The following is a 72,089-nucleotide window of genomic DNA, read 5'->3' as shown; positions in this document are numbered from 1 at the left end:
CGTATACTGAGAAACCACAAGCCATGACTGATCTGTTCACCTCAATAGTACAGACGCATAATCCGACATGGGCTGATTGCCAGCAGTTACTAATGACTTTATTTAACAATGAGGAAAGGACAAGAATAAATCAAGCAGCCATAAAAGCACTAGAGGATAGAGCCCGTGCTTTGAACCAAGCTAATCCAGCAGCATGGGCCGCAACACATTATCCCAACACTGATCCCGATTGGAACGTAAATGGTGCTGATATGGTTCAACTCAGAGCCTATAGAGACGCTATAATTGCTGGCATGAAAGCAGGAGGAAAGAAAGCCATTAACATGTCGAAGACAGTTGAGGTGATCCAGAAAAGCGAGGAAGCGCCCAGTGTCTTTTATGACCGATTATTGGAGGCATACCGCTTGTATACCCCCTTTAATCCGGAAGACGCAGATAATTCCCGAATGGTGAACTCCGCCTTTGTCAGCCAAGCATACGGAGATATTAAGCGCAAGCTACAAAAGTTAGAAGGGTTTGCAGGTATGTCCATCAACCAACTAATGGAGGTAGCGAATAAGGTTTATATGAACAGGGATACAGAAAGCAAGAAAGAGGAAGAGCGCAAGATGCGTAAAAAGGCTGATATGCTAGCGGTAGCGATCGCAGGCGTAGATAGACGGGGCCCGGATAGAGGCGATAGTAGATGGAATAGGGAGCCTTTGAGTAGGAATCAATGCGCGTATTGCAAGGAAGAAGGGCATTGGAGGAACGAATGTCCGCAAAGAGAGCAGTACGAGAGAGACCAACCCAGGGCAGGCTACGGAAACTTTAGAGGCAGAGCGAGAGGTAGAGGAGGCCCCGGAGGGAGTAATGGTTATAGAGGGAGTAATGGGAACAGAGGAAGTGTTAGGGAGGACAGGTATATTCCAGCAGCGCAAAGGTCCCGCGATAGAGAAGGTAGGGACTTTGTAGGATTGGCTGACACGGTCATGGAGGACTATTGATACCGACCGGGCTCCATCCCCCTTGGTCGAGCGGAGCCTATGGTCGATGTATCAATAGGGTGAAAAAGGAGTGCGTTCATGATCGACACTGGTGCTGAACATTCAGTGGTGACTAATCTAGTTGCTCCTCCATCTGGAAGGACTATTACTGTGATAGGAGCGACTGGAAGAAGTGCTGAAAAACCGGTTCTTAAAAGTCGACTCTGTACATTGGGAGGCCACGTAGTAAAACACCAATTCCTTTATATGCCTGAATGTCCAGTCCAATTGCTGGGACGTGATATGCTATCAAAATTACAAGCGCAGATTACGTTCCTACCAAATGGAACAACATCCTTAAAGTTTAATGGACCTTCAGGTATTATGACTTTATCCGTACCAAAGGAAGAAGAGTGGCGACTTTATACAGTGTTGACTAGCCAAAACCCTAGGAGTGATGAGACATTATTCAACATACCAGGAGTTTGGGCAGAGAACAACCCACCAGGACTGGCCCGCAATATTCCACCTATAAAAATTGAACTAAAACTTGGGGTTTATCCAGTAAGCCTAAGACAATACCATATCCCGCAGAAGGCTAAGAAGAACATTCAATCCTATCTGGATAAGTTCATACGGTATGGTATCCTAAAATTCTGTACTTCCCCCTGGAACACCCCATTGCTGCCTGTTCAAAAGCCCGGTACAGATGAGTATCGACCTGTGCAGGACTTGAGAGCAGTCAATGATGCGGTTGTTAGTATACATCCAGTTGTACCCAATCCATATAACCTGCTTGCTTTAATTCCGGGCGGGGCTACTTACTTCACAGTCTTAGATCTCAAAGATGCCTTCTTTTGCCTCCGAATTGCCGCAGAAAGTCAATGTATCTTCGCTTTCCAATGGGAGAACGCTGTAACGGGCTCAAAACGCCAAATGACCTGGACAAGACTGCCCCAAGGGTTTAAAAATTCACCTACCCTATTTGGTTCAGCTCTAAGTCAAGATCTACTGGATTTCGAGTCTATCCCAGGAGAGTGTGTATTGTTACAGTATGTAGATGACTTGTTGATAGCAGCAGTTACAAAAGAAAAATGTCAGCAAGCAACGCACGATCTACTACACATTCTCTGGAAGGCAGGATACAAGGTGTCCAGAAAGAAGGCTCAGTTGTGTTTGCCAACTGTCAAGTATCTGGGATTCCATATCTCTGAAGGTCAAAGAATTATGGGGCCAGAGAGAAAAGAAGCTGTCTGCCAAATACCAATACCCAAGAATAGAAGACAAGTGCGAGAATTCTTGGGGGCAGCAGGCTTCTGTAGGATATGGATTCCCAGCTATGCGATACTGGCAAAACCTCTGTACGCAGCCATCAAAGGTACAGAGCACGACCCCTTCTTATGGACTCAAGAACAGCAAACGGCTTTTGAAGATGTGAAGAAGGCTTTGATGAGTGCCCCAGCATTAGGTCTACCTGATCACACACGACCATTCTACCTGTATGTACATGAGCAAAGAAGAATGGCTGTGGGAGTATTGACACAGTACTTGGGATCATGGCAAAGACCTGTTGCCTACATGTCTAAGCAACTGGATGCAGTGGCCAGCGGACTTCCACCTTGTCTAAGAGCCGTAGCTGCAGCCGCCCTGCTAGTAGCTGAAGCCGATAAACTCACTCTGGGTCAAGAACTTTATGTACGAGTCCCACATGCAGTACAGACGTTGTTGGATTACAAAGGAAATCATTGGTTTAGTAACAGCCGTATGACCAAGTATCAAGCAATGTTGTGTGAAAACCCAAGAGTGCATTTAGAGACTGTAAACACCTTAAATCCAGCTACCCTTTTGCCACAACCTACTGAAAGTCAACATGATTGTTTGGAAGTAATGGATGAAGTATTTTCAAGTAGACCAGATCTTCGTGATTTTCCCATCCAGAACCCCGATGTTCAATATTACACCGACGGCAGTAGTTATGTGAAAGAAGGGATCCGCTATGCAGGATATGCAGTAACAACAATAGACAAGGTGATAGAAGCTCGGCCACTGGCGAAAGGAACATCAGCACAAAAGGCAGAATTGATAGCACTGACACGAGCGTTACAATTGGCTGAAGGTTTAAGAGTAAATATCTATACGGACTCTAAGTATGCGTTTTTAACCACTCATGCCCACGGAGCTTTGTATAAAGAAAGAGGACTACTGAATTCAGAAGGCAAAGAAATCAAGTACGCAGCTGAAATCCTACAACTATTGGAAGCAGTGTGGGAGCCGAAAGAAGTCGGTATTATACATTGTCGAGCGCATCTGAGAGGAGATGGTGATGTAACCAAAGGAAATCGGATGGCAGATAGTGCAGCTAAGCGTGCTGCTGAATCAGGAAGACAGGAGTATGTGGGGCATATAGCTGCTCTAATACCAACCCCACTGTCTCAATGGACTCCAGTTTATACAACTCAAGAAGAGGAGTGGTTAAAGACTGAACCGGGAAAGTATCTGGAGAACAAGTGGTATCAGCTAGAAGATGGAAGAATAGTTATACCAGCATCACTAGCAGTAGAAATTGTCCAAAATTATCACAACGGGACACATTCTGGGAGAGACAGTACTGAAGAATCTCTTAGAAAACATTTCTACATACCAAGATTGTCCAACTTGACTCAGGCCATTGTACGCAGATGTGTAACGTGTGCTAAAAATAATGCAAGACAAGGACCAGTAAAGCCACCAGGAGTCCAGTTTATGGGGGGACTCCCCATGTCCGATCTACAAATAGACTTTACAGTGATGCCTAAATCGGGTGGACATCGTTACCTGCTGGTAATTGTGTGCACCTATTCAGGCTGGGTAGAAGCATGTCCTACTCGTACAGAGAAAGCAGGAGAAGTTGTGAGATTCCTGCTACGAGAAATAATACCCCGATATGGACTACCCTGTTCTATAGGATCGGACAATGGTCCAGCTTTTGTTCATCAGTGCCTACAACAACTGACTCATATGCTTGGTATAAAGTGGAGGCTTCATACTGCATATAGACCCCAGAGTTCTGGTAAGGTAGAGAGAATGAATAGAACTATTAAGAACCAGTTGGCTAAAATGTGTCAGGAAACCCAACTTAAGTGGAACGTTCTCTTACCCATAGCTCTATTGCGAATCCGCAGTACCCCTACCAGAAGGATGGGCCTCTCTCCTTTTGAAATTATGTATGGGCGACCACCTCCCGTACTTGGTAACTTAAGGGGGGATTTGAGTCAGTTGGGAGAAGGAATTACCCGGCAGCAGGTTGTAGAGTTGGGTAAGACTATGGAGGAGGTACAGAAATGGGTACAAGATAGATTACCTGTGAATATTTATCCCCCTGTGCATAGTTATCATCCAGGAGATCAAGTGTGGATTAAAGAGTGGAATAATGTACCGTTAGGGCCCAAGTGGAGAGGTCCTTATGTTGTTCTTTTGTCTACCCCTACAGCGATAAAAGTAGCCGAAGTGACTCCGTGGATACATCACTCCAGGGTTAAACCAGCAGCAGTTGATTCTTGGCAAGTTACAGCAGATCCAGAGAATCCCTGCAAGATCCGGTTAAAACGCACTACTCAGTCGGAGTAACGAGGAATTATTGTGGATTATAAATTTTATTGTTACAGGTCTGAGTGAGAAGGCCATAATAAAGCCTGTCCGCTTACCAACACATAGTGTATAAGCCAGGAAAGTCCCGAAGGGACACCTGTGAAGACGAGCAGAACTCCATTCCCTGCAGCCCTCATATCCTGGAAGCTGAGGCGCCTTCGCACGGACGAAGACTGAGGATGACGGCGAAAGATGTGCTTTTGATTGTGTTTATTTATATGTGTTTTTATATTCAGGAAGATAGAGGTACCGACACTCCTAGCTGTGAGGTATGCATTAAGACTACGAGAACAGGTAACCATATTTCCCAAACCCTAATTTGGCATTCACAATACGAATGTAAAGGAGAGGTATCGAGATGTAGATACCTAAATATAGAATATAGTGTGTGCCATTTAGGAGTAGGAGAACCTAAGTGCTTCAGTCCAGAGTATCAACCTCGTACAATTTGGTTGACTCTCAGGAATGGAGATCCTCAGGGGACCCTAATTAATAAGACGGTGTTAGAATCCGTATATTCTTCGGGTGTTCTGCTATTTGATGCATGTAAGGCGATATCAAGTGGTAGAAAGCCGTGGAATGTATGTGGGGATCTTAGATGGGAGAGGACGTATGGATCTAACGATAAATATATTTGTCCCAGTAGTAAAAATAAATATGTGAGTCCAAGATGCCCAAATAAAGACTATAACTTTTGCCCATATTGGTCTTGTGTGGGGTGGGCGACTTGGGGACAGACAGTAGATAAAGACATGATAGTGACTAAGTTGCCGACTAGCCCTTATTGTAAGTCTATGGAATGCAACCCAGTCCATATACTTATTAATAACCCCGACAAGTTCTTAGATAAGTATGGCAATTTATTTGGGTTTCAGATATACGGGACGGGTTTAGATCCTGGGACATTATTGTTTATAGGGATAGAGACTGATACGGTATCCTCCCAGACTCATCAAGTATACCATTCCTTTTATGAAGAGATGAGTATAGATAATAAGATCCCCCATAACGCTAAAAACCTGTTCATTGACCTAGCTGAAAGTATTGCCGGTAGTCTTAATGTTACCAACTGCTATGTGTGTGGAGGTACTAACATGGGAGACCAATGGCCTTGGGAAGCAAAGGAGGTAATGTCCGGTTCTGAGGCAGTTGACCAACTAATATCTACACAAGCCGATTATCACTTGAGTGTTAGAGGTAAATCTGAGTGGAGATTAAAGACCTCCATCATAGGTTATGTTTGCATAGCAAGGAAAGGAATAATGTATAATACTTCTGTAGGAGAATTAACTTGTCTAGGGCAAAAAGCTTATGATGATGATACTAAAAATACAACTTGGTGGTCGGCCTCAAATGTCTCAGAACCATCTAACCCGTTTGCTAGATATGCCAGTTTAAAGGATGTGTGGTTTGATCTATCTATCACATCTACCTGGAGAGCCCCAGCAAATTTGTACTGGATCTGTGGTAAGAAAGCCTATTCGGAGCTGCCACAGGACTGGGAAGGGGCATGTGTGTTGGGTATGCTCAAACCATCCTTCTTCTTGTTGCCGATTGAAACAGGTGAGACTTTAGGTGTTAAAGTGTATGATGTGAATCATAGGAAGAAAAGGGGACCCTTAGAGATAGGCACCTGGGAAGATAATGAATGGCCTCCCCAGCGTATCATAGATTATTATGGGCCAGCCACGTGGGCAGAAGATGGTACCTTTGGTTATAGAACCCCTATTTATATGCTCAACCGCATTATAAGATTACAGGCGGTGGTTGAGATTATCACTAACGAAACATCACAAGCGCTCAATCTCCTAGTGAAACATAATACCAGGATGAGGACAGCAGTATACCAGAATAGATTAGCCTTGGATTACCTTTTGGCAGTAGAGGGAGGTGTATGTGGGAAGTTTAACCTAAGCAATTGCTGTCTTCAAATAGATGACGAAGGGCAAGCAATAGCTGAGCTTACTAGCCATATGGTTAAACTAGCGCATGTGCCTACTCAGGTATGGAAAGGGTACAATCCAAGTAGTTGGTTTGGTAGCTGGTATGAGTGGTTTGGAGGGCTTAAAGCAGTGGTAGGTGGAGTCCTACTGATTTTACTGTTGTGTCTACTCCTACCGTGTCTTATACCCTTAGTAGTTAGGTCTGTGCAAAGCCTGATAGAAAATATAGCAGAGAGGAAGGCTGCTGCACAGATAATGGCGATATATAAGTATAAGGCTCTAGATCAGGGAGAACCAATGCAGGAAGATGAATGTTGAAGATTCACATCATAAGATAAGTCTGGTCTGGTTCAAGGTAACTTGCGGTGTAAGCAAAACTAAGGTTAAGTGATGCCTCAAGTAATTGTAAAATATCAAGAGGCATCAAAGGGGGGAATGTGGTGGAATCTCGGTAAAAATAAATTTAGTAGGCCGAGATTACCACGTGGCATGTGTACGTGCATATGCTGACGTATCGATCAGTTGGTTGCACGTGGCAAGATACGATCAGTAGTGTACGGAGCATGTGCAAGAATACAGGATATAGTATTCCCCTCCTCCATTGTGCTGGACAAGCCATGCGGTCAAACAGGAAGTTAATTCTTATTTGTGTTGATTGGTCAAGAGAATGTGCGGGTGGAGCTTAATATGGGAGGAGTTATATGCCTATATAAGGAGCCTGCACTATTGTCCGGGGCTCAGAACTTGCTGTATTTTGGTGACGCTAGTCCCTCTGAGTCCCGATCGGTGATCCAATAAAGAATCTCTTCCTTCCTGAAGAAACCTGTGTCCATCTCTCTGTGCTTGGCTTCCGTCAGTTTCTCCGGTATCAGAATAAAAGGGAATCATAACATGTCACCAACTACTTTCACCGTCTGTCACCGTCTTGCGAATTATGCAAAAAAAAAACAATGGTGACTGCTTCGCTGGAGGTCTTATGGCTCACGGGTGCAGGGGAATGTGAGTTATATTTACCTGAACCTGTTCCTCGCGACGGGGGAAATGACAAAACTTGACAAAGGTAGCTATGAGTTTAGTGTAGTTTTGTCAAGCCTAAGAAAAAAATACTAATACAGAGTAGTCCCTATATCGTCAGTGGCATTCCAATACAGTCAATGTGACAGTGCTGCTTTAAATGAGATAGAGAGTAAAGTTGTTCATCTAAACACAGAAGAAATGCCTTGTGTTTATATGTATGAATTGGGTATTCTCATCATGTAGTTATAATATATTTTTGACATTGCACCCTTATACATGTGCAAAAATCTGGGTTACATACCCTTCCATTGATAATGAATCTGTGAAAGAAAAGTCATCGCGTTTAACATCACTACGCACAACCCATGAGTGTTCAACAGTAATTCAGTGGAACATCTGTAACACCCACCTTTTAAATTTGTTTTAAATGTACACATTGTGCTCTTTTGTGGTATAATCAAATAGACAAGACATCTCCTTAACTCCCTGTAGTGCAATATTTCTCAACCTTTTACGGAGAAGTACCCCTGCAGGTCTGAAACAAATCCTAAGTACACCTGCCTCGAGAAATATATATCTTTGGGTTTTAATTCTAAATGAAATGTGTAGACACGGATATTTAAGTTAAAGAATATTTTCAAAATAAATATAACTTGAATTTTGTGTATGTAAAGAGGAGTGTATGAACTATTAACCTGAAGTGTGGTGGAATCTCTGTAAAAATAAATTTAGTAGGCCGAGATTACCACGTGGCATGTGTACGTGCATATGCTGACGTATCGATCAGTTGGTTGCACGAGGCAAGATACGATCAGTAGTGTACGGAGCATGTGCAAGAATACAGGATGTAGTATTCCCCTCCTCCATTGTGCTGGACAGGCCATGCGGTCAAGCAGGAAGTTAATTCTTATTTGTATTGATTGGTCAAGAGAATGTGCGGGTGGAGCTTAATATGGGAGGAGTTATGTGCCTATATAAGGAGCCTGCACTATTGTCCGGGGCTCAGAACTTGTTGTATTTTGGTGACATTAGTCCCTCTGAGTCCCGATCGGTGAACCGAATAAAGAATCTCTTCCTTCCTGAAGAAACCTGTGTCCATCTCTCTGTGCTTGGCTTCCGTCAGTTTCTCCGGTATCATTTGGTGCATTGGCCGGGAAGCTCATCGTTCAACGGTAGCTGAGAGGCAGAGGCGTGAGACGGTCTATCTTTGCCCACGTTCTCTACGGCTGCACCCCTGAACTTCTGCGTGGACCTCCCTTCGTCTCGGCGCCACTGGTCTGTTGTCCAGGAGATCATCGGCCTCTACGTAAGAAGTACTGGGGTGTCCCCGTCGATGAGTGTGAACTCAGGTTCAGGAACGAGGAGGTAAGACGACTGTTGTTTTAGACGGCGGACCCACTAGGGGTATACCGATTGTGCGGTAGGCCCATAAGGGGTTTAAATCTGTGTATGGAATCTGCCCCCTCTGTCGGAGGGAAGGAGCGAAGGCGCACCGCTCAAATGAACGCTCTTTAGTAAGACCGTTTGATTTGGTTTGGAGTCAGGCAGGTTTCTGTGTAAATAGCCCTAGCCGGACACCGGTGTCTTGTCTAGACTAGCGTTCTAGGGTGTATATTTTGTTCGCTAGGTCGGAGGGACCGGGAGACTAAGCGGCGTCTGTGTAAATTCGGTCCGCTAGATCTCAACCTATCTTGGCTAAGTGGGAAGGCGTGTAAATTTGGAACCCACTAGACTTTTGATAGAGTAGATAGACTAAGAGGGTTCTGTTGTAAATTCCGCCCTCTAGTTCGCTATATGTGGTGCTTGGGCAGTGTGGCTAACCAAAACGGATGTAGATAGTTTTAGGTAGTCCATTCAAGGTACTGGCCAATAGTTTAGTTGGGATTGTATATGTGATAAAGATTGTTTAGTAACGTGTATATCTTGTTAGATAGCGCGAGCTCAGCCGTCTAGCGAGAGTGTTAATAGTGTGTTGCTGTATCATAGTGCACGGTACCATAACCCTGTATATTTACTGACACTGTATATAAGTACTAATCATTGTCGTCTATTGCATGTTTAACACCATAACCACTAATAATTGTATTGTGACCTTAAATTGTGCTTTGACCTATGCTAACCGTACTGTAACCGCTAATTGTAAAAGACGATGTTACTGGGGTGTGTTATAGACGGGTAATTCATATATAGAGAATTATAGCGTGGGTGACTGTATAGTTTCGCCAAAGGGCATAATATTGATTATTCTAGTGACTGGTGTAACAGCTGTGTGTGTACGGGAATTCCCTGAGTGTTTATTGTGTTATTGTGTACGTTTCACTTGGTAACCGTACCACGTGGTGCTGTTGCCAAAGGAAACGGGTGTGACTGTTGAATAGAACGTGTGCATAGTATTCATTGTCAACGACGCTCCATTGATAAGTATGGGCGCGTCGGAGTCGACGATTTTGGATCCCTTAGGTTGTATGGTAAAGAATTTTAAGAAGGGATTTAAAACATGTGATTTTGGGGTTAAAATGTCTCCTGTACGTTTGGTCACTTTGTGCACTAGGGAGTGGCCTACTTTGGTTGCGGCATGGCCGCCACGTGGCAGTTTGGATCCAACTCTGGTACAGCGTGTACACGTGGCTGTATCAGGTAGGCCTGAACTTTACGGACAGTTTCCATATATTGATTGTTGGAGACAGGCCGTAAACGACTCGCCAAGATGGATTCGGATATGCCACGAGGAGATCCCTTTGCCGCCCCCTTACTTCCCTTTAGGAGGAAGTGGTACGAGTACAGGAAGCTCTACATCCCTTCCCCCATTGCCCCCATCCACTTCCTCCTCCAGTGCAGAATCCACCCCCCCTCGTATTAAACCTTCCCTTCCGGAACCAACCCCCATTAGATCTGAATATCCTGATTTGGCGCCACTTCAAACTTCCGGTCAAGCTTCTTCTAGCTCGGCTCGGAATATTCTATTCACCGACCTTTCCCAAAATCAAGCTCCCACATCCTCATGCCTTACCACCCCCCGACTGGAACCTCTAACCGACGCCCCTTCACGTAGCCCTATACTAACCCGACAACTGACCGGTACCCAACGACCCAAACATTACCAGATGCCTCTTCGTCTGAATCCTGGGTCAGCCTATCTCGATGCCGCAGGTCAAATGGTATATGCTGACCCAGTCTTCGTATATGTCCCGTTCACGACTACCGATCTCTTGAATTGGAAGACCCACAATTCCTCGTACACTGAGAAACCACAAGCTATGACCGATCTGTTCACCTCGATAGTTCAGACACATAATCCGACATGGGCTGATTGCCAGCAGTTATTAATGACATTGTTCAATAATGAGGAAAGGACTAGGATTAACCAAGCGGCCATTAAAGCGCTAGAGGATGAAGCCCGTGCTTTAAATCAAGCCCATCCAGCAGCATGGGCCGCAACGCATTATCCTAATACCGATCCCGACTGGAATGTTAATGGCGCAGATATGGTTCAACTAAAAGCCTATAGAGACGCTATAATTGCTGGCATGAAAGCCGGAGGGAAGAAAGCTATTAATATGTCGAAGACAGTTGAGGTGATTCAGAAAAGTGATGAAGCGCCCAGTGTCTTTTATGACCGATTATTGGAGGCATACCGCTTGTATACCCCCTTTAATCCGGAAGACGCTGATAATTCCCGAATGGTAAACTCCGCCTTTGTCAGCCAAGCTTACGGAGATATTAAGCGCAAGCTACAGAAGTTAGAAGGGTTCGCAGGTATGTCTATCACCCAACTAATGGAGGTAGCGAATAAAGTGTACATGAACAGGGAAACAGAGACAAAGAAAGAGGAAGAGCGCAAGATGCGTAGAAAGGCAGATATGCTAGCGGTAGCGATCGCAGGCGTAGATAGACGGGGCCCAGATAGAGGCGATAGTAAGTGGAATGAGGAACCCCTGAGTAGAAATCAGTGCGCATACTGTAGGGAAGAAGGGCATTGGAGAAGTGAGTGTCCTCGAAGGGAACAGTATGAGAGAGACAGACATAGGGCAGGTTATGGAAACTTTAGAGGCAGAGCGAGAGGTAGAGGAGGCCCCGGAGGGAGCAATGGTAATAGAGGAAGTAATGGTAATAGAGGAAGTGTAAGGGAAGATAGGTACTATCCAGCAGCGCAAAGGTCCCGCGATAGAGAAGGTAGGGACTTTGTAGGATTGGCTGGCACGGTCATGGAGGACTATTGATACCGACCGGGCTCCATCCCCCTTGGTCGAGCGGAGCCTATGGTCGATGTATCAATAGGGGGAAAAAGGAGTGCGTTCATGATCGACACTGGTGCTGAACATTCGGTGGTGACTAATCTAGTTGCTCCTCCATCTGGAAGAACTATTACTGTAATAGGAGCAACTGGAAGAAGTGCTGCAAAACCGGTTCTTAAAAGTCGACTCTGTACATTGGGAGGCCACGTAGTAAAACATCAATTCCTTTACATGCCTGAATGTCCAGTCCAATTGCTGGGATGTGATATGCTATCCACATTACAAGCGCAGATTACGTTCCTACCAAATGGAACAACATCCTTAAAGTTTAATGGACCTTCAGGTATTATGACATTATCCGTACCAAAGGAAGAAGAGTGGCGACTTTATACAGCGTTGACTAGCCAAAACCCTAGGAGTGATGAATCCTTATTCAACATACCAGGAGTCTGGGCAGAGAACAACCCACCAGGACTGGCCCGCAATATTCCACCTATTAAAATCGAACTAAAACTTGGGGTTTATCCAGTGAGCCTACGGCAATATCACATCCCGCAGAAGGCTAAGAAGAACATCCAATCTTATCTGGATAAGTTCATACGGTATGGTATCCTAAAATTCTGTACTTCCCCCTGGAACACCCCATTGCTGCCTGTTCAAAAGCCCGGTACAGATGAGTATCGACCTGTGCAGGACTTGAGAGCAGTCAATGATGCGGTTGTTAGTATACATCCAGTTGTGCCCAATCCATATAACCTGCTTGCTTTAATTCCGGGCGGGGCTACTTATTTTACAGTCTTAGACCTCAAAGATGCCTTCTTTTGCCTCCGAATTGCCACAGAAAGTCAATGTATCTTCGCTTTCCAATGGGAAAACGCTGTGACGGGCTCAAAACGCCAAATGACCTGGACAAGACTGCCCCAAGGGTTTAAAAATTCACCTACCCTATTTCGTTCAGCTCTAAGTCAAGATCTACTGGATTTCGAGTCCATCCCAGGAGAGTGTGTATTGTTACAATATGTAGATGACTTGTTGATAGCAGCAGTTACAAAGGAAATATGTCAGCAAGCAACGCACGATCTACTACACATTCTCTGGAAGGCAGGATACAAGGTGTCTAGAAGGAAGGCTCAGTTGTGTTTGCCAACTGTCAAATATCTGGGATTCCATATCTCTGAAGGTCAAAGAATTATGGGGCCAGAGAGAAAAGAAGCTGTGTGCCAAATACCGATACCCAAGAATAGAAGACAAGTGCGAGAATTCTTGGGGGCAGCAGGCTTCTGTAGGATATGGATTCCCAGCTACGCGATACTGGCAAAACCTCTGTATGCAGCTATTAAAGGTACAGAGCATGACCCCTTCTTATGGACTCAAGAACAGCAAATGGCATTTGAAGATGTGAAGAAGGCTTTGATGAGTGCCCCAGCATTAGGTCTACCTGATCACACACGACCATTCTACCTGTATGTACACGAGCAAAGAAGAATGGCTGTGGGAGTATTGACACAGTACTTGGGATCATGGCAAAGACCTGTTGCCTACATGTCTAAGCAACTGGATGCGGTGGCCAGCGGACTTCCACCTTGTCTAAGAGCCGTAGCTGCAGCCGCCCTGCTAGTAGCTGAAGCCGATAAACTCACTCTGGGTCAAGAACTTTATGTACGAGTTCCACATGCAGTACAGACGTTGTTGGATTACAAAGGAAATCATTGGTTTAGTAATAGCCGTATGACCAAGTATCAAGCAATGTTGTGTGAAAACCCAAGAGTGCATTTAGAGACTGTAAATACCTTAAATCCAGCTACCCTTTTGCCACAACCTACTGAAAGTCAACATGATTGTTTGGAAGTGATGGATGAAGTATTTTCAAGTAGACCAGATCTTCGTGATTTTCCCATCCAGAACCCCGATGTTCAATATTACACCGACGGTGGTAGTTATGTGAAAGAAGGGATCCGCTATGCAGGATATGCAGTAACAACGATAGACAAGGTGATAGAAGCTCGGCCACTGGCAAAAGGAACATCAGCACAAAAGGCAGAATTGATAGCACTGACACGAGCGTTACAATTGGCTGAAGGTTTAAGAGTGAACATCTACACGGACTCCAAGTATGCGTTTTTAACCACCCATGCCCACGGAGCTTTGTATAAAGAAAGAGGACTATTGAATTCAGAAGGCAAAGAAATCAAGTACGCAGCTGAAATCCTACAACTATTGGAAGCAGTGTGGGAACCGAAAGAAGTCGGTATTATACATTGTCGAGCGCATCTGAGAGGAGATGGTGATGTAACCAAAGGAAATCGGATGGCAGATAGTGCAGCTAAGCGTGCCGCTGAATCAGAAAGACAGGAATATGTGGAGCATATAGCTGCTCTTATACCAACTCCACTGTCTCAATGGACTCCAGTTTATACAGCTCAAGAAGAGGAGTGGTTAAAGACTGAACCTGGAAAGTATTTGGAGAACAAATGGTATCAGTTAGAAGATGGAAGAATAGTCATTCCAGCATCACTAGCGGTAGAAATTGTCCAAAACTATCATAACGGGACACATTCTGGGAGAGACAGTACAGAAGAATCTCTCAGAAAATATTTCTACATACCAAGATTGTCCAATTTGACTCAGGCCATTGTACGAAGATGTGTAACATGTGCTAAAAATAATGCAAGGCAAGGACCAGTAAAGCCACCAGGAGTCCAGTTTATGGGGGGACTCCCCATGTCCGATCTACAAATTGACTATACAGTAATGCCTAAATCTGGTGGACATCGCTACCTACTGGTAGTTGTGTGCACCTATTCAGGCTGGGTAGAAGCATGTCCTACTCGTACAGAGAAAGCAGGAGAAGTTGTGAGATTCCTGCTACGAGAAATAATACCCCGATATGGACTACCCTGCTCTATAGGATCGGACAATGGTCCAGCTTTTGTTCATCAGTGCCTACAACAACTGACTCATATGCTTGGTATAAAGTGGAGGCTTCATACGGCATATAGACCCCAGAGTTCTGGTAAGGTAGAGAGAATGAATAGAACTATTAAGAATCAGTTGGCTAAAATGTGTCAGGAAACCCAACTTAAGTGGAACGTTCTCTTGCCCATAGCTCTATTGCGAATCCGCAGTACACCTACCAGAAGGATGGGCCTCTCTCCTTTTGAGATCATGTATGGGCGACCACCTCCCGTACTTGGTAACTTAAGGGGGGATTTGAGTCAGTTGGGAGAAGGAATTACCCGGCAGCAGGTTGTAGAGTTGGGTAAGACTATGGAGGAGGTACAGAAATGGGTACAAGATAGATTACCTGTGAATATTTATCCCCCAGTTCATAGTTACCACCCAGGAGACCAAGTGTGGATTAAAGAGTGGAATAATGTACCGTTAGGGCCCAAGTGGAGAGGTCCTTATGTTGTTCTTTTGTCTACCCCTACAGCGATAAAAGTAGCCGAAGTGACTCCGTGGGTACATCACTCCAGGGTTAAACCAGCAGCAGTCGATTCTTGGCAAGCTACAGCAGATCCAGAGAATCCCTGCAAGATCCGGTTAAAGCGCACGATTCAGTCGAAGTGACGAGGAACCTTGTGGATTACAAATTTTATTGTTTCAGAGATTGGTGAGTGAGTGAGAAGGCCATAATAAAGCCTGTCCGCTCACCAACGAGTGTATAAGTCAGGAAAAGTCTCGAAGGGACCCCTGTGAAGACGAGCAGAACTCCATTCCCTGCAGCCCTTACATCCTGGAAGCTGAGGTGCCTTCGCACGGACGAAGACTGAGGATGACGACGAAAGATGTGTTTCTAATAATGTTTTTATATGTGTATTTTTATATTCAGGAAGGTAGAGGTACCGACACTCCTAGCTGTGAGGTATGCATTAAGACTACAAGAACAGGTAATCATATTTCCCAGACCCTAATTTGGCATTCGCAATACGAGTGTAAAGGAGATGTATCAAGATGTAGATACTTAAATATAGAATATAGTGTGTGCCATTTAGGAGTAGGAGAACCTAAGTGCTTCAGTCCAGAGTATCAACCCCGTACAATTTGGTTGACTCTCAGAAATGGAGATCCTCAGGGGACCCTAATTAACAAAACGGTATTAGAATCCGTATATTCTTCAGGTGTTCTGCTATTTGATGCGTGTAAAGCGATATCGAGTGGTAGAAAGCCGTGGAATGTATGTGGGGATCTTAGATGGGAGAGAACGTATGGGTCTAACGATAAATATATTTGTCCCAGTAGTAAAAATAAGTATGTGAGTCCTAGATGCCCAAATAGAGATTATAACTTTTGCCCATATTGGTCTTGTGTGGGGTGGGCAACTTGGGGACAGACAGCAGACAAGGACATGATTGTGACTAAGTTGCCTACCAATCCATACTGTAAGTCTATGGAATGCAATCCAATCCATATACTTATAAATAACCCTGACAAGTTCTTAGATAAATATGGTAATTTATTTGGGTTTCAAATATATGGGACGGGTTTAGACCCTGGGACAGTATTGCTTATAGGGATAGAGGCTGATATGGTAACCTCCCAAACTCATCAGGTATACCATTCCTTTTATGAAGAGATGAGCATAGATAATAAGATCCCCCATAATGCTAAAAACCTGTTCATTGATTTAGCTGAAAGTATTGCCGGTAGTCTTAATGTTACCAACTGCTATGTGTGTGGAGGTACTAACATGGGAGACCAATGGCCTTGGGAAGCAAAGGAGGTAATGTCCGGTTCTGAGGCAGTTGACCAATTAATATCTACACAAGGCGATTATCATATGAGTGTTAGAGGTAAATCTGAGTGGAGATTAAAGACCTCCATCATAGGTTATGTTTGCATAGCGAGGAAAGGAATGATGTATAATACTTCTGTAGGAGAATTAACTTGTCTAGGGCAAAAAGCTTATGATGATGATACAAAGAATACAACTTGGTGGTCGGCTTCAAATGTCTCAGAACCATCTAACCCGTTTTCAAGATACGCCAATTTAAAGGATGTGTGGTTTGATCTATCCATCACATCTAATTGGAGAGCCCCAGCAAATTTGTACTGGATCTGTGGTAAGAAAGCCTATTCGGAGTTGCCACAGGACTGGGAAGGGGCATGTGTGTTGGGTATGCTCAAACCATCCTTCTTCTTGTTACCTATCGAAACAGGTGAGACTTTAGGTGTTAAAGTGTATGATGTGAATCATAGGAAGAAAAGGGGACCCATAGAGATAGGCGCCTGGGAAGATGATGAATGGCCTCCCCAGCGTATTATAGATTACTATGGGCCAGCCACGTGGGCAGAGGATGGTACCTTTGGTTATAGAACCCCAATTTATATGCTCAACCGTATTATAAGATTACAGGCAGTGGTTGAGATTATTACTAATGAGACCTCACAAGCGCTCAATCTTCTAGCGAAGCATAATACCAGGATGAGGACAGCAGTGTACCAAAATAGATTAGCCCTGGATTACCTATTGGCAGTAGAGGGAGGTGTATGTGGGAAGTTTAACCTGAGCAATTGCTGTCTTCAAATAGATGACGAAGGGCAAGCAATAGCTGAGCTTACTAGCCATATGGTTAAACTAGCGCATGTGTCTACTCAGGTATGGAAAGGGTACAATCCAAGTAGTTGGTTTGGTAGCTGGTATGAGTGGTTTGGAGGGCTTAAGGCATTGGTAGGTGGAGTCCTACTGATTTTAATGTTGTGTCTACTCCTGCCATGTCTTATACCCTTAGTAGTTAGGTCTGTGCAAAGCCTGATAGAAAATATAGCAGAGCGGAAGGCTGCTGCACAGATAATGGCAATTTATAAATATAAGGCTCTAGATCAGGGAGAACCAATGCAGGAAGATGAGTGTTGAAGATTCACATCATAGATAAGTCTGGTCTGGTTCAAGGTAACTTGTGGTGTATGCAAACCAAGGTTAAGTGATGCCTCAAGTAATTGTGAAATATCAAGAGGCATCAAAGGGGGGAATGTGGTGGAATCTCGGTAAAAATAAATTTAGTAGGCCGAGATTACCACGTGGCATGTGTACGTGCATATGCTGACGTATCGATCAGTTGGTTGCACGAGGCAAGATACGATCAGTAGTGTACGGAGCATGTGCAAGAATACAGGATGTAGTATTCCCCTCCTCCATTGTGCTGGACAGGCCATGCGGTCAAGCAGGAAGTTAATTCTTATTTGTATTGATTGGTCAAGAGAATGTGCGGGTGGAGCTTAATATGGGAGGAATTATGTGCCTATATAAGGAGCCTGACATTTTCCTTTAATGGACATGCGCAAAGCTGTCTCTATCATCTGCCCGAGACCGGAAGTAAACAAAGATGCAGGGATGCCTTTTGCCGCTGACCCGGAAATGGACCCTGACACGTAACGTGACCGGAAACAGGAAGTCAGCAAGACCCGAAAACCGGAACCGGAAATGAAACGGAACATGAATTTTGGCGCCAAAATGTAGCATATTTAAATGTAAAGTTTGATGAAGCATGTAGCACTTTGAAAAAGACCATTATCGGTCGAAACGCGTTAGTGCAATTGGGGGACGAGTTTTTTATGCTGTGTTTTTAGCAATAAAAGTCTTTTTCATTTACCTGCTTTTCCAGTCTGATGATTTTACAAGACGGAATTTATGCATTGAAAAACCTGCTTCCGGCATTTCAGTCTCCAATATAACTTTACAAGGCGCTGATAGTCTGAGCCACTTTTAAACGGCTCAGCACCACGTGAGTGGGCATTTTTATATTTATTATTTATATGTTCTGTTTTACAGGCTATACTATGTCCTTTATTCTATTGTTTTAGGACAAGCCCAACAGACAGTTATATATGGTAATATTGCCTCTCATTTATTGTTATCTAGTATTTTATTTGCTCTCTGTCAGGATCGGGTCAGGGATCCAACACGCAGAGTACAAAGAGTAGCAGATACGTATACCGGTCCTTAGAATGGCCGGACTTAACGTATAACTACGATAGAATGGTCAGAGACAAGCCGAGGTCGAGGGAACGAGAAGACAGGTAAGCGAGAGACAAGCCGGGTCAAGGATAACAGAAAGACAGGAGAGTAAATATCAAAGCCGGGTCGGAACCAAAAGACAAGAGAATAACAAAGCACTGTGTGACTAGGCGGACTAGAACCACGACAGGGCAATGAGTAAATGAGATAGCCACTGTTAAGTATGCTGGTTAGGGAGAGAAGGCACGCCTCCGGCGAGTCCTGATTCGTCTCCACTGATTTGAGTGACAGGGTGTTCCGGGTTGGCGTCATGACGTCGGCCTCTGAGCCTCCTGCTATAAAAGGAAGTGGCTCCCTCGCGGCCGGCGTTTGCAAGACCGGGTGAACCGCGAGGAACCGAGGAGACATGCCGTCCGGAAGGATAAACTTCTAAGTCTCTACCTCTCTTAGAGGTAGAGGCTTCAGGTACCCTGACACTCTCACCATTACTCTCACGTTATTTGCACTATTGTCCGGGGCTCAGAACTTGTTGTATTTTGGTGACATTAGTCCCTCTGAGTCCCGATCGGTGAACCGAATAAAGAATCTCTTCCTTCCTGAAGAAACCTGTGTCCATCTCTCTGTGCTTGGCTTCCGTCAGTTTCTCCGGTATCAGAAGTATAAAACTCACAAAATAAAATATATAATACACACATACGAGTTACACACAGAGGAGATTAACACACACATTTATACAGAGAGAACACTGACACACACTTACACACAGAGGGCACACTCACTGACAGACACCCTATCATACACACACATTTGACACACAGTGAAAAACGCACTTACAGACATATACATTTACTGACAGACGCACACACAGAGGACATGGGCACACACAGTTGCACAGAGGAAACTGATACACATACATTTACACACAGAGGAAACTGACACAAATACACTGACACATTCTCACTGATTTGACACACATTCACTGACACACTCTGATTTGACACACACGCATTCACCTACAGACACACACATACACGTTCTCTCACGCACACTCACAAGTTATTTTGTTTAATTATTTTATTTAAATCCACCCAGCCTCCCTACTTTTAGGAGAGCTGCAGTGGATCCTTTCCCCGGGGTCCAGTGTGGGGCTTGTGTAATCTTCGTGCCCTTCCAGTACAGCTCCCTTGTGTGCTGTTTAGTGATGCTGAGACCAGAGTGATGTCATAACCTGGCTCCAGGTATCACCTCAGGTTGCGCGAGGCAGCAGTGCTGGATAAACATGAGCATTTCAGCTCCCTCACTGCCTCCATTCTCCCTTGGCTGACCGCTTCCTGTGGGATCCTGAGGTGGCCAGCCGGCCAGCCAGCCAGCTCTTGGCATACCCTGTCATTATGGTGAGCACACCCCTTGGTTTAGAAACTAGGCTATAGTGCTCTTAAATCCGTTTCAAAAGAATTTAGATATAATGTGATAACATTCTAAAAGAGAGGGAAAAACTTAAATTGTGAAACAAAACCCGAAGAAATTATTGGCCTCGGTGCTGGAAAGAAGGCAAGTTTTAGATTTTTTAAAAAAAAATTCGTTTTGAAGTGGGACCAGGATTTTAAGGGTTAACCTGATATAAACAGTGTCACATTCAAACACTTTTTTTTCTCACTCTTTAAAGGGACACTATAGTCACCAGAACAACTATAGCTTAATGTATTTGTTCTGGTGAGTATAATCATTGTCTTCAGGCATTTCTCTGAAAAGGCAGTGTTTACATTGCCCGTAGGGGCACCACCAAGTGCCACTCCTGAGATGTGGCACTCCTGGGGTGCTTCCTGGCTCAGTGCTGCACTGTAGGCAGCACTGCCGTTCAGCGTCTCCACGCTCTGCATGGGGACGCTGAATTTTCCTCATAGAGATGCATTGATTCAATGCATCTCTATGAGGAGGTGCTGATTGGCCAAAACGTGTTTGGCCTCGCCCCTTGCTGATTTCAGTCAATCCAATGCTTTCCCTATGGGAAAGCATTGGACTGGCTTAAAATCAGCAATTGTGATGATGTCACAAAGTGGGCGGAGCTAGCGCCCGCAGACCCGCACAGCGCTGGAATTAAGGTGAGTTTTAATTCCTTCTAAGGGGGGGACAAGTCACCTAAATTGTGGGTTTAGCACTATAGTTTCAGGAATACATGGTTGTGTGTCAGGGTACCTGAAGCCTCTACCTCCGAAAGAGGTAGAGACTTAGTAGTTTACTCCTCCAGCAGGTCGGCTTCCTCCATCCCTCGCGGCTCCCCTAGACACTCTCACGCCGGCCGCGAGGGATCCGTCTCATTTTATGACGTCACGCACGCTGCCCGACGTCATGACGTCAGTCCGGACCGATCTGTCACTCAAGTGACTGGAAGCCACTCAGGACTCGTCGGAGGCGGGCATACTCACTGTAACCAGGGTATTTAATCCTGTTTCTCCCATTCACTCATTGCCCTGTTGTGGTTCTAGCCTGTCTAGTCACACAGTGCTCTGGCGATTTCAGTTATTCCTTTGGTTCCGACCCGGCTAGTTTGACTTACTCTGTTTTCCTCTGGTATCCTTGACCCGGCTTGTTCCACGCTCACCTGTCCTCTCGTTCCCTCGACCTCGGCTTGTTTCTGACCATTCTCTTTACTCTCCGTACGTTAGTCCGGCCATTCTAAGGTCCGGTATACGTACCCTGTCCTGTTTGTACTTTGCGTGTTGGATCCCTGTCCCGATCCTGACATTACGACAGGGCCAATGGATCCTGCAGGTACAAACAGTCAGGTTGGTCCCTCTGATTCCAGGTTTGACGCCATGGAACACAGAATGGACCAGATGGCACTACAGGCGCTATTATCTCGTGCCAATAACCCACCTGAGGAGATCCGTACTACTTCCATCTCTCCTGTAAGTTCTGGTCTAGAGGTAGCCACTGTAGGTGCCTCTTCCCGTATTACCCCACCTGTACGTTATGGTGGTTCACCGGAGAAGTGTCGTGGTTTTTTGAACCAGATTAGTATCCACTTCGAACTACAACCTCGCTCCTATCCCACAGATAGGGCGAAAGTTGGATTTATTATCACCCTACTCATTGAGAAAGCTCTGAGATGGGCCAACCCACTATGGGAGAATGATAACCCATTGGTATATAATTATAATGCCTTTGTAGCTGCATTTAGAAGAACTTTTGACCCTCCTGGTAGAAAGGTTAATGCAGCCAGATTACTGTTGCGCCTGGGACAGGAGAACCGAACACTTGTGGATTATGCACTAGAGTTCAGGTCTCTGGCGGCAGAAGTCAAGTGGAATGAGCAGGCTTATATAGATGTATTTTTGAACGGGCTATCAGATATTATCCTTGATGAGGTTGCTACTAGGGAGCTTCCTGAGAATTTAGAGGACTTAATTTCGTTCATTTCTCGTATTGATGAGCGTTTAAGAGAGAGACAGAACACTAGAGAGAGGAACTTCAGACCTGCCTTTAAATTAGCCCCTACATTTCAAAGTCCTGATTCCAATACCTCACTGTATCCTGAACCTATGCAGATAGGCAATACTCGCCTCTCTGAAGAGGAGAGGCAGTACAGGAGAAGGGAGGGTTTATGTATGTATTGTGGAGCCAGAGGTCATTTGCGTCTGAATTGTCCTACTCGCTCGGGAAACGCCCGCACCTAAGTTTCTCTAGAGGACAGGCCTTGGGTGTTTCTATTTTGTCCTCTACGCATAATTATAAAGATCACAGGCTTCTGCTACCAATTTCTTTAACGTGGGAGAAGGGAATGCTAAAGACCATGGCCTTGATAGATTCCGGAGCTGCTGAGAATTTTATCGACCAAGTCTTTGCTACTAAACACACCATCCCATCCCAGTTAAGGGATACACCCTTGGTCGTTGAGGCCATAGATGGTAGACCTTTACTTGAGCCTGTTATCTCTCGTGAGACTATACCCATTAACCTAACTATTGGTATCTTACACGAGGAGAACTTATCACTTATGCTCATTTCATCTCCTTCTGTTCCCATAGTCCTGGGCTACCCATGGTTAAAGAGACATAACCCTATTATCGATTGGGAATTAGGGGGGCCAGGGTTGTCAGGAGAGGTGTTTACGCAGGGTGTCTCCATTGGCTATGATTAACACACCAGATAGTTCTACCCAGTCTACAGGGAGACAGATACCTCCTCTGTACATAGACTTAAAAGCAGTGTTCGATAAGAAGAACGCTGATACACTACCCCCACACAGGACCTTTGATTGTAAAATTAATCTTTTGCCCGGCACCATGCCCCCCAGGGGTAATGTATATCCTCTATCCATTAAAGAGAATTCTGTTTTAGAGGAGTATATTCAGGAGAATTTAGACAAAGGATTCATTAGGAGATCCTCTTCTCCCGCCGGGGCTGGATTTTTTTTTGTTAAAAAGAAGGATGGCTCACTCAGACCATGTATTGATTACCGAGGTTTGAATAAAATAACCATTAGGAATGCCTATCCGATCCCCTTGATTACCGAGCTCTTTGATCGGCTAAAAGGTTCTAAGATTTTCACCAAGTTGGACCTCAGAGGGGCATATAACTTGGTGAGAATTCAACAAGGTCACGAGTGGAAGACTGCGTTTAATACCCGCTACGGGCATTATGAGTACACGGTCATGCCTTTTGGCCTTTGTAACGCACCGGCAGTATTCCAGGATCTGATTAACGAAGTTCTTAGGGAATTTCAACAGGATTGTGTTATTGTATACCTGGATGACATTCTCATACACTCTAGAGAGATTGAGACCCACCATAGACAAGTCAGAAAGGTATTACACAAACTTCTACAACACGGCTTATACTGCAAATTGGAGAAATGCAGCTTTGACCAGACCCAGATAGATTTTCTTGGATACGTGATTTCTGGGGAAGGCTTTAAGATGGATCCCGACAAACTCCAGTCTATTCTAGATTGGCCATTGCCTAAGGGACTCAAGGCTATCCAGAGGTTTATTGGGTTCTCCAATTATTATAGGCGCTTCATTAAGGGTTACTCTTCTATTATTGCGCCTATTACCAATATGACCAAACAAGAGGCTGATACTAAGACTTGGTCTACTGAAGCTCTCGTTGCCTTCAAAAATCTCAAAGAACTTTTTGCTTCTGCTCCAATATTAGTCCATCCTGATACGTCCTTGCCGTTCCTACTTGAGGTCGATGCCTCTGAGACAGGAGTAGGTGCCGTTCTCTCACAAAGGTTGGGGGTGGATAAACCGTTACATCCTTGTGGTTTTTTTTCCAAGAAACTTTCTGGGCCTGAAAGCAGGTATGACATTGGAGACAGGGAATTGTTAGCAGTCATTAAAGCCTTGAAAGAGTGGAGACATCTATTGGAGGGCACCTTACATCCGGTTACTATTTTGACGGACCACAAGAACTTGTCCTATATTGGGGAGGCTAAGCGTTTGTCCTCTAGGCAAGCTCGTTGGTCCTTATTCCTGACTCATTTCAATTATGTGCTTACTTACAGACCTGGCTCTAAGAACTCTAAGGCCGATGCTTTGTCTCGACAATATGAACCTTTCACTGTATCTGAACCGATTCTTTCTTCTATAGTTCCTAAATGCAAGATTGTTGCTAATACGAATCTCAGGATTCATTCCCCGTTACTGGCCGAGATCATTAAGCTGCAACATCTAGCACCTAAACAGACCCCTGAGGGTCGACATTTCGTTCCTCCTACTCTTCAACTGGAGCTGTTGCAATGTTTCCATAACAGCAAGATGGCGGGACATCCTGGTATCCGCAAGACGTATGCTTTGATTTCTAAAGACTTCTGGTGGCCTGCTTTACGTAAAGATACTAAAGATTTCATCGCTGCGTGTGAAGTGTGTACTAAGACCAAACAACCTCATACGCTCCCAAGTGGATTCCTGCATCCCTTAGAGGTACCAGAGAAACCATGGTCTTGTTTGGCCATGGACTTTATTGTCGATCTACCTATCTCTAAAAGACAGACTGTTATCCTCACCGTGGTTGACAGATTCACCAAGATGGCCCACTTCATTCCCTTGCCTAAACTTCCATCCTCCCCAGAGTTGGCAGAGATATTCGCGAGGGAGATTTTTCGCTTACATGGGATACCTTCCCAAATCGTATCTGACAGAGGGTCCCAATTTGTTTCCCGTTTTTGGAGATCCTTTTGTTCTCAACTAGGTATTAAATTAAATTTCTCTTCTGCCTATCATCCCCAGTCTAACGGAGCTGCTGAACGTACTAACCAAAAGATTGAGCAATATCTACGTTGTTTTGTTTCCGAACACCAGGACGATTGGGTCGGTTTGATTCCTTGGGCGGAGTTTGCGCACAACAATCTCGTTTGTGACTCTACTCATTCAAGCCCCTTCTTCATGAACTATGGCTTTCATCCATCTATTCTTCCCTCGGTTTCTCCTTCCCAAGGTATACCGTCGGTTGATGTACATGTTGCCAATTTGAGGAAGTTGTGGGATCAGACTCGACAAATTCTTCTACACAATTCTATGCTGGTTAAGAAACACGCCGATAAACGTAGAAGGGCGGCTCCGATTTTCGTTCCAGGCGATAGAGTATGGTTAAGCACTAGGAATATTCGGCTTAAAGTTCCTTCCATGAAATTCGCTCCTCGATATATTGGTCCTTACAGGATCTTGACTCGAATTAACCCAGTGGCGTATCGTCTAGCTCTCCCAGCTGCCTTACGCATCCCTAACTCCTTTCACGTTTCATTGTTGAAACCCCTAGTCTGTAACAGATTCTCCTCCACGATCGCCCCTCCTCGCTCTGTTCAGGTGGAGGGTCAGGAGGAGTATGAGGTTAACTCCATCATTGATTCTCGTATCTCTCGGGGGAGAGTACAATATTTGGTCGACTGGAAGGGATATGGTCCTGAGGAGAGAAGTTGGGTACCACAAGAGGATGTTCATGCTCCTCGCCTTCGCAGGGCGTTTCACTCACGCTTTCCGTCTCGTCCCGGTTCCTTCCGCCCGGTGGGCGTATCTGAGAGGGGGGGTACTGTCAGGGTACCTGAAGCCTCTACCTCCGAAAGAGGTAGAGACTTAGTAGTTTACTCCTCCAGCAGGTTGGCTTCCTCCATCCCTCGTGGCTCCCCTAGACACTCTCACGCCGGCCGCGAGGGATCCGTCTCATTTTATGACGTCACGCACGCTGCCCGACGTCATGACGTCCGTCCGGACCGATCTGTCACTCAAGTGACTGGAAGCCACTCAGGACTCGTCGGAGGCGGGCATACTCACTGTAACCAGGGTATTTAAACCTGTTTCTCCCATTCACTCATTGCCCTGTCGTGGTTCTAGCCTGTCTAGTCACACAGTGCTCTGGCGATTTCAGTTATTCCTTTGGTTCCGACCCGGCTAGTTTGACTTACTCTGTTTTCCTCTGGTATCCTTGACCCGGCTTGTTCCACGCTCACCTGTCCTCTCGTTCCCTCGACCTCGGCTTGTTTCTGACCATTCTCTTTACTCTCCGTACGTTAGTCCGGCCATTCTAAGGTCCGGTATACGTACCCTGTCCTGTTTGTACTTTGCGTGTTGGATCCCTGTCCCGATCCTGACATTGTGTTCCTGATTCTATAGTGTTTAAATACAAGTTCCACTTCTGATGGGCACTGGCAGTATTCTCAAACACTGCATTCCATTGCTGGTAACTTTGTTGCACATTCATACAATATTAAGGAAAAGAGGGAAAGCAGGATTTTATTCCCTAAGTGGAACCTTAGAGAAGAAAGGACCTGGATACTTCAAGCAACTACTTTCAACATACTGGGTAATACTTCCCCTGCAGCAACATGCATCGGTTTCTCATCACACAACTTGTGTTTCCACTGTCTTTATCGCCCCATATTATCCTTCTATGCTGGTTAGATATGGACGTTGCAATCTCTGTTTACTTGATTGCTCTTCACCTCTTGTGTTCTTTCACCCCACTTCCTATAGAACCAGTCTCTGTTCACCTTTTTTGTTTGTCTTGATTGTTTTTTTGTGTTTTCTCACGGATTGCTCATAACTGGAGAATATGTAGCCAGTATACAAATAATTATGTTCTACGAGACTTGATGTACACTAATATGTATTTATCTGATCTATTTTGAGGCGTAAATTTAAGCAAATTCAAAAGTAAGCTCTTTGTCTCCCTCTACTGTGACAATGCTTCTCTAGTTTACACATTACACACAGATATCCTTATTATTATTAGTAGTATTTCTATAGCGCCAGCTTATTCCGCAGCGCTTTACAATAAGAGGGGAATTTACCAAATGAGACAGTAACAAAATGTAACAGGAACAATAGGTAGTTGAGAACCCTGCTCAAACGAGCTTACAGTCTAGAGGAGGTGGGGTATAAAAACACAATAGGAAGGGTATTGAGAGACAGGTTGGGAAAGTGGCAGAACTGGAGGTGAGAGTGGAGTGTGGCACTTTAGGAGAGAGCGAGAGGAAGGTTTGAGAGATAGTAGTTACTCTTGGAGACCATAAGCAATCCTGAAAAGATGGGTTTTGAGGGACTTCTTAAAGGATTGAAGACTAGGAGAGAGTCTGACAGGGGTAGGCAGGGTGTTCCAAAGGAAAGGAGCTGCCCGTGAGAAGTCTTGCAGGCGTGAATTGGCAGTTAGGGAGCGAGCAGCAGGCAGGAGAAGGAGGCATACCTATGAATCAGTGAAGAAATGTAAGAGGGGCTAGAGTTGGTTAGAGCTTTATAGGTATGGGTTAGTATTTTAAATTGACACCTGTAGGAGACAGGAAACCAGTGTAAGGATCGACAGAGGGGTGAGAGGAGCAACAGAGGGGTGAGAGGAGCGACAGGAGAGAATGATCAGCCTGGCAGCAACATTCGCCACAGATTGTAGAGGGGCAGTATGGCTTCTGGGTAGAGCAATTAGGAGAGAATTACAGTAATTGAATTATTAAATCACATACACAGTCCTTTTATTCCAGTTTTGCCAGGAAAAAAAATGATTCAGGTAAACTCGCAGAGGGTTATTTATCAAAATGAGAATTCAAAAGTACATTTCAAATTTAAACTGGAAAAATATCTCTAGGCCAGCTATGCATTTCAGTTGGGCAACTCTGGCTTTAAATTTTACATACACGTTGTATGCTCATGTTAGTGAATAACCCTATTAAGTATTTATATGTTCAATAAATTAGTAGATTTTGAACAGATCTAGAAAAATATGGTTTAATCAATAGATTAAAAATTGTGGAGAACTGACGAGAAACACAAATGTTAGGTCAAAATAGATGAGCTATAAAATTGCAATTTGGCTATATTGGCCTAATGTGTAATTTCAAAACTATTCCCAGTTTAGTAAAATTTACTCAAATGTTCACAACAGTATGTCACGTCACCAACTACCATGTTCCCAAAGTATTATCGTTAATTTGCATCTTGGCTGGAGAACTCTAATTCTTACATTGAATAGTTTATTGATATTGACTGCTAACCCCTATACAGTCAACATATCCTGCAGTGCTGCTGTACAATGTGAATAAAGAAAACCATAATGAACAAATTAAAGTGGTTCTGTCATGGCCTGACCCTATTCTTTTTATGCCCTCACCTCTCGACTGTACTAGTCCATAGTGTCTGCCTAGTGTGTTTATTAATACTCTTGCCGCCCTAAATCACTTTTATTTTGTAAGTTGTTTGTGGAGATGGAATGTGCCACCATCTTGAAGATGCTGGCAGTAACCTACTGTCTTTGCCCTCGCCTGCCCTTAAAGGACCACTCTAGTGCCAGGAAAGCATACTCGTTTTCCTGGCACTAGAGTGCCCTGAGGGTGCCCCCACCCTCAGGGACCCCCTCCCGCCCGGCTCTGGAAAGGGGAAAAGGGTTAAAACTTACCTTTTTCCAGCGCTGGGCGGGGAGCTCTCCTCCTCCTCTCCGCCTCCGTTCCTCCCCGTCGGCTGAATGCGCACGCGCGGCAAGAGCTGCGCGCGCATTCAGCCAGTCACATAGGAAAGCATTCATAATGCTTTCCTATGGACGCTTGCGTGCTCTCACTGTGATTTTCACAGTGAGAATCACGCAAGCGCCTCTAGCGGCTGTCAGTGAGACAGCCACTAGAGAATTAGGGGGAAGGCTTAACTAATTGATAAACATAGCAGTTTCTCTGAAACTGCTATGTTTATAAAACAATTAGTTAACCCTAGCTGGACCTGGCACCCAGACCACTTCATTAAGCTGAAGTGGTCTGGGTGCCTAGAGTGGTCCTTTAATATGTAATGCGATCTAATTCCTGCGCTTATGCTTAATGACGACGAAGAGAGGATCGACTCGAAGGAAATGTGAGTATTCTGGGAAAATTATATCTGACAAAGGAAGTGGTGCTTCCTTACCCTTTGTCAAGCATAGAAAGTTCCATAAGACAAAGTAGTCCTTGTATTTTTTAAACAGATTCGCAAAGAGAAAGAGAAAAGGAAACAATTGGAAAAGGGTATGTTAGGGTGACAAAGCCACTTTTATATAATTGATGCCTTAATGACATAAACTTGGCTGTACAAGAAGTGGATAGTAAATATGTGATGTGATTATTCATAGAGTTTTTTCACCCAATCTGTAAAATTAAACAAATACCTAACACCAAATTGTAGTAAATTTAAAACCACACTGTATAATTTAGGCAAAAACAGCTGATTTGGAAAAAAAAACATGATTTGAAAATAGTATATTCTTCTTTGCATAATCTGACAGATATTTGCTCCTTCATAATTATGTCTCACCAAACAAAAAGTTTATATAGTAGCTGTGAAGGAGCTCCTGTACTCTGACAGAGTACCTCTGACCACCTGCAGGAACCCGGGAATGCTTCTGCCCCAGTTGCCAAAGCTTGATTGGGGTCTCTCAGGAGCTCTTCCATCCTACCAGGATTTCAGCTCTCTATTCCAGGCAGGTATTGTCCTTTCTGCCTATTCCTCTGCAGCTTTCCTTCCAGTGATGACTATTGCCTTTACAAAGGCACTTGTGACTCTCAGGCCTAGCACCCTTGAGTTATCCCAGTGCTAGAGAGATCATATAGCCAGCCAACAGGTCCAAAGACTCTGTCACTGGGATTCCTAAAAATCCACATAGGGTTCAAGTTCCTAAAAGAACTAACATGCAACACATTATTTTACTGGGGACTAGCCCATATAATAATTACATATACATTGCTGTGACAATAATAAAATGTAAATAACCAAAACATGTCACAAAATATACAGGAAATTATAATAGCATAATAACATATTTATAAAGGGACGGGGAAGACAATAACCAGCACAAAATATCTCTCCTGTCTGCATATATAGCAATATGCAAATCTACCTGAATATGCATATTAGCAATCCTTGCTAATCAGGTAGGGCATACAACGGTTGCTAGATCTGTGCAACCAATAGGTGGCGCTGTACAGGCTCCACAGCCAAATCCACCTAGTTGATTGCAAGCATTAGCAATACAGGAGAGCACACTAACATGCAACACTAAACAATTACATTACACCAGGGCTTGGCAAATTCCAGGCGCCAGGTAGCCATGGCGACTAGAAATTTTGCCCTGGGGCCTGGGATTTGTAGGCCTTTTCCCTAAAGTGGATGGCTGGGCAAACAATGGAGCCATCTGTCTGCCCTCCCACGGGAGCATGTAGGTGGCTGGCTCAGGGAGCTTTGCAGCTGACCACTCTGGGAGGTATGGAGGCGGCCGGCTCAGGGAGCATGTAGGCGAAAGCCCTGGGCTGTTTGGAGGCGGCCCACTCAGGAAGAGTGTAGCCGACCGCCCTGGGCTGTATGGAGGCGGCCCACTCAGGGAGCGTGTAGCCGACTGGCCTGGGCTGTATGGAGGCGGCCCACTCATGGAGCATGGAGCCGACCGCCTTGGAGAGCATAGAGGCAGCAGGCTGGAACAGCGCACAAGGGAGCAGTCTTCCTGCAGCTCCTCTCTGCTCCCTCGCGCTGTGTAATGATGCTGGGAGCCAGAATATGACGTAATCCCAGCCCAGGCATCACTGCAGACAGTGCGAGGGAGCAGAGAGGAGCTGCAGGAAGATCACTGCTCCCTCGCACCCAGTAAGATTACAGCCCCACTGGACCCCAGGGAAAGTCCACTCAGCTATCCCAAAGGTAGAGAGGCTGGGTGGATTAGAATTAAAAATATAAATTTGTTAGTGTTAGGGACAGTATGTGTGTGTGTGTAGGTCTCTGTCAATGTGTGTGTGTGCGTGTGTATGTGTATGTCTGTGAGAGTGTGTCTGTTTAGGTACCTGTCCCCCTCCGATCACATTATTGGTGTTTTTACTCACATTTTTTCCCATGCTGTGCCTGGTTTCGTTGTGGCTTGTCCCGCCTCCATAGCTGAGATCTTAATGTTCTCAGCTAAGCCAATGCTTTCCCATAGGAAAGCATTGGGAGGATATTACGCATGTTCTCTATGGGTAACATTCAGCACCTCTATGCATAGCACTGACACAGGACTCTCTAGTGGCCATCTGAGTAACTGTCACTAGCAGTGGTGTATCCTGGTTTTGTGCTGCCCTAGGCAGAACAAAACTCAGGCGCCCCCCCCCTCCCCGCGCCCCCCCCCCCACCCAACCTTTACCCCGCATTCTAAATACACACACACACATTCACTGACAGATACGCATACACTAGCTAACAGAAACACACACACTCGCTAACAGAAACACACACACTAACAGACAAACTCACACTCAGTAACAGACAAACACACTCACTAACAGACACACACTAACAGACACACACTAACAGACACACACTCACTCACTAGCAGACACAAACTAGCAGACACACACACTCACTAACATACACACACACTCACAGGCAAACACACACACTAACAGTCAGACACACACAGTCAGACACACGCACACACACTCACAGGCAAACACACTAACAGACACACACACTAACAGACACACACTAACAGACACCCACACTAACAGACACACACACACACTAACAGACACACACACTCACACTCACTAACAGACACACACACACACTAACAGACACACACACACACAATAACAGACACACACACTCACACTCACTAACAGACACACACACACACACACACACTCACTAACAGACACACACACACTAACATATAGAAAGAATCCCAGGCACTCACTGTGATTGTTCTTCAAGCAGGTTTATTGCAACGTTTCGACCTCAATGAGGTCTTTTTCAGCTTGAAAAAGACCTCATTGAGGTCGAAACGTTGCAATAAACCTGCTTGAAGAACAATCACAGTGAGTGCCTGGGATTCTTTCTATATGCATACATTTCTTGGGTTTTTTTTTGCTGACCCTTGCCCAGTAGCACCCTGTGTTTAAATTGATGTGATTGAGTGCAACCCTATCTCCTTTTTTCAACACACACACTAACAGACACACACACACTCACACTCACTAACAGACACACACACTCACACTAACAGACACACACACACTCACTAACAGACACACACACACTCACTAACAGACACACACACACTCACACTCACTAACAGACACTCACACTCACACTTTTTTTTTTTTTACTTTAACCCCCCCCAGCCTCCTTACCTTTGGGAATGCTGGGGGGGTCATCTTTTTTCCCTGGTGGTCCAGTGGCTGCTGGGCGGTCGGGCGGCGCTGCTAGGCTGTCTGCTGGGCGGGCGGCGAGGGAGCACTTCCTCTGAGCTGTCTGCTCAGCTCCCTCGCGCCGCACAGTGAGGCTGGGAGGCAGAGCCGGAATATGACGTCATATTCCGGCTCCCAGCCTCACTCTGCGGCGCGCGAGGGAGCTGAGCAGACAACTCAGAGGAAGTGCTCCCTCGCCGCCCGCCCAGCAGCGCCGCCCGACCGCCCGCCCAGCAGCAGCCCAGCATGTCTTGTTAGCCGCAAGGCTAACAAGACATTTGCCTTGGGCATTTGGGGGCGGCTTTTTTGCCTCCCCCTGGAAAATGCCGCCCAAGGCAAATGCCTTGTTTGCCTCGCGGCTAATACGCCCCTGGTCACTAGAGGTCTTAGTAGGCAGCAATGTAAATAAATGCTGCCTTTTCAGCGTTTACATTGAAAAGGCTACAGGGACAGGCTATAGGCACCAAAACAATTACATTAATCTGTAGTTGTTCTGGTGGCTATAGTGTCAATTTAAAAAAAAAAAAACTGTCTCCTAACTTTTTTAGCTGGCTCCTAGATTCCAAACAAATTTGTCAGCCCTGCATTACACACACATTATAAACACCCTGCACCTATATTGGCATAGGAGCCATTTAGGAACCATTGTGAAGTGTCCTTCTGCTCCCAGTGATGGTGACCACCGTCACAGTAGCAAGAAAAAGTATGTGAACCCTAATATGTGAACAAACCTAATCTGATGTAATTAAATTATTTGATATTTCTTTAACATATTGAATATATCATTCAAAATATTAAAAGCATAGGTTGGAAAAAGTATGTGAAGCCCTAGCACAATGACTTCAACAAAAGCTAATTGGAGTTGAAAATTGGCAAACCTGGTGTCCAATTAATGATACGAGATTGGAGTTTTGGGCTAGAGCTACTGTGACTTATAAAAAGTAGTCAAATATACAAGGCCCAAACGATCACCATAACACACGAGAGCTTTAGGGGATGTACTGGCTGGCACATGTTTCTGTGCATACTACCTTTACTCAATTTACTTTCGCAAGCTGACCGTCGTATTACTCTTGCCTTATAATAAAGAATTCTCTAATTTCCTAAGTGATTGTCGCTATTTGGACACGCAGCTTGATAATACTGATTGTATACTATTGTTTACTTTTTCTGGACATGCTTATGCACACAAAAATAAAGTATTAAAAAAAAGGTAGTCAAATATTCTACTCCGTCTACTGAGTTCGAAGGATTGAACAGGCATGGTGTCTATGGCAGGACATCACGAAGACAGCGTCTGCTTTTCAAAAGAATCATTGCTGCGTGCTCGAAGTTTGGCAAAGACCACATTGACACTCCACAACGCTACTGGGAAAATGTTTTATGGGCTGATAAAAGTAAGGTTGAGGAGAACACGCAGCACTAGGTATGGTTTAAACGTGAACCGTAAACCAACATAAAAACATCATCCCGAGAGTTAAGTATAATATAATAATAACTAGGATTTAGATGGCGCCTTTCTCCGAGTGGGACTCAAAGTGCTTTTCAGTGCATGCTCTCAAAATTAGTAACCAAATCAGCAGCTGAATAGTAATAGATGTTATTATTACCTAATTGATGGTACTCATTTTATTGACCTTGGAAGGATGAAGGTTGAACCTGTGTCCTTGCATTTTTTTTGAACAGGCTTTGCAATCAGGGTTTTTTACCAACTGAGCTACCTCACTTTATTTGGAGCTGTTTGAAAGAAAAAAGAATACGGAAAAGTTGCACAACTAATAAATAGTGTAAAAGACCATCAGAACTGATCAATCACATTAGAATAAAATCCCAGAAAAGGCACAGATTATTATCAGAAACTTTGATAAATGTTTCATAAAATTTCCCATGCTACTCGGCAATTGCGTAATGGAAATGGAACACTATGGTGTCAGGAAAACACACATATATTCTGACACTATAATGTTGGAATATACCATTATATATGGTCCCTGGTTGAATCAATGCATCTCAATGGGGACATTCAATCGGGAAATGCTGAACGCCAGTGCTGCACTCTGTAAAGTGTCCTTCTAGTGGACTGGACTAGAAAGGGTGGCATCACCAGTTTAGATCAAATCAATCGGCATGGTAATGACTAATGATGTGTTTTTGTTTTTTTAGAACCATGTTATGTGTGGACTGCTTATAGTTGCAGTTTTGATCTTATCTTTTACGGATGAGATACTACTGAGAGGCTGAACAACTAATTACATGAAGACATTTTGAAAAACAAAAAATGTCAATGGCCATGAATTCTGACATCAGTCATTGGCTCAATTGCCAGGACAGTGCCATGTTTGTGGACTCCTATACCAGCAAATGTTCCAGGACCGTTCCTGCATTTGAGTGGTGAAACTATCAGACAGTGGCGCAGCCAGTGTACCCAACCTATAGGCCACATAAAGGTGGATTGAAATATATGTTTCCTGTGTGTTATTGTGTTTGCCTGTGCAAATCTGTGTGCCCCAAAGTGCGCCTGAATTTTTTTATTTACATTTTGGCAACTATGCAACTGATATAGGGTAACTACAAACGTGGTACCAAAAAAACTCCAAATACAAGAGATGCGTGTTTAAAATAATAACAATATAACGACAGCTTCCCTTGGCAACCTTCCCACATGGATGCCTGGATGAGCAAATATACACAACAAGTAGGGGAAAACGCTGTCTGAACCTAAAAAGAAATGAACAACTCATAGTGTAAAAATGCATACAGCATGTATAAACACACGCTGTTAGAAACACTCACAGAGTGAACATAATCAAAACGCCTTTAGGGTGCCACCCCTAATCCTTTAGGGGGGTAGAGTTTGGATCCACCGAACTCAGGAACCCAGGAACCAGAAAAAGAGCAGGAATTGTGGTATAAAAATAAAAATATATATTTTTATAAAAGAGCCACTGGTCCTACACGTTTCGTTCTATGAAATTAGAACGTCCTCGGGGACCATAATCAATTTAAAAAGAGAATTATGCAAACATATATGCAGTAGCTATAGCTCCCACCTTCCCACAGTCTCAATATATAGGACTCCCCTCGTCCATCATTGGTGGTGTGGTGGGTGTGTTCTCGCTCAGTTCCGGATTCCTAATGATTCCTAATGATTCTCAGGTGTCAGCTGTGCAATCTGTTCTTTCCCGCTCAGTAATTCATCATTCCACGTCACCGGAAGGGACGTATGCGTTCCACGAGGCATTTTCGTGCGTTCCACGGATAGTTGAAACTTCCCTGTATCCGTCGTAAATAATTGCGCATGCGTTGTAGACACCTTTCATTATTCATTTGTGAAACGTCCTCATTGTAAGAAAAATCATTATCAAAGTGACACTGTGGGGAGAGAACTTCGTTAGAACACCATTTAACATGTTTATAATAAAATAATATATGAATAATCCATACTAAACAAAAAAGTTTTTTAAGTCTATCTCCACCTCTCCAATGGGGCAAGACCTGTTCTATTCCCTTACAGATAAAATCTTTAAAGTTAAAGGCTGGACAGGACTGACAATGTACTGGAACCGAATGTTATTTAAAGGAACACGATAGTCACCTAAATTACTTTAGCTAAATAAAGCAGTTTTAGTGTATAGATCATTCCCCTGCAATTTCACTGTCATTTAGGAGTTAACCCCTTAAGGACCGGCCTGTTTTTGCGATGTTTGTACGTTAAGGACCAGAGCAGTTTTAACACTTTTGTGGTGTTTGTGTTTAGTTGTAATTTTCCGCTCTCTCATTTACGGTTCCCATACAAGTTATATATTGTTTTTTTCACGACAAGAAGGGCTTTCTTTACATACCAGTATTTATATTATGTCATATATTGTATTTTAAAAAAATAATAAAATATGGTGAAAAAAAAAAAAAAAAATGTTTTTGGACTTTTACTTGAAAAATCTTTTACTTATCTACAAAAGCTAATGAAAAAAACTGCTAAATAGATTAAAAATGTTGTCCCGAGTTTAAAAACACCCAGTGTTTACATGCTTTATTGCTTTTTTTTGCAAGTTATAGGCCTATAAATACAAGTAGGAAATTGCGGTTTCAATATATATATATATATTAAATGTATCAATAGTGACATTGTTACACCGTTATCTGTCATAAATCCCCGAAACACACCTAACATGTTTTTTAACATGGTGTTTGTGACTAAGTGGCTACTAAAAAAGGCTGAACATACCTCATTTGCAATACCTTGGGTTGTCTTCTTTTGCAAATGGTATGCCATCATGGGGCTAATTCTCATTCCTTGGCTACCATACGCTCTCAAAGGCAACCTAACCAATCTGATAAATTTCAATAAAAAAAAAAAAGTAAAATCAAGCCTTATATTTGACCCTGTAACTTTCACAAACACTATAAAACCTCTACATGTGGGGTACTGTTATACTCAGTAAACGTCGCTGAACACAAATATTAGTGTATCAGAACAGTAAAATATATCACAGCAATAATATCCTCAGTGAAAGAGCTGTTTGTGTGTGAAAAATGCAAAAAACTTCACTTTCACTGACAATATCATCGCTGTGATATGTTTTACTGTTTTGAAACACTAATATTTGTGTTCAGCGAAGTCTCCCGAGTAAAACAGTACCCCCATGTACAGGATTTAGGGTGTCATAGAAAGTTACAGGGTTAAACACAGTGCTAGCAAATTAAATTATCTGGACTTTTGGCCTGGGTTGGCAGGCAGGTCCCTCAAATTGCAATCATTAAAATTACTTAATTAGGTAAAAATATTACATAAATATGCACGTAGAATTTTAATATATATACATATTTATATATTTGACGTCTACGTGTATATTTATGAAATTATTTATGTAATTATGTATGTGGACATATGTATATTTCGTATTATTTTTATTTATTTATACATAGATATATATATCATTACATTCTAAGTGTATTTTGATATAAATATATATATATCAATATCAAAATACTGTTAGAATAAAATTGCATATATATATATAATTTTTTTTTAATTATTAAAAATTATTTTTATTTTTTGTTTATTTTTATTAACATATTATTTGTATTTTATAATATATATATATATACCATATATATAGTTATTATATATATTGTATATATTCGTGTGTAATATAAATATAAGTGTATTTTTATATTAATATACGTATATATAAATATAAAAATACACTTAGTGTGACATTATTTATATATATGATATATATACATATATTATATATAGGTATATATAGATATAATACATGTGTATATACAGTGGTGTATCCTGGTTTTGTGCTGCCCTAGGCAGGACAAAACTCAGGCGCCCCCCTCCCACCCACGCCACCCTCACCCAACCCTCCCCCCCCCACCCGCGCCACCCCCACCGAACCCTTCCCCCGTCCCGCCTTCTAAATACACACACATTCACTGACAAATACGCATACACTAGGTAACAGAAACACACTCACTAGCAGACACACACACAGTCTAACAGACACACACACAGTCTAACAGACACACACTTACAGACACACACACTGACATACACACACACAGACCCACACACATACAGACATACACACACACACATACAGACATACACACACACACATACAGACATACACACACACACACACATACAGACATACACACACACACTAACAGACACACACACAGACACACTAACAGACATACACACACTAACAGACATACACACACACAAACACACACACAAACTAACAGACACACACACAGACCCACTAACAGACATACACACACTTACAGACATACACTTACAGACATACACACACACACACACACTAACAGACATACACACACACACTAACAGACATACAAACACACTCAATCACTCACATATTTAATACATTTTTTTTTTTTTTTAATTTAACCCCCCCAGCCTCCTTACCTTTGGGAAAGCTGGGGGGGGGGATATCTGTCTCCCTGGTGGTCCAGTGGCTGCTGGGAAGTGCGGGTAGGTGGGCGGCCGGCGAGGGAGCACTTCCTCTGAGCGGTCTGCTCAGCTCCCTCGCGCGCCGCAGAGTGATGCTGGGAGGCGGAGCCGGAATATGACGTCATATTCCGGCTCCCAGCCTCACTCTGCGGCGCGCGAGGGAGCTGAGCAAACCGCTCAGAGGAAGTGCTCCCTCGCCGGCCGCCCACCTACCCGCACTTCCCAGCAGCCCGCCGGCCGCCCAGCATGCCTTGTTAGCCGCAAGGCTAACAAGGCATTTGCCCTGGGCATTTGGGGGCGGCTTTTTTTGCCGCCCCCTGAAAAATGCCGCCCAAGGCAAATGCCTTGTTTGCCTCGCGGCAAATACACCCCTGTGTATATATATATATATACACATATTATTATTTTTTTTACACTGATTGTTTTTTTTTTACACTTTATTTTGGATTTTACACTTGCAGGGAGACTGCCTGTCAGCACAGACAGTCCCCCTGCAGGCAGACACATGGACCCCTATTGCGGTCATGTGATCGAGTGATCACATGGCCGTGGGGTCCTGATCTGCCGAGGGGGGACTGCCCGGGCAGACAGGCAGTCCCCCTGGACCGGGAGGAGCACTGATCGCCGCCGTGGGACCGACGGCGATCAGGTAAGTAGCCCCTGACCGTTATGACGGTTCAGGACCGTCAGTGGTCCAAACGCACATTTTACCGCTGACGGTCCTGAACTGTCAGCGGTCCTTAAGGGGTTAAATCACGTTGTTTCTGTTTATGCAGCCCTAGCCACACCTCCCCTGGCTATGATTGACAGAGCCTGCATGAAAAAAAAACTGGTTTCACTTTCAAACAGATGTAATTTACCTTAAATAATTGTATCTCAATCTCTAAATTGAACTTTAATCACATACAGGAGGCTCTTGCAGGGTCTAGCAAGCTATTAACATAGCAGGGGATAAGAAAATCTTAATTAAACAGAACTTGCAATAAAGAAAGCCTAAATAGGGCTCTCTTTACAGGAAGTGTTTATGGAAGGCTGTGCAAATCACATGCAGGGAGGTGTGACTAGGGTTCATAAACAAAGGGATTTAACTCCTAAATGGCAGAGGATTGAGCAGTGAGGCTGCAGGGGCATGTTCTATACACCAAAACTGCTTCATTAAACTAAAGTTGTTCAGGTGACTGTAGTGTCCCTTTAAATGTCCCATAATTCTGCCATTGCTTAGCGGACGGACACTGTAGTAAATATCCCGCAGAGTGCGTGCGGCAGCAGATACAGGAGCTAATGGTACTGAGAGCGCTGTAACACGTGACTCCCGCCACGTGGCTGGCTGGCTGCGGCTGCTGACGTTGTGCGCACGCGCGCCGACCGCCGCTTCGTTGGTCCCTCCCCCGGCGGTTTCCATGGTGATTCCCCCCGCCCTCCCCACGCTAATTCCCGCTGGCTGCAGCGGCCGCGCGAAGCTTCGAAGGCCGGAAGTGACGTCAGCGCGACGAGAAAAAACAGCCGTTTGCGGTCCCTGAGGAAGAAGCTGGACCTGTGTGAGCGGAGAGCGGGCCGGACTGCACCCGGGGGGCCGCAGGTATGGACCGACACCGTGTCTAGCTCACTGTAGAGTATCACACACTGACAGCTGGAGATACAACTCCCATCATCCCAACTACAACTCCCATCATGCTTACACAGCTATTACAACTCCCATCATCCCAACTACAACTCCCATCATGCTTACACAGCCTTTATACCAGGGGAATACCCAGCATGTTGTTCTCACTGTGATCTTTTAAGGGACACAATGAGCACCAAAACCATGCCTGCTTAATGTATGTTCTTGGTGTCTAGATGCAGGCTGCCAGATATAAACTTTAACGTATGTAAGAAATGACCATGTAGACATTTGTCAGTCTGTATGCTTATGGTTACTAACAATCAGACAGCCCCTAGAGGCTCTTACTTTTTAAAGACTCTAAAAATATAATAATAAATAAATACAGTATTTACGTTCAAAGTCTCCCTATAGAGAAGCATTGTAATGTTACTTTCTGAGGAGCATTGTGTTGCTGCAGCCAGATGATTGTTGTGAATGTGCCTCAGGGCTGCTTGGATGTTATGTATTGAAGTTATTTTCCTATTCCTTGAAATCTAGTATTTGTCAATGTACATTTTTAAAGTTTCACCTTTGCACGTTCCATGACCGGTCTATAAATATGCAGCCGTTTGACCGAATACACATACTGCATATAATGCATGTTTGCTTTTAAAAAGATAGGAAATAGCCTCTAAACATTGGACTGCTGCTTGCTTAAACAAGCTTTTAAAGTGCCTGGTCAGTGTTTCCTGTACAAATATAACTAGTCACGTGTTGTTTACATTTGTTGCATACGTTTCTTTTGCAGCATTCTGTTCAGATGTTTCATGTGCGCCGACAAAATGAAACGCAAGGTTGCCAGGGTTGCACCTCTAAGGCTCAGTCCTAATGAAGAAATGTTACTGCTGAAGCAAGAGCGTGAACGAAGACGTAAGCTTCGTCTGCAGCAGGTACTAATAATTTATCCTTTAAAGGTTAAAAGGGCAAATTCTCCTGACTTTCAGTTTTTGCAGCATTAAGAATCTTGGGTCAATTTTGTATTTCCACTCTCATAACACTAAGCTACAGGCTTAATTTTTGCACAGAATGCTGGATTTTGCATAGTTACATAGGCTGAAAAGAGACATGTGTCCATCAAGTTTAGCCTTCCTCTTATCTGTTTATTTTGTTGTTGATCTACAAGAAAGCTAAAACCTAGTTTGAAGCACTTCCAATTTTGCAAGTAACTAGGAAAAACTTCCTATAACCCCCTTAAGCCTTTCTCCAGCGCCGAGCTCCCTCTGTGCTGGGGAACTCTCCACCCCCTGTCAATGTCAGATCTGAATGCGTGGCAAGAGCCGTGCGTGCATTCAAACAGCACATATGAAAGCATTACTCAATGCTTTCCTATGGACGTCCAGCGTCTTCTCACTGTGATTTTCACAGTGAGAATCGCGGAAGCGCCTATAGCGGCTGTCAGTGAGACAGCCACTAGAGGCTGAATTAACCCTCAGTGAAACATAGCAGTTTCCCTGAAACTGCTATGTTTACAGTTGCAGGGTTAAAACTAGAGGGACCTGGCACCCAGACCACTTAATCGAGTTGAAGTGGTCTGGGTGCTTATATTGGTCCTTTAACCCTAAAGGGCATAACTTTTTTTTTTTTTTTTTTTAACATTACATTTCATCTGCCATTTGAGTGCCCAGTCCCCCATTCAATCTAAATCCCTCTGCAGCATTTTATTACTTTACAGGGATTTGTGTCATCTGCAAACTCTAAAACATGACTTTCCTTTTCTTTCAAGATCATTTATAAATGTTAAATAGAAACGAGATAACGTTTTGTGGATAGTTATCTTACAAGCAACTGTGTAGTACATTCTTATAGCTACCTCTTCATTGTGTAAATGAGCACCACAATTTGTATTTGCCTTAGAACAGTCATGCATTTGATGCAGTCTGGCATTCATGACACGCCTCAAGCTTACAATCGTTCTCATTCATAACCCAAAAAGCTTACTTTATTAATGTGTGTGTACCCGGTGTACTTTGCTTGGAAATGCATGTGTGGAAGAAAGTATTTCTATGTACATTCAGTAGAGGTTTATTGGGTAAGATAAAAGTACAACTGGCAATAGCATCGGTTTAAAAGTCTTTTTTTTTTTTTTTTTTTCATTTGTCGGTATAGTTACTATCAGTATAATTAATAAGGGTTTCATCTGATTAGCGGGCATTACATTTTTTCAGATATAGTTTGTGTGTGAATTGATCTTGTCTTATGTATCAGCCACCATCAATGGTAAGGTTTACCAGTAAGTAAATGGACCGTTCCTCTGCTTCACAAACAGATAACACATTATTCGGTATTTCAGGTCAGAGAGCAGGAAAGGTTCATCGCCCAGCAAATCCGCCAGGATGTCAAGGAAAGGAGAGAGCTACAACTTCAGCAATTGGCAGAAGAACTGAGGGCTGAGTGGCAAACAGAACAGGATGAGAAGCTCAGAGAGTTAGAAAAGGTTTACCAGTCTAGTCTGAGAGCAATTGGTGAGGGACATAGACAAGCTAAGGAAAATGTAAGTTCTCTTATCAACAATGATAAATCATTATTTTGCTCTGATTCTGTTCTACTGTAACTACTGTCTCGTACCTTCCATTTTCTATCTCTACAGTCTACAGAAGTTATTTCATATTTTTTTACATTTGGAAAAAAAATAATTGCACCTCCACCCCCACCCCTTTTTTTTCTTTTCTTTATAACATAGGACTATGGTTATTGATTATATGGTTGAACACATAAGGGTTTTATGAGACTTCGTTTACGTTATAGCTTCAAGGAACATTACACACATCTAATGCACTTTAGCATGCTTTTTTTTTTTTTTATTGCACAAAAAGTGCAGATTCAACATATATTACAGTTTTAAAAATTAATCTTGGTACGCCCCCTGGCTCTCAATCAGAAAACCAATCCTGTTTTTTTTTTTTTTTTTTTTTAACTCAGTGGAGCTAAACTCAAGAGGCAGCAATTGCCCAAAGCACCTGTCTTGCAAAGACTTCTCATTCAGCTGCATTGGGAAGTCTGTGATTGGACAGCCACAGAAAGTCTGGGTTGTGGAAGAAAGGGGTAGGGTTTGCAAAGGCTGTAGACCTATCCCCAATGGAAAAAAAAATACCTAATTTGGGTAAATCTTCTAAATAGTAAATTAAGTAGGGCAGCAGAGTGTCCCTTTAAGATCTGATGATGGATTGCTGTTTCTAACTCTTTGCATTGAAACTGTTCTTATTGCTTTTATTTTCCTGAAGGAACCGGATTTGGAAGCTCATGAAAAACAAGCGGCAGCAAATAGAAAAAAGGCAGAGATGAGACATAGAGAGGCTCTGAAAGAATTAAAGCAACATAAAGAAACTGATCTGAAGGATCGTATGTGGTAAGTTGCTTATCCTACTATAGATTTTTCTTTTTTCGGTTTGGATTCTCTTTTTCTTAAAGGGACACTCTGCACCATAACCTCTACAGCTCACTGTGGCGATTGTCTGCAGTCTGTGTTTAGACACTCTTATATTTCCTGTCAAACTTCCGCTCCGATAATGGTGAATTGTAAATTTTGCATTTATTCCCTCATCCATAAAATTCCTTTAAGTGCTGTTCCTTAGCTGTTATGTGTATCTTTGAATGTATATATTCTATTTTCAGTTTCATAGCCTCCCAGTAAAGCCGTACACATAGGAGGAGCCACATTGCTATGGTTACTTTTTTCACATGCACCTAATCTCAGAGGAGGTGGAATGTGTTGCTTTTCTTTGTGTTTGACTAATAAACACAATTGTTATCGATAGCTTTTTTTTTTTTCTCTTCTTGATATGACAGATTTCTAAAAGGAAGTGTCATGGTTATTCACTAAAAGGAGAATTTAAGTGAATTGGAGAATTTTTCATGTTTGCCTATTTTGTCCATACATTTTTAAATTCACTTTGAATTCTCACCTTAGGAAAAAATCCCAAAAGACGTGTACCCCACTCCATCTTCGATCTTGTCATTTTCTGTGATGTCTCCACGACCCCTTAATGGCATTATTTTCTCCTGTTAAACCTTTTACTTAGTTGTTTAGTCCTACCTTACATTATAGTAAAATCAGCCCATAAATTTAACAAATTATACAGCTTTCAGGTCAACTGGCACTACCCACATTTGTCCTACTGTTCATTCATTTGTATTTGAAAATGTCTAAATGCTCTAATTGTCTCTTTTATCTGTAACAGTCTGGTTTGTACCTGTTAATGGGATGGGAAATTACAAAGCATTTTGTCTGAACATTGCATAATTATACTTTTTGATTCTAGGCATATTAAAGCCCGCATGAAAGCACTTCATATTGAAAAGGAGCGTGCAGCCAAAATTGCTAGCCTTCCTCCTCCCCCACCAGACCCTCTTGAGGTAAATGCACAACATTAAATTGGCGGGTGGAGCAATTATTTACGGTTAAAGGGACACTCTAGTCACCAGAACAGCTACATCTTATTGTGTTTGTTCTGGCGAGTAGAATCATTCCCTTCAGGATTTTTGCTGTAAACCGTTTTTTCAGAGAAAAGGCAGTGTTTACATCACAGCCTAGTGATCACTTCACTGGCCACTCCTCAGATGGCTACTAGAGGTGCTTCCTGGGGCAGTGCTGCACAGTGTGCAGCATTGCCATTCATTGTCTCCTCTCCACCCATGAACTCTGGACCTTTTATATGCTCCTTGTAAATGGGATAATGAGGGAATAACACACACCTCACCATGGAACAGCTGAGCAGCCAATTGTCCCATTACTTCCGGTCCCTTAAAAAGTGGGAGGCACATATACAAACTGTTGTAATTCCTACACCGTTCACCTGATTTGGATGTAAATACCCTCAAATTAAAGCTGAAAGTCTGCAGTTAAAGCACATCTTGTTCATTTCATTTCAAATCCATTGTGTTGGTGTATATTGCCAAAAAGATTAGAATTGTGTCGATGTCCCAATATTTATGGACCTGACTGTACACATTACATAAATCTTCTATAACTCTCTCCCGCTCCTAAGTGTAAAGCCACCTTTACATTTCTAGCATTAAATGGCTACCGATTTTCATAAATGCTATTATTTTCATCCAGATCAGTATTGTCTTCCCACAGTAAGATGTCCAACTGTTATTGTCAGTATTTCACGTTTACCGTTCTGTGCTAAAGTGAAGCTCATACTTCCAACTTTGGACATTTATCATTCTGATAGATGAGGCTCTCTGCCAACGAATGATGTTCAGTGTTGGTATGCTAATGTAGAAAAATTAGTTTTCGAATTAGCATAGCAAAGCAGACCAGAAGGACTGTGGGGCCCCTGTCAAAGGCAGGTACGTGTCTAATCATTTGTATAGCATTTGACAGCTTACAGTGTGATGGAGTTATGGGACTCCTGGAAACATAATCTCTACAACTTGCTGGAGTGGCTATGGTTTGTAGGTTATCGCTCTAACTTTATTTTCTTAAGTAAATCATAGACTTTGCAAATTGTCCATTTAGTACCTTTACAATCTGCTTTGTTTGTTAACGATAGTACATGTTCCTGATGAAAGTGCCATTTTTTTTTTCCATTAGAACCTAGAAGTTATGAAAAAACTTCCATCAGTGAAGATCTCCAACATAGACAACTTCTCTGTGTCTCATTACCACCTTCCCGAGCCTTACGTGGACCGAGAGATGGACAGAGAGCAGGTATGCTTTGTTTCTTTTCTATGTGGGATACGTTAGCACAGAAAACTGAGACACAGTGTAAGAAAAGCAACCTTACATAATATACATTCAAATATAACTGCTAAATAATCTGTACTTAATATTTCTACTTAATATAAGGGATTTATAATGGGGAGACATCTTTTTAGAAAAATAACCTATTATCATTTTCTATTCTGTACCTTCTATAGTATGTTCCCATAGTATTGTTTTTCTGCAGAAGTGATGTGGTGGATGTGTTTTATTATTTTTATTATAATTCGTTGTTGAAAACCTCTTCATAGTTTAAAATAAAAAAAATAAATAAAAAATATATATATATATATATATATATATATATATATATATATATATATATATATATATAAAATCTGACGTGTATTAGTAATGTTTTGTGAGCCCTTTATGATCCCCCTCTCCCCGTATTGCCCTCTAGACAGATGCCCGGGCTTTAGCTGTTGAGGAAAGCAAGCGTTTGGATGCATTACAGAAAGAAGTAGAGATTGAGAGGAGAGATCAGTTGGAAAAAGCACAGCTTCGTGGCTCCCATGCAATTAAGATGGTTCATTTAACACAGGTAAGAACTCTGTGTTATATTATGTAATTTATATTTGGTACATCATAGATTAAAAAAACAACTCTCCTCATTCTCTGTTCTTCTACCAGAGGCCTGTGAGTCTGAGTGTTGTGTGCAGTATCTTAGATGTTCCTAATGCACTCTTCTGGACAGTGATCATATATATAAATATTTATGAAAACTCCAATGAAATCCAAATTTTTAAGGGAAGGTCAACACAGCAAGGATTACTCTTGCTAATAGTGATTTATGGAGACACTGTTTTTTGATCGGTGTAACCTTTAAATTAGGTTACATTTTGTCCAGTTTTCAATAACTTTTGGGAATACTGAAACTGCACAGAACCAGACAACTGAAGGCTCAAACACAGACTTGTAAAGCCACAACCACTGCATTGAGCTGTAATAGTTAATGTGCGTAGTGTCTCTTTTTTAAATAAACAAATATTGTATACGTTTTGCTGGACTTAGATGTGTTTTTCTTTCAGGATCGTGACAAGTTTCTGAAGGAACTGGAACACATGCAGCAGGACGACCTGGCTCGGCGGAGGCAGATTGTTTCACAGATGCCCCAGCAGCTGTTTGAGCCAGCCTATCGGCGGGCAGAAGTCCTGGAGGATTGGCAGAGGGATCTAGAGTCTGCTTTTGAGGATATGTACACCCGAGGACAGAGTAAGTTGGTTTATTCTCTTTATAATAACATTTCATTATTTTAAGCTTGAATTATTTAGGCTTTTATTTAAAGGGATTCTTCAAGCAGCATATAACCACTTCAGTGAATGGAAATGGTCCTGGTGTTTGGCGTCTGTATCTGCAGCATTTTGCTATGTAATGCTGCACATCCAGAGATTAACCTCTCTGCTGCTACAGGTTTAACTACACCTCCTGCAGCGTTACTCAGATGTGTGTTCCGTTACCGTGTAACTGAGCAGGTACAGCGGGCGGTAGTTTTAATGATGCTTAGAGAGTAACCCTTTAAATGAAATTTTTCACTGCATTCTTATTTAATTAATTCCCATAAATGTTGTTCAATTCTTCCTACTGTCATGCAAAATGCTTATTGAAGTCCCTGTACACATGCTGTTAATTATCTCTTGTTCTAACATAACCTGATAAGCTTTATCCAACTGTCTTCCATAACATTCGCCGCTTTAATATTAAACATCATTTCTAGACTTTCAAATTAAAAAAAAAAAAAAAAAAACTGGAATTTTTTATTTTATTTTTTTAATAACTTTGTTGTTTTTTTGTTTTTTGTTTTTTGTTTTTTTTTGGTTAAGAGATGAAAGGGGACCTGGTTTTACATTTGAAGCCCCAGCCTTTACCTGTCCCATCCATTAAGAGCTTAGATGAAGATCTCAATCTGTCAGTGGAGCCTGAGCTTGTATCTGAAAGTGAGCCACAGTCTGGGAGCTCAGAGGAAGTGATATCGCTGGTAAGACCCCCAGGTAAGGTTCAATAAATTAAATGTTTTCTAAATGTTTTTTTTTTTTTTTTTTTCATTAATTTATTCTTAACTTTGTAACTGAAATTTAGATTCAATCTAGCAAAATTGCTCGTTATGATGCTGTCTTCATTATAATTCTGTTTAGCATGTTGCTCAAAGCATTGATGTGTATATTTCCTGGTAAAATATTTTATAAATAATTTCCCATTGACTGCCCTAGAAAGTGTTCATGTACAATGCACTTGGAAGCAGGTTGATCTTTTTATGTACAGCTCCTGTGTAATGAACTCTGTGCTGCATGGTCTATGGTTTAAGGTGGGGTTATTGCTAAGTGACTTACATTTGTTTACTTTATCACTTGTACTCATGTGGTTGACCCAGACAACAGCACTAATGTCCATGTCTGGTTCTAGCATATGTTTATGCGTTGGAGATATAATAGAACTCACTCTAAAAATGTGTTTTCACAATCTCTGTAGATGGAAGCCGAGAGCCACAATCCCGACTTGTATTAAAGAAATTGCTAAATAAAATTAAAACCCAGAAGGACCAGTGGAGTGCAAAGAGTGATGCTGAGACTGTCAGTGATACTTTAGAATCTGGGTCATTGCCCATTATGAAGGAAGAATTTGGCATTCAGCCTGGAACAGATCAGGAGAGAAACATGGCTTCTGTGCCAGGTAAGTACTAAATACCCTGAATATGGCTACTACTTCTAATCCCTGCACTGTAACTCCCAACATGCATCTTGCCTGATCTCTAGTGCTGCAGCTTAAATCGCATGCTGGCGTCTGTGATCTCTTACCAGTATGTGTTCTACTCGTTATCTGCTTGCTACATGTAAGCCTTGTGTTAGTGTGTGTTCTGTCTAGTTTTTCCTGCTGCATGTAAGTCTTGTGCTGGAACACCTTATGTACACTATCCAGTTTGTCTGATGTTTATAATTATTGTGCAGTAGCAACCAGCATGCATTCTTTCAATCCTCTGCACATTGCATGTGATCTATGTGCTGTAACAAGTGTCTGTGCTGTACTTTGCTTGTTGTATCTGCACTGTTTGCTTTTCCAAAACTCTGCTCAGCATATGGGAATTTTGCACATCCCTATGAATGGGATTATAATATATTATGATATCCATTTTGCATGCAACTCAATCAAAGCCATATGCATATTCTTCATATAGCTGTATCATGGGGTATATACCAACGAACAGTATTTGGAATTTTACAGGTTTATTATAGTAGAGTAAGCGGTACCTTAAAGCATGACAATGCAATGCAATCTCAAATGGTAGATAATCAAGTTTCATCTGTACATTGTTAGTAAAGAGTAGTCTAAAATCATAGATTAAAAAACAGCCTTCTCCCCCTCCTGTCAGTCAGTTCAGTCTGTGGCATCGGCATAGAGATTAGAAGATTGTGCTCTGCATGACTGTTACCAGGGAAGCCCTCTTCTGGGCCTCTCTCCTGCTTACCTTCAGCCTAAGGGAAAGCAATGTCTGCAAGGGGAACAAAGCAAGAGCAGTAGAATGCCTGTCAAAAGCTTCTGCAATTAATCAGTCTGATAATGGAGAGAGCGAGAACAGATCTTCTTTTTTTTTTTTTTTTTTTAAAGTAAAGTGTTGGGATTTTAGCCTGTTTTGGGAAGCAAGCCTGTGCAGGAGAGGTGTGTCTTATAGCAAGCATAACCCCCACTGAAAACATGATTGATGCTCTCGGTAGAAGACAGAGGTAATGGAAATAAACTAAAATATGAGCTTTTAGTAGTATTTAGGGAAGAAACTCTTAACTGTGAACTATTCTAGCCAGTCCCTGCTTCATAGAACCGTTTGTTGCTTGGTCTTTTGTAACAGTTTCTTGTATTTCTATTTATTTTTTATCCATAGTGCCCCAGGATGATATGACAGACCATACAGTTCTTGCTGGAGATGCTGTCCTTCTTCATCCTCAGGAGCAGGCCATGCAAATCCGAATGGCAGCAGACAGACAGAAAAAGGTGTGGTGGTCACTCGGCATCTTCTCTTCTCATTAAAACCTTTTCCTTCTCTTTCAGTTACTTTCAGATTTGATGTATTAAAAGGGACACTACCAGGCACCCAGACCACTTCTGCCCATTGGAGTGGTCTGGGTGTCAACTTCCACTACTCTTAACCCTGCAAGTGTAATTATTGCAGTTTTTTATAAACTGCAATAATTACCATGCCGGGTTAACTCCACCTCTAGTGGCTGTCTAATAGACAGCCACTAGAGGGCACTTCCGTGTTTCTAGCACAGGAAACCTGTGCTAGAGCGTCGCTGGATGTCCTCACGCTATGTGAGGACCTCCAGCGTCTCATTTCCCCATAGGAAGCATTTTGAATGCTTTCCTATGGGGAGCGCTAACGCGCATGCGCGGCGTTGCCGCACACGCACATTAGGTCTCCCTGGCCGGTGGGCGGGATCAGTCTCGCCCATCGGCCGACGCAATGCAGAGGAGGAGCGGCGGCGGAGGAGGAAGCAGCGATGAGGGACATCGTCACTGCCTCCGGTAAGTGACTGAAGGGGTTTTAACCCCTTCAGCAACCGGGGATTGGGGGGTGGGAGGGAGAGGGAACCTGCAGTGCCAGGAAAACGGATTGTTTTCCTGGCAATGGAGTTTCCCTTTAATGTATCCTTATGGGGGGAAAAAAATCACAAACCATTTGTAACATGGGTATAACCTCTACACCAGCTGCTGTACCTTTTAGGCCTGTTTCTTTTGGTTACTCAACTTTGTCTCCTTTATGTTTTAGATGGAAGAAATAGAGCGGCAGAAAAAAGAGCAGCTCGATTTGCTGGAGAGGTTGGAAGAGCAGAGGAAGAGCATAGAGGCAGAATTGACAAAAGCAAAACTCGAAGTGCAGGAAGCAAGAAGACTAGAAGAAGAAGGTCAGGCAAATGCTTGTGTCCAGGATACCCGGGAGCCAACTGCTGCAGAGCCCGAGCACTTGGTAAATATTTGTTGCCATTTATTATTGTGTGTTGATTTAGAGGAGTCATTGTTTTGTTGATGATTAATATTCTGCAGGGGGGCAGCATCTATTTATCTCGACAAACCTGTCCAGCAGGGCCTGCATATTTGTATATTTTCCTTGCCATCTGTACGAGGCGGCTATGATTAGGACGGCTGACAGCAACTCTGTGATTTGGCTAATTTTATGTGCATAATCAAAGCTCACTGTGTATGAACAGCCAAACCGTTTCATAATAGGTCTGAATGGCAACCAATAACAGTCTACATCATGCAATTCTGCAAATTGTTTGTTTTAAAACCAAAGAGTGCCCTTTACATTGCTGCACATTTCTGTTTTGTCTGGTATTTCTGAATTTGAATGTCCCATGGCCTAACTCTATACTAGCTTGAATATTTAGTGAGAAAGACTGTTTGAGTAAAGTGTGTGTGGTTACAATGTCATGTTTCTTTCTGAAATCCCCCAGGATGTTGTCCCACCTGCCGTTGAAGCGATCTCTTCCACTGAAAGTCCACACATCCAGATAATTCGGGACTACCAGCAGCGTTTGCTGCAGCAAAATAGGTATGATTTTGTCATTGCTATCATGTTGTTGTTGTTGTTGGTTTTTATTTTTTTGTAAATTCAAATGTTTGTGTTATATACACACAAGCAATATTTAAATGCATATATTTCTTTAAACTATATTTTATCTATTTAGTTAGGCTTTATTTATTTCTTCTTGTTTAGACAGCATAAGCAATCTGTAGACGAGGCAAGAAAACGTCTCCATGAATACCAGTTGTTTTTGAAAAAGCGTTATTCTCATGTGTCTATCCGGGAATTTCCAACAGAAAGTCAAAATGATACAAAAACCCTGCCAGGCCTTATTTGCAAGACAAAGGAATCCTCCCACATGGTGGTGTTGGATAAATCGCATGAACAAACGGATTTAAAAACAAGACAAATGGGTACATTTAATGCCCCCTTACTGCCATCAATGCCAATTTCTAGGCAATCCTCTTTACAGAGTGTGAAGCCATCTACCACAGTCTGCAGGACACCTGAATTAGTACAGTCAGAGTCGGCAAGCTTGTCTACTTCACAGGGCCAACATGTTAATGTTAGATCACTATCAACATGTCCTGTAACAGAGCAGCATGGAACCAGGCCACATGCATTTACACATGAGAAGACTCCTGTAAATTTTGAAAATACAACTAGCAAGGTCTTAACTGGGATCAGTGAACTTTTGTACAATAAAGAATCTAATGAGGAAATAATTGGTGTAGACAAAGAAGATCAGTCTCCTGAAGAAAGCAGGGTCAAACCCCAAGACGCAGTCACACAGTCAGAAAGTCAGTCTTCCTTATCAAGCCTGTGGGACACCTCATCGGACTCGTACCATCCACTACCATCTGTGATATCCTTGGGTTTACCGCATGTAGAATCAACTGTTTCTGATACAACAGAGCCGCAGGTGGCACCACAGCCACTTCCTTGGTCATTTGGAGACTTTTCCAGTGTCCAAGAATTTAGAGAGAGATTGATCTCCTCCACGTCACAGATTCAGTCTCAACAAGATCACTTGAAAGAATTGCAGGGGCAGCTGGATAAGCAAAGGGATTCACTTCTGTTCAAACAAAAAATCCAAGAAGAACAGCTTCTACAAAAGCAGAAGGCATTGGAAGAACAAATGAGGAAGCACCAGGAGTCTTTGGAGCAGTACCTTGGTGGGACCACGGTATGTCTTTTCTCATATGAAATGCTTACAATATAGATTTTATTATGCCCAAATCTGAGTTCTGCTGCATGCATTCACATACTTATTCACATGTCTGTCAATGTTAAAGTAAAATATGTTCTGGGTCAAGGGGTGTTCCAACTCTTACTGATATAATTTGTACAGGATGGGCAGAGGACTCTCCCTGATGATCTGGGTCAAATGCCGCAAAAAGACTGTTTTTCTCTCATGTCATCGCTGTTAAATGCCTTGGAGGGTGATGAAGATATCCAGTTTGAAAATGGTGAGTTTGAGACTTAAGTTTATATTAAACCACATACCAGTTTCTTGGTTGAAATGTAGCCTGGCTTAAAACTAATGTTTTGCTCCTCTAAAAGTTTGTTAAATACATGATAAATATATTCTATATGTACAGCTGTTTTTTTGTTTATTTTCTTTCTTCTCTAATTTAAATAAATTTACTCCCAGCAGGTGGTTTGTTTAAAGGTCCAGGACGAGAGCAGCGCCGGAGGTCATCCAAGCCACCAGTGACTAAAACCAAATTAGGTCCTATGCTCACACAACATGAGCTAAGCGCTATTCTGGAAGTAGAGACGCCAACAAGTGGCAGATGCTCCAGTGTAGGAGCACCGGAACTGAAAAAGAGCTGGTCAGGTATAGAACTATTAAACCTTAGGAATCAAAGGATGTATCTGTCACAAATTAAACACACAGTTTTACACTTCCTTTACTTTATTGTGCAACATAAATAAAAGGAAGTGTAAGACTTTATTGGATAAATAAAAAGTACCCCATTTGTAAAACAATACTGTCTGTTTACATGTAATCCAGTTCACTGTTTAATGTTTAAGCTCTCAATCTATGCATGCATGGTCAGTGACTCTGCTCTCTCCTCGGAAGGAAAAAAGCACCGCCCAGGCACACATGCCATCTGGCACACAGAAACCACACAGAAACCACACAAATCTAGAATAAAACTGATATAACCACTCCAAATAAATGTTCGAGGGGCTGATTGACAGAAGGTGGAGATGGCCTAAGAAAACAAAATATATCTCTAAATTGGCAGAAACTCTGTACAGATCGTGTTTTTGCATTGGTGTTATTAGTATTTTATTTTCTCGCAATAATGCTCCCCTTCGTTTTCTTTTGTGTTCACACTATGTATGTTTTTCTCTATTTGTTTGTCCCATCTATCTTGATATCTTTAATGTTATATTTTGAGTGTTTGAGATTTATTGCAGTGGACATTTTTTTTTCTATAGCCTGTGCATACTCTGTGTCCACCCTTTCTCTTTTCCTCGTATTAATTCGGCATTATACCCTCATGCTTTAACATTACATAATTTACATTTCCCGCAGGCCTTAAGGATCGACCTGGTGGAGAGGAATTATTAATACCGAAGGATCATTACTTAGAGAACAGCAGCAACTCTTCTCTCCTTGATCTGGATCTCTCTAGAATATCCACTAGTAGCAAAGACAGGAGCTGTAACGACAGCTTAACCAGCCAAAGAAGCCTGCCTAAACTGTCTTGGAGAGAGATTCTGTCTTTAGAAGCCAATTCATCTCAGCTTTTTAAAGACACAGGTAACAAAAATAAACAACTACTGATGGCGGTTGATTTCCCTCTGATTTGTAGCATCTGTATTTCTTGCTGGGTGACTTTAAATTTTGTAATGAAAGTGATACTCCAACCAAAAAACAGTGTTTTTATAAGTAGTAACCCTTTCTGCAGCTAATGGTGCTGCTGGAAGTGGAGCTAAGGGTTTAATCTGTGTGCAGCTGCATATACAGACTCCCGGCACCCTGCTGACTTTAAAGGCTTGAAGTGGTTGTGGTACTCAGAGAAACCCTTTTAAATCTGTCTCTCTGTCTTTTCTTCCCCTCTCTTCCTCCCTTTCCCATAGACGTCTTATGGGTTGACCATTAGTTGGTATTTTAGAAAAAGAGTCCAAATTGGTTAACCATTGGCAATGCATCTCAACTTGCTAAAGCGTTCTCTGGAAGATTACACCTCACAAGATAGATCTGACTTTTAATATATTTACATAGATGAGTATGGGGGAGATGGGAAGTCTCAGCACTTGCGAGAGCCTCAGTAGTTTCTACTTTCTTATATATACCTTTTGATTGTCTTTGGAATTTCAAAGAAATAATAGTCAATAAAAACGTTTCATAAAGAATCTTATTTGCCATACTAGCATTATGAATCCTAATGTTTCTTCATTCAGATCAATCACAGAATTCTGAACTTCAAACTGGTATGCCTAGTTATCCTTCTAGAGCTGGAATCGATTTCCGTGTACCCTCACCAGTCCCAGACCCATCTCATTGGTTTGTAAGTATATAATGACGACCTGGCTATTGAATGATGAGTTAAACTTCCTGTCCCTCTGAGGTCATTTTTTTTACACTGAAAAAATGGTCAATGATGAGAGAGAGCCAAATCTGATCTCCAGAATTCTATGGAGCGTGATCTTTCCAAACTGGGAAGTGATACTTCTGTATGTGATGTGAGCGTTTGTGGTGTGTTTGTGTTTCTATTTGTGTGCGTGTGTGTGAGTGAGAAATGGGATGAATGTTCTTTTACTTTACTTTACTAACTGAGCAGTGATGACAGAACTGTGGAACGGATACAAACCATGAAGGTATCTACACTTGACCTGAGCTCAGGCTGATGTTAACCCTGTTTCAATGTTTGTTTCCATTAGATACCAACAGATTTATCTTTAATGCAGGGGTCTACAGAGCAAAGTAAGCCAGACACCTCATTCAGTCCGTATGTTTTGACCCTTGAGCCTTTCAGTGACCATCTGTCAACGACCACTATATCGACTGGAAGTTTTCTAACAAGCGAGAATTCAGATAGAAGTCCACTCAACCCAGGTTTGTTTTTTTTAATTTTATTTATTTATGATTGATCTTGTTCTTTGTTATTGCATTCATGCAGATACATCGATACTTTGGTTTCATTCACAAACTGTACTATGGTTCCACTTTAAAATAACACTTCAACATACAGCTGGAAGCATGTTGGTACCATTTGTGGTGAATAGAAAACACACACCACAATCATAAACTTCATACCGAATGTGTATTCCAGACGGCAAATGGTTGGTTGTTTGAATTTTGATTATTTAAATGAACTGTATTTTATTTCTAACACTTGCCAGATTTTCTCCTGTTTGCCCCAGTGGAAAGCTACCGCACGTGACATGGGGCAATAGATATAATTTTCTCTGAACATCTGACCTGTGCAGGCTAACCTATGCGATCATTTCTTTTGGTTTTAGAATGTATCTCTGATCTTCAGAGATGTAATTACTCTATAATAAGGCAAATGCCAGATACGAGTCCACTACCGGCTGCCACATGCTGCCCTGTTCCCTCAAGGCTGTCTGATTCCAAGAGTACAGAATCCTCCCCAAATTCAGACGAGCACCGAAGCCATATCCAACAAATCATTGCGAAATACACCAAAGATCTCAGCCTGTCTCTGGAAAGAAACTTGAGCTTTCATGGTAATTCTAAATTCATGTTCTATATTATTTATATCACTGAAATTAAAGTCTACAGTTCCTATTTGTTTCTTTAAACTCTGCACCGAATAACATAACAGGTATCTAGAATTTTAACAGAAAATCTGTTTACCTAGCATCATATTTGACTATTGGGCTTTTTACATTTTTTTTCAAAACCATTTTTGTATTCGTTTTGTTCTCTATTAATTTAAATGTGTAACTGTAATGTATTCTCTCACAGCTCCTACAGCTGCTGCAGATGTTTCTGCTGAAGATGGTAACCAATACTCTATGACCTTTCATCCACTGGATCCAAAACCAGACTTCAATATTTCTACTCCATCCTACGCACTTTCCGGTAACTCCAGAAGCTCTCAAGGCAGTAACCAGTTCAGTCAGGTAGGCATTGCCCAGGATTTGAAAGGAACGCTTAACCCCTTAAGGACACATGACATGTCTGACATGTCATGATTCCCTTTTATTCCAGAGGTTTGGTCCTTAAGGGGTTAAAGAACCAGTACTCCTATAGCATGTTATGGTATTACGGTATCAGGAGTATCGGGAGTCTCTGGGCACAGTATATCGCTGTCAAATCATTTGTTTTGATAAAATGTAGCAGTATTCAGAGCTCACACTCCCTTAGCTTGACATAATATGGAAATCTGACTTTGTACTTTGTCATTCATTCCTAGCAGCTCTACAATCGATTTACAATAGTTTTAGTGCTCAATGTGTCCTTCTAGTATCTCCCATAAACCACTAATTAAAATATTTGCTGTTAGATTTCACCAAGCATCCAAGAAAGCTCATGCCAGCAGAGTCCTATATCTTCAAATCAACACAACAACCAGAGCACCATTTCATCTCCTGGTCTGAGGAATTCTCCGAGTGTGGAATCAGTAGCCAAATCACCCACAGAAATTAATCAGACTTTAGGTATGTGTACGTAAAAGATTTTACAGGCTTTTATTGTCTCATTAATGTTTCTACATGGATTTATCATCTATTATCAGAAAAGGAATTGAAATGAAAAATGAGCAATGATGAAACATTCTATATTGTGAGCATAATGTGCAATGACATGTTTTACACTTGAACTGAGCTCATGTATTCTTTTTCTGTGGTTGTGTGGTGTGTGTAAATATAGATTGTGTGTGTTTTCTTTTTGTTTTTATGCATTCTGTGAGTATTTTATTGTTTGTCTGTTTTGTATGGATTGCTTGTTTTTTTGTTATGATTGATCGTGTGTTTCTTTCTGCTTGTGATTAACTGAGCAGTGATGACAAACCTAGTAACCTGATCAAAACCGTGAAGGTTCCTACACTTGACCTGAGCTCAGGACATCTGTTTTGAAACTGTGTGACAATGCAGGAGTGAGTAAATATAATAATCTTTCATTTGTTTTCTAACATACTTAGATTCCTCTGCATCATTCCATCCGCTTTATCCTGAAAGGACATTAAATGAGACCAATCCAATGATGGAGAATGAAGACTCTTTCCAGTGTTCTGTTTGTGTATTGAGTAATTTAAGCACAAGGACATTGAACCGAGAAGGCCTATCTACTTCATGTGAGACTCCTCAAGAACAGATCCCTAGCCATGGCACTCCAACTCCTCCTTCAGTTGAAATCCTTAGAGGGGGTAATGAAAATCTGATTGAAGACCATGGCTCTTTCCATACCTTATTAGCCACACAAACCACTATAAGTGATTCTGTCTTGTCTGAACACCCAATTACTGATTTATCGGTTAAAAAGAATGGATCACCCTATCAGTTTAAAGCATTTTACACACATAAAGACCTCAAAGTGGACGGATTCACAGAAATAAACTATATACCTGACCAAGAGAAATGTGAAAGATCTGTACATCTCAAACAAAATTTCCCTCCCAGGATCGCATTGGTGGCGGAATGCGATTCTTCAAGCCAAACAAAGTCTGAGATATTTTCAGATGGAATTCACACAGAATCTTCTATCAGTAATTCTTCAGTCAACCCTCTTACTCTTTTTCCCAGAAGTTGTTCTACCTTCTCCTTGGCAAGCCATATTAGTGAATGGGTGAGAATATTAATTCATTCATAAAAAGATTACATATTTATTTTTTAAATTGCCTCATTTCTTGTTCTTTATACCACAGACATTTTCTTCAAACATTTGTATTAAAGCTGGGCTATCTTTGTTTGAAGATGTCACAAAAATCATAATGTGTACTATATAGCAAATGCATGCCACTATGTCTTGCAATTGGAATAAAAATTATGTGCAATACTGCATTTACTTCTAGTATATAGAACTATGTTAAAGGAATACAAACGTGTGTTCCTGTCCTTATAGTGTTAAAAACACACGGCCCCTTAGACCCCTTAAAAAGATTAAAAACTTTTATTTATGCGCCTGTCCGCTGGTGTTGGCCCCGTCTCTGATCTGCCCCTTTGGCTGAGATTATTAGACTTGATGATCTCAGCCAATCCAGTGCTGTTCCATAGGAAAATGTGTTGGATGAGATCGTCAGTTTTGATGACCTCATGCAGGGAGGGGGGGACAGAGCCAAACGCCACCCTGGTCAATCATTGATTTAATGTAACTCTACGGTGAAAGTTCAGCTTCTCTCAGTCTGAGTGACTGCAACTTGAGGTGTCCCTAGGAAGCAATGTAAACATTGCCTTTTTTTCCTGAAAAGGCAGTGTTTAAAGATGGTCCCTGCAGGCTTTTTGCTGTACTCATCAGAACAACTATATTAGGCTTTAATTGTTCTGGTGACTATAGTGTCTTTTTAATATTGCACGTAACTGCACTACATTTGTTTTTGTCTGCTATACTCTCTGCTTGTTCATCCCAACCCACAACATTTTAGGTAGTTAAAAAAAATAACAATAATAATCAGAAAAGATTTGGCTTAATAATAGAATACATTTTAGGTTCAAAAAGCTGTTTATTGATCAAGTTTATAGCAGTCAATAGTACAATTGAGTATGCAACAGATAAACTAGACACGTAGGTCTCAATGGCTGTTACATGTTAACAGATTAAGCTGCATATTGCAGCCAACATGGTTCCTATAATTCAGGCTAAGTATCCTTATAACAAGTAACAATTTGCAGTAACAGCAGGGATAGTATACTGATCGTTTCAATGTAACAGGACCGCAATAAGTTTGTGAGGCAATTGCAGCATTCAGTGGTTCGGTTGTAAGTGTAGCAAACACATTAGATACATAGGTCCAAATGACAAGCTAAAGTCAATATCGTAAGCAGCAGGAAGCGGCAAAGAAGCTGTCTTCAATGCATGCTAAGTGTCAGTGTAGTGTATATTGTTGTTCAGGAATAATAGGGGCAGTATCTTGGCTCGCTCCATGCAGCAGGAGGTGAGTAAGGATGTTGCGTCTTATGTAGTATAACATTACTCATTGAGTAGCATTCAATGTTAGAAAAGCCTTCAGTGCGGTTATACGGCAGTGGGTTTGTGGAGTGTCTGTTGGTTGCTGTGTTTGTAAGCATTTTAGTGTCACCTCTCCCTGCCATGTGAGGATATAATAATTTTTAAACCTCAATCATTATAATTCTGTCTTGTTTAAAGGGTACCTGTTATGCCCAAAACCACTTTAACTCTTTTAACCCCTTAAGGACACATGACGTGTGTGACACGTCATGATTCCATTTTAATCCAGAAGTTTGGTCCTTAAGGGGTTAAAACAGCATTAAATTTGATCTGCATATTGAGCAGACTGTTTTGCTACCAAATATAGATTGTAGATTGGAGGAAAAAAAAACTATTTTAAAAATAGCTTTTTCTTACACCTGTTAATCCGTTGTTCAGCACAGAGGAATTGCTTGATAAAGGAGAGCAGAAGAGACCTCCCACGGTTCTGGCATGCGTTCTGTATGCTACGGTAATTCCCTAGCCAATGCTTTTAGCTAGGTATGGCTTAGTGAGTATAGGAATGGAGTGATCCGCATGCTGACCACAAAGCCGTGTGTTAGCAGAGGAGGTTTCCCCTGTTTTTGGGAAGTGTTTCCAAACCGGGGATATCGGTGAAGAGAGCAGTAAGAGGAAGCGCGGACCAGAGGTGAGTATGACAGAAGTGTAACACACAACTCTGTAATGGGATCACGATGAGGTAGTGGAGGCTGATGTAAGTGGTGGCAGGTTTCCTTTAAGGCTTAACCTCTACCGTTTCATCTGGCAGAACTTTCACTTAAAGGGTTACTACATGCATCCTGACTTTTTCAGTGATTTAAAGTGGTCATGGTGCCTGGAGTCGGTATGTGCAGAGTTTTGCTATGAAATGCTACATATACAGGGTTTAACTACTTTGCACTGTCATTAAAAAAAACACATAAAATCTTCAGTGAATACTATTCTACCAATCTACTTCTCTACTACTACCTTTACCTTTTGTGTCACTATATACCATACTCCCTCTTCCATGTAAGCTCATTGAGCAGGACCCTCAAATCCGCTGTTCCTGTGCGTCCAACTTGTCTGGTTACAATTACATGTTTGTTAGTCCACCCATTATACAGCGCTGCGGAATTTATTGGCGCTATATAAATAATAATAATTTGCCAGCCCAGAACAAGAGTTCCAGGCTGACTGTCAATTCTGTTCATATTTTTTTAACGTAATGTTATTGATTAGCTGAGAGCGGTCAGCTGACACTGAGCTAATAAATGGCTAGTGGAAACGTTATCCAGCTTCTATTGAGCTGCAGGAGCATAGAGAACTCTTAGCACCTGGTAGAGGTCCAGGTAAGTGGGCAAACAATTTCAAAACCGTGTGCCCTATTCCCAGCATAAGGGGCCAGAGTACTCCTGTCATGCTGTATTGTTTATAATCCCTTGCAGTAACCCTTTAAGTGTAACTTGTTGGAAATTCATAGTGAATTTGTAGTGATTATACAAAAATTATATTAAAATTGGTGGATACACCTGTAGGTGGGATGAATTGAATATATCCCTTACCCTTTCAGTGAAATGAAGCTTCCTCACATTAGAACAAAAACACCTCTTTGTTAATGTTATGACCTCTTATCCTAGAATTCCTCTTTGTTACAGTACTTAATTCAATATATTTAGTTTTGTTGATTAAAGGGCAATTTAAGTAACATAACATTTACAATTTACTGTAGTGGCTATTGCCGTAGGAGGCATCTGTTTTGTTTAAAATGTTTTTTTAATTCCAATTTTTTTAAATTCAAGACCTTAGATAATATTGAAATCACACCCATTATCACGGCTCAAAGCACTGGAATAATAGTACATTTTATCTGCAGTGAAATGCTACCGAATCCCTAAAGGGTGGGGAGTACCTTTTTGTGTGCAAGGTATTCCTTTGGTTTTATCAATATACCTTTGGAATGGTTTGGGGGAAAAAACAAGCAGGACTTCACCCATACCTTCCTAGAATCATAACTAATATTGGTTTTAGGGTACTTGGGATATTTCCTTCTTTAATCTGTTTAATACTGAAGACTATTTGACATAACTGATACTTTTTGGGCAAAGGTAATTGTGTACAAACTTTTTTGTTTTCTGTTAATTTAATACCATTATTTAATGTTTTCTCTTTTGTGTGTTAGGGCAAGGGGTCTGTTTGTGGAATCATGGAAGAACCTGACTTGACGCTAGTGAGTTTAAATGACAGCAGTGTTGTAGGTTCTGAACCTTTTACCAGTGCACTGATTGCATCTAAACATTGTGAAGAACAGAGCTCTGTCGAGGTATGTATTTTAACACTGTCATTTAAACAGTTTGCACTCTTACATTTCATACCAAGCACATGCCATCCTTATCAGGCAGAAGGACCTTTTCAGTAATGGATTCATCACATAGCTCTAGCTCTTTGAGAGATGAGAAAGTTGGGACTCTTTTACTTTGCTTTTGTGGACTTCCTATAAAGGTTCATTGATGATTAGAATTGTTTAGGGAAGCCATGGAATGTTTTGGGTTCTTTTTCTTTTTGTTCATTCTGGTATTCACAGCACCGCTTTTGAAGTTGTTTAGCATGGAGTATGGGACCAATAGCATCTGTAATGGGGCGGCTTCATTAAAGAGAACTGCATTTGAACCATAGGGTACTTCTTCAGTGTCCTTACTGATGAGCCATCATACAACCATTCAGACCCGTATGATTCCTAGATGGTTGTCCGTACCATTTTGGTTCACCCCACCCACAATAAACATATTGCTACAGACATGAATTGAAGGTATCATTGGGCTTTGCAGAGCAGAATTCACAAATCAAGATAAGGAATAAGATCCTCTGACAGAACCAGGCCACTGTCCCTCAGAGAATGGTCTACTCCAGATGTTGTGTACTACATCCCCCATAATGCTCTTACACCCATAATGTTAGCAAAGCATAATGGCAGGTGTAGTCCAAAACATCTGGAGTACCGAAGGTTGCCTATGCCTGGTCTATACTCAGCCCTCTAGTCCACCTTGCCTAGAACCACTACCCCCAGTCGAACCACCTTCAGCTGTCACCTACCGACCAGCTGTTGCATGTGGCCCACTGCACCAGTCACTTCCATTGCCACACCAGAGTGTTGTTATGACTGCTCCACTTCTATTGACTTTTCATATTGTTCACAGAGTGGATTTCACCCTTTAACCGCGGAAGTGGATGCATCTGGGGTCACCCTTCCAGACTGGTCCTCTGCAGGTCTCTGTGTTACAGACACGTCTTTATCACAGCACTTTACAGGTAATCGTGCTTTTTACTTTTTGACCAGGTGGCACCCAAATTGCTGATATTTACAGGAGCTGGTTTTAAATAATGCATTATCAGTATGAACATTTTAATAAGATGACATCTGTAGCACTGACAACCACAGAGTTAGAATAATTGGTAAAAGCAAGTTAATTAAATTGGTGTCTAACATTAAAAAAACATTTATTTTTAGTACCTAATTTTGGATACATAAAACGTTTAAATTGAATTTTATTTGTTTACCCTTTAAAAACACTTTTTTCTTAATGGTAGTCCCGTTTGTATGTTAATATTTCAGATCCTTTGAGAAATATTTTCTCACAATAGATACAATCTATACGAATGCTCTCTTTATGGGCAATAATACAGAATGAATCAACATACTAAAGCTGAATTTAGTTCTCCTTTACCCTTCAAAGACAGTCAGAGAGATGAATGGGCTGCCCGTGAGTTAATCTACAAGATATATACAGACTGAATTGAGTTCTAGAACACAGATCTTGGCTTTGCAAACTTTATACTGTTTATACACAGGATTGAGAGGGAAGTGGTTAAATAAAGGGCAACTCAACTTAGTGAGTTGATATAATACCTGTTCTGATCTTTGTCACTCTATATATTCCAGAAATGAACCTAGAGATTTCATCCTCCTCTGGCAATCTGCAAGAAGCTTTTTTAAGTAAGAAAAAAGATTTTGTAGAGAGATCCACAAAAAGACTTGAAAATCTAAAACAAAAAGATGGAACATCAAATAAAACAAACTTTAATCCTTCCATAAATCCTGCTTCAACCAAACCTCTGGAGCTCTCCAATAATTCTGGTAGGTTTCTGCAAATGTACAAGTATAATATTTTATTCCTGAACTTCATATGTTTTATATACATTAAATATATGAGTAAGAAGTCTTTGTGTGTCTGTATATGAATATATAACCTTTACTTATACTGAAATTTAACCCCTTAAGGACTGAGCCAAATGTACACGTTGTGAACAAAACAAAACCTGGCATTTGCGCAATATGTCTGTCCAACCGTAATTCACCTCTTTCAAATTAAATGCACCCCCCCTTATTATATATAATTTTATTCAGGGGATACAGGGCTTTCATTTGATATCAAATATTTAGCTAAGAAACATAATTTAATATGAAAAAGATGGGAGAAAATAAGAATTTTTTTTTCTCTTTTTTTTTTTTAGTTCTACATGACATTTTAACTGTGAATGTCAAAATACTGTTTGCTTTTACTGCAATAAAATACACATTTGTATTCAGCAAAGTCTCACGTGTAAAACAGTACCCCCTATGTACAGGTTTTATGGTGTTTTGGGAAGTTACAGGGTCAAATATAGCACATTACATTTGAAATTCGCCAGATTGGTTACGTTGCCTTTGGGACTGTATAGTAGCCCAGGAATAAATTTACACCCATAATGGCATACCATTTGCAATAGTAGACAACCCAAGGTATTGCAAATGGGGTATGTCCAGTCTTTTTTAGTAGCCATTTGGTCACAAACACTGGCCAAAGTTAGTGTTAGTATTTGTTTGTGTGTGAAAAATGCCAATTTTGGGCCAGTGTTTGTGACTAAGTGGCTATTAAAAAAGACTGGACATACCCCGTTTGCAATACCTTGGGTTGTCTACTATTGCAAATGGTATGCCATCATAGGGGTAATTTTCGTTCTTGGGCTACCATAGGGTCTCAAAGGCAACGTAACCAATCTAGCGAATTTTAATGTGAAAAAAATGAAACACAAGCCTTATATTTGACACTGTAACTTTTGAAAACACCATAAAACCTGTACATGAGGGGTACTGTTGTACTCGGGAGACTTCGCTGAACACAAATATTTGTGTTTCAAAACAGTAAAAAGTATCGTAGCAATAATATCATCCGTGTAAGTGCTGTTTGTGCGTGAAAAATCGCCGGCGACCGGGTAAGTTTAAAAAAAAAAAAGGAGGGCGTACTATTACGCCCGGCGGCGTTTAGAGCTGCTTAAAATAGGGCGTAATATTACGCCCTCCGGTCTTAAAGGGTTAAACACAAATGCTGCTTGTAGTTCTTGAACTGAAATTTTTTTTCCCTTCTTCTCTTTGTAATTGTTAAAGCTCCGGCAGCCCTGTCTGACGTTGGACAGTTGAAGAAAGTAGTTGAAGTCAGAGTGTGCTCCCCAGAGGACCGTAAACTGATGGAACTAGAGATGCAGCAGAGGACTATACGGTAACTACATGTTTTCCTTGCACACAGTACATTTTAATGTGAATAAGCACACATTGTAACTTTGTCGGTGACGATAACGAGAAGAGTGAAATGTTTATAAATCTGTGCTCCAAAAAACTGCCGGAAAATTACCTCTAATTACACGTTAAGATGTTGTATCTTATTAGATAAGCCGAGTATTGTAAGCAGTCTATAGGGAGCGGTAGCAGCGCTGCATATTCCTCCATAGCACACTTTTGCTTCAGATTTTCTGTTTTTTTATTAAATTCCCTTTTTACATGAGTTTGTCAAAGAGAATTATTGGTTAGAATCCTTTTAGAGCAATAAATTCTAAACAATGTTAAGGAATTTGGTTCATTTATCAGACTGGTTTATTAGTGGTAATTTTGGGAAACTATGTTATAGCAATGATTATACTGTAAACTATGATACTGTCTAATTAAAGGGCAGTGTGGCCTCCTTACTGCCATACTCTGGTGGAATATTTATCCTGTCAACATTTTGTGTGTTTCCGTAAACATCGCTTTTACAGAATTTGCTTTTCCTCTAGGTTATATAATCAGCTTGATGAAGTCAAAGCCAGGAAAGAGGAGATGATGCGACAGAAATCCTATGCCAAAAATCGGGAAAAGGCTAAAGAATTTAAGAAGGTATATTTATGTTCCTAAAATATCTGTGACCACAAGCAGTTTAATAGTATAGTACAAAATCCTATTTTAAAGGGACACTATAGTCACCAGAACACCAACAGCTTAATGTAGTTGTTCTGGTGAGTATAATCATTCCTTGCAGGCATTTTCATGTAAACACTGTCTTTTCAGGCATACCTCCATTGGAGGTGCTTCCTGGGGCAGTGCTGCACAGTGTGCGGAGGTGCTTCTTGGGGCAGTGCTGCTTGTTAAGCGTCTCAACCCTCTGCATGGAGACACTGAACTTTCTTCATAGAGATGCATTGATTCAATAGATCTCTATGAGGAGGTGCTTATTGGATAAGCTGGTGATTGACCCCGCCTCCTTGCTGATTTAAGCCAATCCAATGCTTCCCATAATCATACATTCTAACAATGTCATCAGGGATGGGGCCAATACCGGCGGACCCACGCCGTGCTGGAAATAAGGTAAGGTTTATTACCTTTTTGGGAGATGGCAAGCCACCTAAATGGTGTTTTTAACACCAGAGGGTCAGGAATACGCGTTGGTGTTCCAAACCCTATAGTGCTCCTTTAATTTAGTACAAACTCTTAAAAGAATAAGTCCTTTGTTTACCTGTCTGGGCAATAAAACACCATACACATCACAAAATGCAGCTCTGTGGTGGTATGGACTGCCCAGAAACTAATCCCAGTTAGTGTATGCACGGACCTTGTAAATTATCTACAACCAGTAAGGTGGATCCTTGATTTGTATTGCAGTTTATTGCCTTGGATATTGGCACACACTACTACAAGAGACTGACATGTCATCTGTGCTCTAACCCTTAACCTGGTTTTGATTTACATAAAAATAGTTTCTTTGTAAAGAAATTGTTAAACAAAGCACATACATTAGATAAAACATTTGTCCTGTTATAGTCTGACATCTCAGCAAAGATCTTGGCAAAGTTAATGCTGATTTGGAATGTTTTAATGATCGTGTTGCCAATTTAAACAAAAAAATAATAATTTTTCCTCTATTTTGTTTTACAGAAAACCTTGGAAAAGTTGAGATCAAAAAAGATACAGTGACTTCGGATTTTGCAATAAATTCAGACATTTGTTTACATTTTTTTTTTACTGACATTTTATCAACCATGGCTCACTATGGAGAAAAATAATTTCTGTATTTTAGAATTCATTTATCTGAAACGAATGACGACACTTGGTATCCAAGAGAGATTTATTTATTATTTTTACGTTTTCTATGTCTTTCGAGAAATTTAATTAGGTCAAATATTTTGTGTTTTTTGCTGACCTTTATTGTAGTTAATGCTGTTTGTTTGTTTTTAAAAACAAATATATTTTTTTGATTAACAGAAATACACTTTGACACTGCAAATTACTTCTGGAAAAGCACTGTCAGTTTCTCCCTGTGCATATTAATGTTTCCCATGATGTGAGCATGTCTTGCCTGTATCCACAAGCTGTAGAAGCAGGTTCTCCAAATTCTCCCATCTTCGGTTCACAAACCTTATCTCCATTCATCTCAGAGAAGAACTGGTCGGTCTCTGTGAAATTCTGACAGAGTATTTCTGATGTAGGCACAAACAAATATTTATTAAAGCAGGCAGTATGAGTGAAGTTGATTTGCATGAAGCGCATTTTCAGTTTATATAAAAGACAATTGCTATGTCATTGGAATTAATCAAATTATTTATATATATATATAATTTTTTTTTTTAAATGTGAAAACGTATAACAGCAACTTTTATTTGCTTGACTAAAAACACTCATCTTAAATAATGTTAACCATTTTCATGTTAGAGCGAGTGCAAAGTTGCAGTGCGACAGAAGAATTTGATGAAGTCCTAGATGTTGAAAATAGGGGTCTTGTTCCTTTATACAACTATAGTGCCAGCACAAAAAGTCTATTAGAACTTAAATCGAAAATAAAATAATGTCAAAATAGAAATGGGTTTTAAATGAAATGGCACATGGATATACGATCACATACATGTGGTAGTTATGAGACTTGTCTCGGAGATATATTACTGGATAAAAATAGTATTTATGTCCGTATAATGTGCAATTTTACTCAACATCTATTGTGTTTGAGTATGCCCACAGCCCACCATTTTTCTATCATTTGTCATTCCAACTTTGAGACTTACATCCCCATTACTGATTTAAAACATGCTCTCAACTACCCTTTTACCAGAGATTTCAACTGACTTGCTACCTGCCATAATCCACATTTTCAGACAGAATTTTATTCAAAATTTGAACATGTATGTATGTATGTCTGTCTTCGGAATTCCTTGTCAACAAAGACAACAAAGCAGATTTTTGCCTCCGCTCCATTAAAATAGTTAAACACTTTTAACCCTGTTCCTAAACTAGTCTTGTTTTGTATATGTAAGACATCTTTATTAAGTATTTCAAATAATGAGGCTGCAAAGTAATGATATGCAAAGGATTTTATTAATGTTTGATTGTTTTATAATAAATTATATGTTGCTCCTTTTTGTGTCCTTTGTCCAATGTGGTGTTTGAGTGCCTGGTTTATGGTAGAAGGAAAATTAGTTGGACATTGCTTTCATAGACATAAACTTGTTGTTAAGATAATCAGAGCTATTTTAATGTGTTGGCAGGCACACACGGATATCATTGTTAATGATAAAAGTAGGTAGAGTAAGGTGTGGTTTTTATTTTTTCTTAATCAAGCCGTGGCAGCATTGACCAATAGGTAGCTCCTCATATATCAATAGAAAGAACAGGGAACAGAACTATGAAATTAGTATTAGTATATTACTGCCTGCTCCGATCTGGTGGTCTCCCACCCCCACACATCTGTTAGTAAGGAGCCTGGTTGAGCAGGCCTATATTTTAATTTTATGCTCACCATGTCAGTATTTGGGTGGTAACCTTTTTAGTCTGACATAAAATAATGTTTCATTGCGTGGATAGGAAGCCTTTTGTTTAAAGATGTACTATAAGGTCAGGGACACAAACATGTATTCCTGACCTGTTAATGTTAAAATCACTGTTTACTTCCCTCCCCCCTAAATATGGTGCGATCTTACCTTTATTCTAGTCTACTAGTGCTGGCTCTGCCACGTATCTGTCTCCTTTGCTGACCTCATAGGAAATGATTGACCATAGGAAAGCATTGGATTGGCTGAGATTGTCTATTCGAAAGATCTCAGCCAAGGGGGCAGAGTCAAATGCTGTCCTGGCCAATCAACATCTCCTCATAGAGGTGCATTAAATTAATGCATCTCTATGAGGAAAGTTCAGTGGTTCCCAACCCAGTCCTCAAGTACCCCCTATCAGTCCAGGATTTAAGGATTACTCAATTGTGTCTAAGGTGTTTTTAGGAAAAACGCTTTTGACACAATAGGGTAATCCCTAAATCCTGGACTAGTTGGGGATACTTGAGGACTGGGTTGGGAACCCCTAATGTAGAGGATAGATACTGAATGTCAGTGGTCCATACTATGCAACACCGCCCCAGGAAGTAGGGATGTGCATGGGCAAAAAATTTGGTTCAGTTCGAGACTTCGGTTCAGCACTTCTGAAATTCGGGACCTCTGCAATTTGACACTCCAAAATTCGGGACTTCTATGGTCGCTGCTGCTGTCCAGGAGTAGTGAGAGTTTGAGAGCAGGACTTATTTTTGTGTATTTGTCTGAAATTAATGATTATACTCACCAGAACAACTACATTAAAGGGACACTATAGTCACCTAAATAACTATAGCTTAAAACAACAGTTTTGGTGTATAAATCAGGTCCATTTAGTCTCACTGCTCAATTCTCTGCCATTAAGAAGTTAAATCACTTTTGTTTCTGTTTCTGCAGCCCTAGTCACACCTCCCTCCATGTGACTTGCACAGTCTTCCTAAACAATGTAAAGTGAGATCTAATGTTTATACTTCCTTTATTGGAAAATTCTGTTTCATTTAGAGTTTCTTATTCCCTGCTCGGTTAATAGCTTGCTAGACCCTGCAGGATCATCCTATATGTAATTAATGTTCAATTTACAGAGCAGGAGATAAAAACTATTAAAGTAAGTTGACATCTGATTGAAAGTAAAACCATTTTGTTTTCATGCAGACTGTGTCAGTCACAGCCAGGGGAGGTGCAGCTAGAGCTGCATAAACAGGTAAAAAACAGAAATTTTTAACCGTAAATTCTTTTTTTCTTAATATGGTGGCAGTCACATATGGGTTTTGCTCCTCCCTGTGGACAAGACTTTTAACAAGCTTATTAAAAAGGATCCTCCCCCTTTGGGTATAAAGGCTCAGACCGCAAAACCTACCCCAGTACGTGACAAGTAAAGAAATCAGACAAATCCAATATCCAATGCAAAATTACTTTAATAAAGAGGGAGGGTTATAATACTGCCACCATATTAAGAAAAAAAGAATTTACGGTAAGTAAAAATTTCAGTTTTTTCTGTCATATGGTGGCAGTCACATATGGGATATAGCAAGAATCCCTCTGGGCGGGACCTATGCCACGACGGCTTGTAACACCTTACGCCCAAAGGCAGCTTCAGAGGCAGAGAAAATGTCTAGCCGGTAGTGCTTGATAAAGGTGTTGTAAGATGACCAGCATGCTGCCTTGCAAATGATTTCTGGAGATGCAAGTGCTCTTTCTGCCCATGAGGTAGCCATAGCTCGAGTAGAATGGGCCTTGATAGCAGCAGGCGACTGAAGACCTGAGGAAGAATATGCCAAATCGATAGCCTGAATAAGCCAACGAGATAAAGTACCACGGGAAGATACCTTACCCTTTAAGTGACCCTGAAAATTAACAAACAGGTGATCCGACACTCTGAATTCCTTTGTTCTGTTTAAATATATACGTAACGCTCTTCTTACGTCCAACTTTTGCCATCTGTGTTCTTGAAGGGATGAGGGCGCACTAAAAAAGGAAGGTAAAATAATAGGTTGATTCACATTCTTTGAAGATAAAACCTTAGGAAGAAAAGATGGTCTCGGGTAAAGAACCACCTTGTCCTCATGGAAAATAGTGAATTCGTCTGAGGAGGATAGGGCGTGAAGTTCTCCCACTCTTTTGGCTGAGGTGATGGCCACCAGAAACAAAACCTTAAGAGATAAAATTTTTAAAGGAACTTCCTCCAAAGGTTCAAACGGGGTAGCACTAAGGGCTTGAAGGACTAGGGCTAAGTCCCATGATGGAAACACTGATCGTTTAGGAGGCCTCCTGAGGCTGATAGACCTAAAAAACCTTCTGATAAAAACATTTGCTGCCAGATCCTTTAGAAGAAAAAAATTCAAAGCAGATATTTGGACCTTGAGAGTTGAGACTCCCAGGCCAGCGTCAAAGCCTTCTTGTAAAAACTGAAGAATGTTATCAATTGATGGTTGTAAGATCGGAAACCGGTGATCCCTACACCAGTGCAGAAACTTGGACCAAATTCTAAAGTATATCCTAGAAGTCGATACTCTAGTGGCGCGGAGTAAGACAGCTATTCTCTCATCCTGTAATCCCTTGTTTCGAAGGATCAGCCTTGCAGTAGCCAAGCCGTCAATCTGAACATCTCTAGTACCTTCAAGGGTAGGTTCCTGTTCACAATGAGATGAGCTGACACTGGAAGTTCCCAATAGCTGATGGTCATCTCTTTTAGGGCGGCAAACCAGGCTCTGTTTGACCAATAAGGGATTATTGCCAATATCCTTGCCCTGTCTGTTCGTATCTTGAGGAGAACCTTTGGGATCAGGGGCAGAGGTGGGAAGATGTAAGCCAGCTGAAAATCCCACCTTATTGATAGAGCGTCTATCCAACTGGGTCGATCCGTTCTGAATAGGGAGGCGAAGTGGTAAACCTTCTTGTTTGATCTTCTTGCCATCAAATCTACTTCTGGTACGTCGAATTTCACAGTTAGGATTCTGAATACGTCCGGGTTTAGCGACCATTCCTTTTGGTCCCACTTTCCCCTGCTCAAATCGTCGGCTATAACATTGTCGCTGCCTCTTATGTAGACCGCCGTAATGTCTTCCAGATTTCTCTGCGCCCATTCCATAACGGCTGTACAAAGACTGTAAAGCCTTCTCGCTCTGGTTCCTCCCTGTCGATTGATATAAGAGACTACCGTACGATTGTCTGACTGTATCTTGACCGCTCTTTGAAGTAACCAAGGTCTGAGGTGATGAAGAGCATACAGAACCGCCAACAATTCTTTGAAATTTGTGGATTCCTCTGCTTCTTTGGAAGACCATTTTCCTTGGAACATGGTGGAACCCAAGTGGGCTCCCCAACCTGAGTTTGAAGCGTCTGTGGTGACTATCAGCCAGACCTTTGGTAGAAAGGACAAGCCTTTTAACAGGCACTCTGAGGTTATCCACCAATCTAGCTGCTTTTTCACCTGAGGGGACAGTAGGAATCTTTCGTCTAGATCTTCCTCCTTCTTTGACCAAGACGTCAGGATGTTCCACTGTAAAGGTCTGACCTTTGATCTTGCCCATTTGACTGCGGGAAAAGTGGCCGTAAGAAGCCCTAACACACTCATGGCCTCTCTGAATGA

The 72,089-nt window shown here is 41.8% G+C and overlaps 1 protein-coding gene and 1 non-coding gene across 2 annotated transcripts; both read left to right on the top strand.

Moving 5' to 3' along the window:
• The first annotated feature begins 39,887 nt into the window (after positions 1-39,887).
• CEP295 (centrosomal protein 295) lies at positions 39,888-67,234 on the top strand. Its single transcript, XM_063430739.1, has 29 exons — positions 39,888-39,970; positions 40,785-40,926; positions 42,327-42,527; positions 43,258-43,382; positions 44,296-44,389; positions 45,573-45,689; positions 46,144-46,284; positions 46,772-46,955; positions 47,564-47,731; positions 48,210-48,410; positions 49,615-49,724; positions 50,500-50,697; positions 51,185-51,282; positions 51,448-52,441; positions 52,607-52,724; positions 52,910-53,095; positions 53,804-54,031; positions 54,676-54,782; positions 55,156-55,330; positions 55,738-55,965; positions 56,207-56,364; positions 56,748-56,901; positions 57,384-58,027; positions 61,548-61,688; positions 62,563-62,674; positions 63,306-63,500; positions 64,791-64,902; positions 65,453-65,552; positions 66,588-67,234. The coding sequence occupies exons 2-29, from the start codon at positions 40,804-40,806 to the stop codon at positions 66,624-66,626; spliced, it is 5,451 nt and encodes a 1,816-aa protein (XP_063286809.1). The 5' UTR covers positions 39,888-39,970; positions 40,785-40,803; the 3' UTR covers positions 66,627-67,234.
• Positions 54,868-54,936, top strand: LOC134576917 (small nucleolar RNA U2-19). Its single transcript, XR_010085895.1, has one exon. It is a non-coding gene; the product is annotated as a small nucleolar RNA U2-19 (small nucleolar RNA).
• Positions 67,235-72,089: the final 4,855 nt, after the last annotated feature.

The sequence above is a fragment of the Pelobates fuscus genome, chromosome 1 (genome assembly GCF_036172605.1).
Source record: "Pelobates fuscus isolate aPelFus1 chromosome 1, aPelFus1.pri, whole genome shotgun sequence".
NCBI classification, from domain to species: domain Eukaryota; kingdom Metazoa; phylum Chordata; class Amphibia; order Anura; family Pelobatidae; genus Pelobates; species Pelobates fuscus.
The sequence above is the reverse complement of the archived record's forward strand: the minus strand, read 5'-3'. Positions and strand labels throughout refer to the sequence as shown.

Bases quoted from the DNA above. Each gene is read 5' to 3' on its own strand.
- CEP295 (XM_063430739.1), top strand. From the start codon at position 40,804: ATGTGCGCCGACAAAATGAAACGCAAGGTTGCCAGGGTTGCACCTCTA. The intron at 43,383-44,295 runs GTAAGTTGCTTA...TTTTGATTCTAG, and splicing joins GATCTGAAGGATCGTATGTG to GCATATTAAAGCCCGCATGA. The intron at 46,285-46,771 runs GTAAGAACTCTG...TTTTTCTTTCAG, and splicing joins AGATGGTTCATTTAACACAG to GATCGTGACAAGTTTCTGAA.